At 40.3% G+C, this 53,493-nt stretch overlaps 1 protein-coding gene and 1 non-coding gene across 2 annotated transcripts; one reads left to right on the top strand and one right to left on the bottom strand.

The window, feature by feature from the left end:
* Positions 1 to 23,640: 23,640 nt before the first annotated feature.
* Positions 23,641 to 27,144, top strand: RAN (RAN, member RAS oncogene family). Its single transcript, XM_063087292.1, has 7 exons — positions 23,641 to 23,731; positions 24,098 to 24,143; positions 24,427 to 24,511; positions 24,594 to 24,719; positions 26,070 to 26,257; positions 26,474 to 26,644; positions 26,747 to 27,144. The coding sequence occupies exons 2-7, from the start codon at positions 24,108 to 24,110 to the stop codon at positions 26,789 to 26,791; spliced, it is 651 nt and encodes a 216-aa protein (XP_062943362.1). The 5' UTR covers positions 23,641 to 23,731; positions 24,098 to 24,107; the 3' UTR covers positions 26,792 to 27,144.
* A 4,865-nt stretch (positions 27,145 to 32,009) lies between these two features.
* On the bottom strand, positions 32,010 to 32,116 carry LOC134371282 (U6 spliceosomal RNA). Its single transcript, XR_010022723.1, has one exon. It is a non-coding gene; the product is annotated as a U6 spliceosomal RNA (small nuclear RNA).
* Positions 32,117 to 53,493: the final 21,377 nt, after the last annotated feature.

Raw genomic sequence — 53,493 nt, 5'->3', positions numbered from 1 at the left:
AAGTCGATGTCTTTGGGGTCAGATTCTGGTAGTGGGTTCAAAACACTATTGTTTAATAGTCACATATCAAGACTGAAAGAAATCTACATTCCCAAGAAGAATCTGATGGCTCAGCTGCTGGCTACCCCATGGTGGATGGGGGCAGTTCTCAGAGAAAGGGGGGGTCATTATGAATTGAATTTAGATGATACTGACAAGGTACCCTCTCCTGCAGTAGACCATCTTAGAAAGGAATAAAAGAAGAGAGAGAAAAGGAACAACAAAATGCCATTTAGTCATTGTGATAATGACTAAAGTCATTGAATCATTGAATAATGGCCCTCAATAAACATCCACACACTAATCCCCAGAATTTGTGACTATGTTGCCTTATATGGCAAAAGGGACTTTATAGATTATGGGCTTTCCTAGATTATTAGGGTTTGGCCCAATCTAATCACACAAATCCTCAAAAGCAGAGACCTTTCTCCAGCTGGAGGAAAAGTTGTGACAGGAGGGGATGCCAGAGGGACTCCAAGTGCGAGAAGATTCAGTGCATCCTTGCTGGCTCTGAAATGCAGGGGCTGCATGCAAGGACCCAAGAGAGACCTCTAGCAGCAAAGGGTGGACCCCAGCAGACAGCCAGCAAGGAAATGAGGACCTCAGTTCCAGAACTGCAGAGAACTGGAAGAACTGCCAACAATCTGAGCAAGGCTGGAAGAGGACTCTTCCTGGTGCCTCCCGATAAGAACCCACTGGCTGCACCATGATTTCACCCTTGCAAAACCCAGAGCAGAGAACCCAGCTGAGTGAGCCCACCCAGACTTCTGACCTTCTGGATTGAGAGCTAATAAATTTGTGTTGTTTAAACTGCTAAGTTTTGCTAATTGTTACAGCACCGATAGAAAACTAACAGTCATTTACTAAAATTAGGTATTTAGCTCCTGGAGAATAGAGCAACATATAGCCTACTGGATACACATTATTGTATATTATGTATCCCTTTTCAAAGAATGCTACAAATGAATGAATGAATGAATGAGTAGGACAATAATGGTTACTTATTGATCTTTGTCGCTTTCCTCCCTACCCACATGTAGACATAACTCATCCATTTAGTCCCCAAGGACTGAGAGGTGCCCATGTTGAGACAGAACAGAACTCCTGAAATCATAATAGGAAACAGATATGAAAACTCACAGGACAGACTCACAGAAGGGGCCATAAACACATCTTTTGTTAAGCCTAACACATACTCCAACTTTGTTCTGTGCAGTGTAGAATTTTCATCTAGAACATTGGTTTTATTTTTCCTACCTGACTCACCCATCAGAAATGGTTGTTTGCAGTAGCCTTGATTCTTAAGTACACCAAAGTTTGAGCCAACACTCTGGAGGATAGAATACATTGGTAACAGGGTATGCAGATTTATAGCATTCTTTGATTTATGTATGTAGCCTTTATTTGTGTTCCACAAAGTAAAAGCCTAGCAGAAAATCCTAAATCTACATAATAATATTTCAGGTAAGTAGGCAGACATGCATAGGCAGAAAGAGATGGAGGGATGAAGGGAGGAAGGAAGAAAAGAAGGAAGGAAAGAAGGAAATGGCATAAGGAGACAGCATAGCTTTTATTTTTAAAAGCATTTAAACTCTAAGGATATAAGCCTTTAGATTGCCTATAAGACATGACAAATGTGCTTCATGAAATGGATAAAACATTTAAAAATACTCTTCACTGCTCTCTATAGGAAATCTAAGAAAGGTAATAAAGGATGAGCAAGGGAAATAATACTTTTGGTAAATGTGTTTATGCCTAAGAAGAAATTACTTACACTTGAGAAAATAGCCTTCCTTGTAAATTTTTTATCAAGTAAAGGACCATCTCAATGTGTCCAGAGTCTACAGGACAGGGGAGTGGTCAATGCTTAGGCTCTAGACTCAGCCACCCTGGGTTTGAATACTGACTCTGTAGCCTTAGCCTTTTAATTTCTCTTAATTATAGTTCCCACTTCTACAATATGCCAATAATGCTAACATGTACTGAGTGTTCACTCTAGGCTATGCAGGGTGCTAAGCACTTTTTGTGTATTAGTTCCTTTATGCCTTGCAACACCTTACAAGGAAGGTTCTCATTTTACTTAGGAAGGCGCTAGGCAGAGTGCAAGAGCTTGCACAGCCAGCGTCAGTGGTTGTATTAGACAGGGCTCTCCAGAGAAGCAGAGCCATCAGGACTTCTGGTTAAGATGGCAGAATAGACAGTCCCCAGAATCACTGTCTCCCACAAATGAACCAACTTACAACTATAAAAAAGGAACAACCACCAAGCTGGGGCTACTAGAGCTCAGGGGAAGAGGAGGAGAAACCTACGGAGTGCATGAAGGTGGAAGAAGCCACGATAAGAGAAAGAAAAAAACACTCCAACTGTTTCAAATCCCAGCAGCTTCCAGGCTGGAGCTGCTGAGCACACAGAGCAGGAGCTGGTGAAAGCTGCAGCTGCACCCTTTGGATGAAGTTGCTTGGAGGCAGCAGGGAAGAAGAGGGCCTTGGTGGCCCCCAGGCCAGCAATGTCACTAATAGGGTTCTGGTGGACACACACAGGAGCAAAGAGCCACAATAACTGATAAAAAGGAGCGGCTCAGAAGCCATCACAAGGTGAGTCATCACAAGGGACTGGAGCACAGCTCATCCCATGGAAAGTGTTTGGAGAACTGTCTGTGGGGGATATGGGTCCACTAGGGGAACACTGGGGCACAGCAAGGACAGCTGATCTGCACCGCTATCAGCAAAAGACCACTAAGAGGAGACTGGTCAGGAATATAGAATTGCATGGGGTACAGTCTGACAAAAAGACTTAGGCCCAGACCAGTGTTTCTACACAAATCAGGTGCACTGGATCTCTCGAGAGCCGGAAGTACCTATAATGTCAACCATTAAAACCTGATCTGCACAAAAAGCCTTCCCCAGGGAATCAGCAGCAAAGCAGCAACTTAGCTCAACCACAGAGCTTGAGTACTGATCCCCACAGGAAGTTCCCCATTTTAGAAGTAAGCAGAGGAAAACACATTAGTTCCAGCACAGAGTTTAAGTGGTAGGAACAGCAAATAATCCAACACAGAACTGAAAGAAAAAAACAAAGTACCCACAACCAGAGACAAAGTTTGATATTAAGTAGTAAAGGTCTCATTTCATCAAAGAACACCTATAACACCTAGAAGGACCAGAAGTCCCCTGGGCTACCAAGCCAGAAAGGCAGGAGGGTTGGGGGCCTCAGCCATGCCCCCTGACACCAGCAACCAGTCCCAAGGGTGGGGGACCACAAGTCTCGGTCACACCCCCCCAATACCCACAACCAGCCCAGTGATGACGACTGAGCCACAGGAAGTGTCCTGGGCTCTCCCAAGCCAGGGCGGTGGGAAGTCAAGGGCCTTGGCCACAACCTTCCCACCCATAGTCAGCCCAGCACCGATCACTGAGCCACAGGAAGCACCCAGGACTCTCCCGAGCTGGGGCGGTGGGGTGCCAAAGGCCTCGGCCATGCCCCCCTGACACGTACAACCAGCCCAGTGATGACCACCAAGCTGCAGCAAGAAGGACTGCAGGTTCCTGAGCCAGGGTGGTGGGGGATGAGGGCTTTTGCCACATTCCCCTGACATCTTCACCCAGTCCAGTAGTGACCAAGCCACCACTGGAAGCCCCCCCCCGGGGTCTCCCCTTTGGGAATGTGGGGGGTGCCAGAGGCCTCAATCCCACCTCTCCCCCTTCCTCCTTCTTCCATCACATTTCCTTACTCTTTCCCCTCTCCCTCTCCCTCCCAACTGCTCTGCAACAACATTATAGAATGTAAAAAATAATAATAAAATAAAATAAATTTAAAAAAAAGAAACAGAGCCATCATGCATGTGTGCATATATGTATAATACATAATGTTTTATATATAGTCATGTGCTACCTAACAATGTTTCAGTCAACAACAGACCACATACGTGATAGTAGTCTCATAAGACTATAATGGCTATACCATGCAGCCTAGGTGTATAATAGCTATACTGCCTAGGTTTGTGTGAGTACTCTGTGATGTTCACTTAATGACAAAATTTCCTGATGATGCATTTCATAGACATATCCCTAACATTAAGTGATGCATGACAGTATTATAATTACATATTTTAAGATACGTATTATATATGTTAATATAATATATTTTTTATATATATATAAGGGTATTCAAAACATACATGGACAAATAGAATTAAAAGACAATTTGAATCTTTCCATAAACTTTTTGAAGTACCCTCATGTATACATATAACCCACAGATGTGGGACCCATGGGTAGTCGGTCCTCTGTATCCATAGGTTCCATATCCGTGGATTCAATCAACTGAAGAGAGAAAATATTTGAAAAAAACAATTTTTTGTCTGTACTACACTTGTACTGACATTGTTCTGGTCATTATTCCCTAAACACTACAATACAACAACTACTTACATAGCATTTAAATTAGGTATTATAAGTAATCTAGAGATGATTTAAAGCATATGGGAGGATGTGCCTAGGTTATATGCAAATACTGTACCATTTTATATCAGGGACTTGAGCATTCATGAAATTTGGTATCTGTAGAAGATTCTGGAGCCAATTTCCCAGAGATACTGAGAAACAACTGTATGCATATGTATATGTGTATGTAGAAAGAGATTTATTATAAGGAACTGGCTCACATGATTACAGAGGCTGACAAGTACCAAGATCTGCAGGGTAAGCCAGCAAACTAGAGACCCTGGAGAGTCAATGATGCAGCTCCAGTCCAAGTCCAAAGGCCTGAGAACCTGAGCAGCCAATGGTATACTTCCAGTCTGAATGCCAGCAGTCTCCAGACCCACAAAGAGCTGATGTTTCAGTTCAAGTCTGCAGGCAGAAAAAAAACAATATCCCAGATCAAAGGCAGGAGGAATTTCCTCTTACTACCGGAAAGGTCAGCCTTGTGGTTCTATTCAGGCCTTCAACTTACTAGATGAGGCCCACCCATGCTACATGTCCACAGAGGGCATCTGCTTTACTCAGTCTACCTATTCAAATGTTCATCTGACCCCAAAACACCCTTACAGACACCTAGAAATCTTTGACCAGACATCTGGGCACCTGTGGCCCAGGTAAGTTGACACATAAAAATTAACTGGCTGATCAGCTAAGTTGGTTACAGAACAGTGTTACAACACCAAGGTCAAGAGTTTGGATCCCCATACTGGCCAGACACACACACACACACACACACACACACACACACACACACATAAAAATCATGACAGTGGTGATGTGAGAACCCCTCTTCTTACTGGCCTACATCAACCATCTCAAGGTAGTACCTACCTTGGAAGGCTGGTGCTCAGAGTACCCAGCCTAAGGGCTCCATAAATGTTGGCTAATTGCACAGTGTAGAATGCTTATAAATGCAATATTCATTTAATTCTTTAATTCACTTGCTGTGAAACACACGCTGTCTTGGGGACTGAGGATACAGCTGTGAACAAGACTCAGAAAGTCTCTGCTTTCATGGAGATACATGCTAAACAAGCAAACAAGAAAATAAGGTGTTGAATTGTCTCCAAACATGGCCTGGAACCATTTTGTTTCTTCCTGTGTGCACATGCCATTCCTCCCATCCAGAGTTGGGGTCTATATTCCCTCCGCTTTAATCCAATTTGGCCCTGTGTATTAGTTTCCTATGGCTGCTGTAACAAATTACTACAAACTTAGTGGCTTAAAACAACACATTTGTTACTTTATAGTTCTGGAAGTCAGAAGTTCAAAAATGGGTATTACAGAGCTAAAATCAAAGTGTTGATGGGGCTGTGCTCCTTCTGGATGCTGCAGGGGACAATCCGTTTCTTGCCTTTTTCAGTTTTGGGAGGCTGTTTAGATTCCTTGGCTCACAGCATCTCGCTCACCTCTGCTTCCCTCTTCACATCCCCTCTGACTCTGACTCTCCTGCCTCCCTCTCATAAGGACCCTTCTGATGACATTGGGCCCACCAGATAATGTAGGATAATCTCCTCATATTGAGATCTTTAACTTGATCACATCTGCAAAGTCTCTTTTGCCACATAAGGTGACATATTACAGTTTCTGGGGATGGGGGTGGGCGTCTTGGGGGCCCTTATTCAGCCTGCTGTACCATATGTCTTGCTTTGACTAAAATGCCACAAAATTACATTCTGAGACTTCGAAGTCCACACCTTAAGGGGACTGGAAATTTCCTCTTCCTGTCTATAGAGAAGACAGCTGCCATGCTATAAAAAAAAAAGTTTAGATTGGACCTGCTCTATTCAAAAATGTAGTCACCAGCCTCATGTGGCTATTCAAATCAAAATTAGTTACGATTAAACAATTTTAAAAATTCAGTTCTTCAATTGCTCTAGCTACATTTCAAGTGTTCGGTAGCCACCCATGGCTAGCGACCACTATACTGAGCAGTGCAGATATAGAACATTTCTGTCATCACAGAGAGGTCTCTTGGACATTGCTGGGCAAGATTATTAAGTAATGAGATGCCCTTTGGAAAGGGAGAGAAAGAGAGAGAGCGAGAGAGGCCATATGAGGAGCTCAGAAGAGTCACACTTCATTCACAGAGTGAGCATAGTCTTTTCTGGACCTTCCATCTCAGCCCAGCTGACAGCTGAATGCAGGAAGTGAGTGGACCCCAGCCAATACCACCCGGAGCAGCAAACTGACCAGCTGAGCCCTGCCCAAATTCCTGACCCTCAGAATCATGAGAAATTATAAGTCACAAAGTTTTGGGTAGTTGATGATGCAGTAGATAACTGGCACAAATAATTAAAGATAATCTAATTCATTTGTTCAGAAATGGGTATGAAATACCCACTTTATGTGAGACATCACTGTTCTAGGCTCTAGGAGTATAGCATTCTGTAGACTATACAACATAAAATTTATGCTTGCACAGAGCTTATCTTCAAGGGTGGAAGAGTGTGTGTGTACGAGTGTGTAAAACAAAAAATAAACAGATAATACAGAAAAACATATAATAAGTTATGGGTGACAAGTGCTGCAGAGAAAAATAATACAGGAAAAGGGGATAAGGGATGTGTGGGAAGACAGAATTTTAGATAGATCTGTCAGAGGATGACATGTAGGAGACATCACTCTGAACCTCCCAGATCCCTCCCCGGGATGAAGACTCTCTGCTCCAGCTGCTGTGTGTGTTGCCCAGGAGCAACAGCAGCTCTCATCTGAATCCCTCTCCATTGCTTCCTAGGCCCCGCCTCTAATGATGCTCCTTGCTGCACAGAGGGACAGTTCAGAAAGTCCCTCCCATTCCCAATCCCACTCTCTTCACACCTCCACGGGTGTCAGCTCCTAGGAAACTTCTTCTTCTTCTTCTTTTTTTTTTTTTTTTTTTTTTTTTTTTTACTTTTCTGCAAATACTGCCCTTAACAGGGACATTTTATTTTATTTTATTATTATTATTATTATTTATTTTATTTTTTTTTTAAAGATGACCGGTAAGGGGATCTCAACCCTTGGCTTGGTGTTGTCAGCACCACGCTCAGCCAGTGAGCAAACCGGCCATCCCTATATAGGATCCGAACCCGTGGCCTTGGTGTTATCAGCTCTGCACTCTACCAGTGAGCCACGGGCCGGCCTTATTTTATTATTTTTTTAACTTCTCAATATACATTGTAGTTGATTTTCGTGTCCCTTTACCCGTTCTTCTTTCCCCTGTCCCCCGACATCATATCTGTTCACTTGTCTTAACAAGTTCAAGAATTGTTGTGATTCTTGTGTCTTCTTCCCCCCACCCTTTATTTGTTTGTTTGTTTGTTTATTTTTAGCTACCCCAATAAGTGAGAACATGTGATATTTCTCTTTCTGTGCCTGATTTGATTCACTTAATTAAATTTTCTCTAAGTGAATCCATGATGTTGCAAATGGTAGCATTTATTCCTTTTTATAGCAGAATAGTATTCCATTGTGTAGTCATACCACAGTTTCCTTATCCACTCATCTGATGATGGACATTTGGACTGGTTCCAACTCCTGGCTATTGTAAATACTGCTGCAATAAGCATGGGACTACAGGTATCCCTTCAGCATGATGATTTCCATTCCTCTGGGTATATTGCCAGCAGTGGGATAGCTGGGCCATATGGTAGATCTATCTGTAATTGTTTGAGGAACCTCCATACCATTTTCCATAGAGGCTGCACCATTTTGCAGTCCCACCAACAGTGTATGAAGGTTCATTTTTCTCTGCAACCTCACCAGCATTTATCATTCTCAGTCTTTTGGATATTAGCCATCCTAACTGGAGTGAGATGTTTTCTCAGAGTGGTTTTGATTTGCATTACCCAAACGCTAAGTGATATTGAGCATGTTTTCATGTGTCTATTGGCCATTTGTATATCTTCCTTTGAGAAATGCCTATTCAGCTCCTTTGCCCATTTTTTAATTGGGTTATTTGTTTTTTTTGCTGTAAAGTTATTGGAGTTCCTTGTATATTCTGGATATTAATCCTTTGTCAGATGTATATTTTGTAAAAATTTTCTCCCACTCTGTTGGTTGTCTTTTCACTCTGTGGATTGCTTCTTTTGTTGTGCAGAAGCTTTTTAGTTTGATATAATCCCACTTGTTTATTTTTCCTTTGGTTGCCCATGCTTTTTGGGTTAAGTCTGTACCCACTCCTACTTCCTGGAGTGCTTCTCCTATGTTTTTGTTAAGGAATTTTATTGTTTCATGATGTATATTTAATTCTTTAATCCATTTTGAGTTGATTTTGGTATATAGCAAGAGGTATGGGTCTAGTTTCATTCTCCTACATATGGATATCCAGTTTTCACAGCACCATTTGCTGAAGAGGCAGTCTCTTCCCCAGTGCATAGACTTGGTGTCTTTGTCAAAGATCAGATGGCTGTAGGTGTATGGGTTGATTTCTGGGTTCTCTATTCTATTTCATTGATCTGTGTGTCTGTTTTTATGCCAGTACCATGCTGTTTTGGTTATTATAGCTTTGTAGTATAGTTTAAAGTCAGGTCATGTTATGCCTCCAGCTTTTTTTTTTTTTTTTCTTTTGCTCAGGATTGCTTTGGGTGTGGTCTTTTGTTATTCCATATAAATGTCTGGATAGTTTTTTCCATTTCTGACAAAAATGTCATTGGAATTTATTTTTTTAAAGATGACTAGTAAGGGGATCTTAACCCTTGACTTGGTGTTGTCACCACCACACTCTCCCAAGTGAGCTAACTGGCCCTCCCTATATAGGGATCCAGACCCTTGGCCGTTGTATTATCAGCACCACACTCTCCCAAGTGAGCCACGGGTCAGCCCATGTCATTGGAATTTTCATGGGGATTACATTGAATCTGCAGATCACCTTGTGTAATATGAACATTTTCACAATGTTAATTCTTCCAATCAAAGAGCATAGGATATCTTTCCACTGTCTTCTGTCCTCTTCATTTTCTCTCAACAGTGGTTTGTAGTTCTCTTCATAGAGATTTTTCACATCCTTGGTTAACTTTATTCCTAAGTATTCTATTTTTTGGTGGCTATTGTAAATGGGCTTGTTTTCTTGATTTCTTTTTCTGCATGTTCACTGTTGGAGTATAGAAATGCTACTGATTTTTGTGTGTTGATTTTGTATCCTGCAACTTTTCTGAAATCATTTATCAACTCCCAGAGTTTTTTTTGTAGAGTTTTTAGGCTGTTCAATATATAAGATCATATCATCTGCAAACAGGGAAAGTTTGACTTCATCTTTTCCAATCTGGAGGCCCTTTATTTCCTTCTCTTCTCTGATTGCTCTGGCTAATACTTCCAACACTATGTTGAATAGAAGTGGTGAGAGTGGGCATCCTTGTCTAGTTCCTGTTCTTAAGGGAAAAGCTTTCAGCTTTTCCCCATTCAGGATGATATTGGCAGTGGGCTTAACATATATGGTTTTAATTGTGTTGAGATACTTTCCATCTATACCTAACTTGTAGAGAGGCTTTATCATGAAAAAATGTTGAATTTCATCAAATGCTTTTTCAGCGTTTATAGAGATGACCATATGGTTTTTGTCTTTGCTTTTATTGGTGTGATATATCACATTTATTGATTAGCATATGTTGAGCCAACCTTGAATAGCTGGGATGAATCCCACTTGATCATGGTGGATAATTTTGTGTATGTGTTGCTGAATTCTGTTAGCTAGTATTTTACTGAGGATTTTTGCATCTCTATTCATCAAGGATATTGGCCTGTAGTTTTCTATTTTTGATGTATCTTTGTCTGGTTTTGGTATCAAGGTGATGTTTGCCTTATAGAATGACTTTGGGAGAATGGACTCTGTTTCAATCTTTTGGAATAGTTTGTAGGGAATTGGTATCAATTCCTCTTTGAACGTTTGGTAGAACTCTGCAGTGAACCTGTCTGATCCTGGGATTTTCTTTGTTGGGAGCCTTCTGATAACAGCTTCAATCTCTTTTATTGTTATTGGCCTGTTCAGATTTTCTATATCTTCTTGTCTCAGTTTTGGTAATTTGTGTGTGTCCAGAAATTTATACATTTCCTCCAGATTTTGAAATTTGTTGGCATATAGTTGTTTATAGTAGTCTCTAATAATTCCTTGTATTTCTGAAGTATCAGTTGTAATATCACCTTTTTCATTTCTAATTTTTGTTATTTGGGTCTTCTCTGTTCTTTTTTTAGTTAGTCATGCTAATGGTTTGTCAATTTTATCTTTTCAAAAAACCAACTTTTTGATTCATTGGTCTTTTGTATCATTTTGGGGGTTTCTATTACATTAAGTTCTGCTCTGAACCTAATTATTTCTTTCCATCTGCTAACTTTAGGTTTGGATTGTTCTTGTTTTTCTAGTTCTTTAAGGTGAAGTGTTAGTTTGTTCACTTGCCATCTTTCCATTCTTCTGAGGTGAGCATTTAATGTGATTAATTTTCCCCTTAAAACTGCTTTTGCAGTATCCCACAGGTTTTGGTATGATGTGTCATTATTTTAGTTAGTTTTAAGAAATTTTTTGATTTCCTGTTTAAATTCTTCTTAGTCCCATATGTCATTAAGTAGAATGTTTGTTTAATTTCTATGTGTTTGTATAGTTTCCATAGTTTCATTTGCTATTGATTTTCTAATTTTAATCCATTGTGATCTGAAAAAATACATGGAATAATTCCAATTTTTTTGAATTTGTTGAGACTTGCTTTGTGACCTAAAATGTGGTCTATCCTGCAGAATGTTGCATGTGCTGATGAAAAGAATGAATATTCTAAGGTTGTTGGATGGAATGTTCTGTAGATATATGCCAAGTCCAACTGGTCTAAAGTGTTGTTTAGATCTTGTGTTTCTCTGTTGATTTTTTGCATAGATGATCTGTTGTTGAGAGTGGGATGTTCAGGTCCCCTGCTATTATGGTGTTAGTGTCTATCTCATTCTTTAGATCTAATAGTGTTTACTTTATAAATCTAGCTGCTCCAAAATTGGGTGTGTTTATATTTAAGACTGTTATGTCTTCTTGATGGATAGATCCTTTTATCATTATATAGTGGCCTTCTTTATCTACTTTTATGGTTTTTGTCCTTAAAGTCTGTTTTATCTGATATAAGAATAGCTACTCCAGCTTGTTTTTCATTTCTGCTTGCATGGTATATCTTTTTCCAGCCCTTCACTCTTAGTCTATGTGTGTCTTTACAAGTGAGGTGAGTCTCTTGAAGGCAGCATACTGTGGATCCATCTTTTTAATCCAGTCAGTCAGTCTGTGTCTTTTGAGTGGGGAATTTAATCCTTTTACATTTACAGTTATTATTGAAAGGTGTTGATTTACTCCTAGCATTTTACTGATTTTTGTTTAGATGTCTTAAGTATATTTTGTTCCTCTCTTTCTGATTTTCTATTTGTCTTCTGTGTTTGTTGGTTTTTTATGGTGGCAGATAAACTATTTTTTCTCTTTATTGTTAGCATTTTTGTTTTACTGGTAGGTTTTGTTCTTTCTTGAGTATTCAGGGCAGTGATGGTTGTTTTTCAGGTATCAAACCCAGTACTTCCTTGAGAATTTCTTGTAAGGCTGGTCATGTGGTAGTGAACTCCCACAGTTTTTGTTTGTCTGAGAAATATACTGTATTTGTCCTTCATTTCAGAAATATAGCCTTGCTGAGTAAAGTATTCTTGGATGGCAATTTTTGTCCTTTAGTATTTTGTATATATCATCCCATTCCTTTCTGTATTTTAGGGTTTCTGATGAAAAGTCTTATGTTAGTTTGATTGGGTCTCCCTTATAGGTGACTTGCTGATTCTCTCTTGTGCCTTCTAACATTCTCTTTTTGTCTTTGAGTTTTACTAGTTTGACTATCACGTGTCTTGCACAAGACCTTTTTGGGTTGAATATGTTTGGGGATCTTTGGGCTTCCTGAATCTGAAGATCTGTGACTTTCCCTATACCTGGGAAGTTTTCTGCTGTTATTTCATTGGATATGTTTTTAATGCCATTTCCTTTTTCCTCCCCTTCTGGAATACTCATGATTTGGATATTTGAGCATGTAAGGTTGTCTGTTTGTCTCTCTTAGATTTTCTTCAATTTTTAAAATTCTTTTTTCTTTTTTCTGGTCTGCCTGTGTTAATTCAAACAGCCTGTCTTCAAGGTCATAAATTCTCTTCTGCTTCTTCTAGCCTGCTTGTTAGACTCTCTGTTGTGATTTTTTATTTCATTGAATGAATCCTTCAGCTGCACAAGCTCTGCTACATTCTTTTTCAGGGCATTGAGTTCTTTGTATATTTCTTCTTTCAGGTCCTGTATATTTTTTCTCATTTCATTGTGTTGTCTGAGTTTTCTTGTATCTCATTTAGTTTCCTTAGAATTTTTGCTCGAAATTCCTTGTCAGCCATTTCAAGGACTTCCTGTTCTATAGGATCTAGAGCTTGAGAATTATTATTTTCCTTTGGTGGTGGTGTATTTCTTGATTTTTCATATTTCTGGTATCTTTCCTTTGGTGTTTAGTCATCGTGGCAAGGGGTATCATGGTCCACTTGTTCCACCCTGATGTCTGGCCTAGATCCTGAAGGGACTGCCAATTCTGGGCAGCAGGGACTAGCCTGGGCTGGGGATCCCACGGCACCTGCCTGTTCTGGCACAGCTGTCTCAGGGCGTGTGGGTCTGGTGGCTCTCGGGTCTTTCTAGGCAGTGGGGACTGGCCTGGGCTGGGGGTCCTGTGACACCTGTCTGCTCCTGCATGGCTGCCTTGGGGCATGTGGACCTGGCAGCTCTCAGGCCTCTCTAGGTGGCAGGGGCTGGCCTGGGCTGGGGGTCCAACAGCACCTGCCTGCTCTGCCGTGGCTGATTTTGGGTGTGTGGGCCTGGCAGCTCTCTGGCCTCTCTAGGCAGCGGGGACTGACCTGGGCTGCAGGTCCCGCTACTCCTGCCTGTTCTGGTTTGGTTCACTCGGGGAAGCTCCTAGGAAACTTCTTGTTTTCTAGGGAACTGGACCTGAGACAGATGGGAATGAGGCAGGAAGCAAACCAGGTATTCCAAGCAGTGGGAACATCATGTGCAAAGGCCAGAGGGATCCTGGTAAAAACTGAAGCTGGATCACACCTCTCCTCTGCTCCAAACCCTGCACTGCTTTGTGTCCCTCCAAGCAAAAGCCCGAGTGCTGACCAGCCACCACCACTCCAGTTCCTCTGCTTGAGTTGTTGGTCTCTCACCTCCTTACAGGTTTGGGTCTAATGACACTTTTTCTTTTTTTCTTTTTTTTTTTTTTTTTTTAAAGATGACCAGTAAGGGGATCTTAACCCTTGACTTGGTGTTGTGAGCACCACGCTCAGCCAGTGAGCGAACTGGCCATCCGTATATGGGATCCAAACCCGGGGCCTTGGTGTTATCAGCACCGCACTCTCCCAAGTGAGCCACGGGCCGGCCCTAATGACACTTTTTCTGTGAGGCCTGTCCTGACCCATCCTATTAAATAGTGACACCTCCTTTGGGTCATTTTTACTCACAACACTTCTGACAACGAATGTGTTTTTTACACACCAACAACCAATTCTCCAACTCTCTGGACACCAACTGGTGTCCAACAATTCAATTCAATTATGATACTTTCTACCTGGGGTGAGTGGAGACTCCACAGATTAAGGGCTCAGTCCCACAGGGCTTCCCCCTACTTCAGTCGCCAGGTGAATGCTCTGGGCCTCCTGTACTTCTGACAGGCTATAAATTGGAGATTCCTACAACCCCCTCCTCAAGTTCTATGATTTGTTAGAACGGTTCACAGATCTCAGGAAAGAGCTTTACTTACTATTATCAGTTAACTGTAAAGGCTACAGCTCAGGAACAGCCAAATGAATAGTTGTGTAGGGCAAGGTCTGGGTGGGGAGAGGTGTACAGGCCCCCCCCACCCAGGCCTCTCCCCATGCAGGCTGCTTCTGGCACCTCCACAGGTTCACCTGTGGTTAGGGTTTTTATGGAGGTTTCATTAGGTAGGCATGATTGATTAAATCCTTGGCCATTGGTGATCAACCCAACCTCCAGCCCCTCTCCCAGAGATCTGAGGTGGGCTGAAAAATGCAACCCTGTAATCATAAGTTGGGTTCCTCTGGCTACCAACACCATTCTGAGGCTATATAGGGGCCACCAAGCATCACCTCTTCTGCATAAATGCAGGTATGGTTGAAAGGGGCTGGTTATGAATAACTGAAGACGCTCCTACCACTCAGGAAATTCCAAGGATTTTAGAAGCTCTGTGTCAGGAACCGAGAGAAGACCAAATACTACATATATTTCTTACTGTACCAACCCTTCTGAATCCCCCTACCATACTATTTTTCCCCATAGCTCCCACAATCCTCTAACGTGCTACTGCACTACCCATGTGTAATGTACGTACTTCTGTTTGCTGTTCCTTATCTGTCTTCCTCCTCAGGAATGTAAGGGCAGGGATTTTCATTTACTTTGTTCACAAATTATCTCCCATACCTAGAACTGTGCCCAGGGCAAATGAGGTATTTAATAATTGTTGAATGAATGAATTAAAAAGTTTTGCTGCAAAATTTGCTTAGTACATTTGTTCCTTCAAAAGTGGATTAAAAAAAAGTGGGTGAGAAGGCAAATTACAAGTTAATGAACTTCACATTCTTTATTTGCAGATTAAGTAAATTGGTTCAGAATGCACTAACGGCTTAATTTTAGTGAATGCTCACCCTGAGCTAACTCATTTAACCTCACTGAACACCAGAAGAAGGCCCTGTTGGTATTCCCGTGGGAAACTCAAACAAAAGATTTTGAACAGCTTGGCCAGGGTGACTTCCGGTCAGCAGCAGAGCTTGGATTTGAACCCAGAAAGTTTCCTACCTATTTTTAAATTCTGGGATTCCGAATTTATTTTTATTGGACTTAATAAAGTAATATGGAGGGTAGCCAGTTAGCTCAGTTGGTTGGAGCGTGGTACTGATAACGCCAAGTTCCAGGGTTCAATCCCTGTATCAGCCAGTTCAAAAATAAATAAATAAATAAAATAAAATTACAGGGAAAATTTTTAAATCCATTCCAATTCACAGCCCTAAAGAATCCTTGCTTAATTTATCATTATGCTAAGTTTAGAAATAAGCTACCCTTTGAAAGATGGGCTGAATACCTTATCTAGAAATTGCTTTCAAAATATGATGTCACATACTGCATTTGTTTCTCATGGTTGGAGTCACAAGTTACTTAGTGTATTAAACCACACAAGTCCTTAGTGGATTAAAACAACACAAATTATCATCTTATAAATGTGGAGGCCAGGTATCCAACCTTGGTCTCATGGAACTAAAACCAGGGCTGGGAGACAAGATCTGTTTTCTTCCAGCCTCTAGAGGCCACCTACATTCTTTGGCTCATGGCCCCTTCCTTCCTCCCTCTTTAAGGCCAGCTCGTATCCTTGCTCTGACACCTCTCTGTTGTCACATCTGTTTCCCTGGCCACAGCCAGAAACAGTCTCCACTTTTAAGGATTCAAGTGATTAATGGAGCCCGCTTAGATAATCCAGGATGATCTTCCGTCTCTAAGTCTATACCCTGAATCACATCTGCAAAGTTCCCTTTGCCATGTATGGGGTTGGGGAAAAGGGCATGGGCATCTTGGGGGGCCATGATTCTGCCTACCACCATAGCCTGGGTTTATTTCTCAGAGAATTATTCAATGTTTTAGTTTGTAGCATTATTTTTAAAAAACTTAATTGGGAGTTCACTATGTCGAGATGGTTCTAGCACCTTGGGTTCCTACTTAAGCAAACCAAAATCTAACTCAATGTAAACAGTAAAACATACTCAAGCTTAACCAATCAGAAACCGCCAACTAACCTCTAACCAGGGGCTTTCCACTTTAACCAATCAAATATTTTTTTCTTCTTGCTTCTATGAATACCTTAAAACAGTTTTCCCCTTATACCCCTTGGTGGAGCCCAATCTCTTGTAAGGGTTGGCTGATACTGCCCCATTTATGAATCACTGTTTTGCTCAAATAAACTCTTTAAAATGTTAACGTACCTAGGTTTATCTTTTAACAGCACTGATGCTATCCAAGAGAAAAGATGCTTGAAGTGCTACAATTATTATTATTATTATTATTTGGTGGCTGGCCTGTATTGGGATCTGAACCCTTGACCTTGGTGTTAAAACACCATGCTCTAACTGAAAATGCTACAATTAGGTCACTTCTGAGGAGCCACTTTTTGAGCTACTGAAATGGCACTTAGGGATAAAAACATACACATATCCCAGATTATCAGGAAAAGCAAATTAAAACCACAGTGTGATATCATTTTCCCAACTTTTAGGAAAAACAGAAATGGAAAATACCCTTTTGACCTAGCAATTCCTCTTTAGGAATCTAAGGTGCCATAAAATAAAAGTGCCGGTATGCAAATATACATATTTAAAGATATTAACTGTAGAATTGTTTTAGTGGGAAAAGAAGCTAAAAAACAAAACAAGAAACAAACAAAAACCCTTAATGTCTGTTGGTAGTGGAAGGCTTGAATAACTCAGTCTTCACCAGTGCAGTGACTATTATGTAAGGCAGACAGTAATACCATATGATCCGATAATCCCGACTTTTCCGGCCTCCATCCAAGAGAGGTTAAACATCCAGGCACCTGATACACACTGTCAGGACCAATAGAAGAAAACAGTTGTCAGGCAACCTTAAACTTGTGCCCCAGTTCTGAACCATTCAACCAAAGCATACTATGAATTAATATATTTTTTCATAAACCTGTGTTATGGGCTGAATTGTGTCCCTCCAGAAATTTATATTGAAGTTCTGACCCCCGTACCTGTGAAGGTGACCTTTTTTGGAAATAGGATCTTTGCAGATGTGACCAAATTAAGATGGGGTCTTTAGAGGGGGCTTGAGGATGATGTGAAGACACAGAGAAAGACTGCTGTGATGCCTCTAAGCCCAGGGGCACCAGAGATCACCAGCAACACTAGAAGCAAAGAGTACGGCCTGGAGCAGATTCTCCCCAGGAGATTTCAGAGGGAGTATGGCCCTGCTGACACCTTAATGGTCAGACTTCTGGCCTCCAGAACTGTGAGAGAATAAATTTCTGTTGTTTTAAGGTACCCAGCTCGTGGTATTTTGTTATGGCAACCCTAGGAAACCAATTACACCCTGTAATTATCTTATAAATAGCACAGTTATGTTCCATTGGCTATTAGTAGGTCTTATAAAAGTCGAGTTGTTAAAAGCAAGCATTTAAAATGTACCACAATTTCTGAAAAGCTGAAAAAATATGTATACTGAAAATTTTAATATAAATTTAAATACTCCTATATACCTGAAAAATACATACTTGAATATTTAATGTATATACTTTAAAATTTTATATCTATGAAGTGTTCCAGGCATCTCTCCACCTCTGGGAAGCCCTGTTATATCTACGTTTTCTTTCTTTCTTTTCTTTTTTTTTTTTAAAGATGACCGGTAAGGGGATCTTAACCCTTGACTTGGTGTTGTCAGCACCACGCTCTCCCAAGTGAGCCACGGGCAGGCCCTATATCTATGTTTTCTTATGGTATTTTCTATTCTCCTTTCTCATAAAGAGGAGATTCTCCTAAAGTGACATGGGACACCAAATGAAAGTTTCTTTCATAGAGTGTGTCTGTGCTTTCATGGGCTACCAACAATCTGCTTTTAAAGTTCCTCTTGCTAAAAAGAAGCAACTGTTGTTCCTAATATAGGAGGTTGTCTTAGTCCATTCAGGCTGCTATAATAAGATACCATAAACTGGGTGGCTTATAAACAACAGACATTTATTTTTCACAGTTCTGGAGGCTGGAAGTCTAAGATCGGGGCACTGGCATACATGGCGTCTGGTGCAGGCCACTTCCTGCTGAGTCCTCACGTGGCAGGAGGGGCAAGGGAGCTCCCGGATCTCTTTTGTAAAGACACTGATCCCATGGATGAGGTTCCACCCTCATGACCTAACCACCTCCCAAAGGCCCCCCCTCCTACCACCACTGCCTTGAGGGGTAGGGTTTCAGCATATGAATTTTGGGGGGACACAAACATTCAGACCATAGCAGAGGTTCCTCGCATTCATCCCAAGACCCTGAGGTTACACAAAACAAAGACAAAGCGCGAGCCTCCCCAACCACTCCAAGCTCACCTTCTCACTCTCGCTTGTCTGCTCCAGCAACCCTGGCCTGCTTGCCAATCCTTGACTGCTCCAGGTGGCTTCCACTCCAGAGCCAAGCACCTGCCATGCCCTCTCCCTGGAATTCTCTCCCCTCACCTTCTGCGGGTCTCTGCTCAAGCGTTACCATCTTAGGGAAAGCCACTAGTTCACCCTACCTGCATGGCCACATTCTCCCTCTGACATTTCATACCATCTTTAACTACTTTGATTTTCACGTTAGCAATCATTGCTGGCTCATGTATTTTCCTTACTTATCAAGTGCGCTTCCTGTCTGCTGCATTCACTGCCACAGTCCTTAGAGAGTGTTGGTTTGTAGTGGATATTCAATAGATACCAGGTGAATGAGTAAGTGAATCTGTGTATTTTTTCATCACTATGTCTTAGGCTCACTAGAGTTTGGGAATTCAAAAGGTTCAGGGCTCCCGCAGATAAGTGAGCCTTGTGGGAGCAGAGCCAGCTCAGTGGCAGATGACAAGGGGGAGATGGCCCCAAGGCCTCAGGGTCTGAAAGAGAACAGGGAATGGTGAGGCCCGAGGCAAAGTAGTGTTCACCCTCTCTGTGGGGTCAGTGGCGACACCTCCAGATGGTCATGGCCACACCAGAAATCAGGCCCAAGACCTCCCAATCTTATGATTTTTGAAGGAAACCAGGTATCAGGATTTTTATGTAAAATATCTTTATTTTCATATTAGTTATCTATCACTTTTACCTCAAAAGTTAATGGCTTGAAAGAACAATAAACTTTTTATCTCACACAGTTTTGGTGGGCAGGGATTCAGGACAGGCTTGGTTGGGTCTGAGTCGCACGAAATTGCAGGTGGGATAGCTGGGGCTGCAGTTCCTGAAGGCTTGACTGGTGCTGGGGAATCGGCCTCCTAGATGATGCACCCACGTGGCTGGTAAGTTTGTGCAGGTTCTTTGCAGGGTACCTCAGCATTTGGTCACATAAACCCATCCACAGGGCTGTGCTTGTCCTAAGAGCACGGTGACTGGCATCCTCTAGACTGAGTGATCCAAGCCACAGCACCTCTATGACCTAGTCTCCGAAGTCACACATGGTCAATCTGACAAATTCTATTTGTTGTAAATGAGTCACTAGGTCCAGCCCATACTCAAGGAGAGGAGAATTAGGTTCAACCTTTTGAATGGAGGAGTATCTTGAGATGAGTGTGGTGCTAATAACACCAAGGTCAAGCGTTCGGATCCCGGTACAGGCCAGCTGCCACACAAAATTGAGTGTCAGATGAATAGAGGAGTACCAAAGAATTTGGAGACATGTTTTTAGTCCATCAAATTTAAAATGCTGGCAACCAGTTCATCTATAAAGCTTATTATGACCAACCCAGTATAGATCAAATATTTCTGCAGGTTGGATTTAGTCCATGGGCCACCAAAGTGTACCCTCTGCACTACTCTGATCTTCAGATGAAAGAGACCGATGCTTGAATGACTGAATGGCATGAATACATGATAACTCTCCAGTTTGCTTCTAAGGAAAATAATTAGTATGCTAATGCTGAGAAGTAACATGTATTCTGTTCAGCGATGTGCTCCCTATGTGGAAAACTGAGTGTCAGATAAGGAAAGTATCTCATTTCATAAGTTACTGACATTCATCAGCTGGATTGATGAATGAATTAGATAATGAAATCTTTAAAATAGCTCCCTTACTGGTTTGCAAAGTCAACAAAGTTTATTAAAACTGCACAAATAGAAAAGCCTGATCCTATATTTGGTAAATGTTTAAATTATTTGCTTAATGATTAGTGTTAGACATGAAATAGCATTATTAAAATTCTAATAAACTTGTATACTTAAACCACCATTATTTTTATTAGGGTATAATGCTGCTGTAATTGGTTATGCGTTCTGTATTCAGAAGGGGTTAAGAGTACTTCGTCCAATAAATCAACAAATATTTACTGAGCACGTATGATAAAAACAAATGAAAAAGTAAGTAATGTTAACATTTGGGGAAATCAGACGGAAGGGTATGCTGAAATTCCTCGAACTGTTTTTGCAACTTTTTTGTAAGTCTGCACGTATTTCTTGGTGTATTCTGCTGCACTTTATTTACTTAATTTTTTTTGCAACCACCCTACGTCCTCCTCTTCCCCCTTCCGGCTGCAATTTTTTGAACTACATAGATTTGAAATCCATGTCAGATGGCAAAGACCAGTAGGCATTTCTGTAAACTGCAGACATTGACAATCAGAAGAGCTTGGATAGTTTTAGCAGGGAAAACATGACCCATGCCAACTTGAATATATATTTCTGTTTTTCACTGTGTTTCTTAAGATGGTGATCTCTAGAAGTTCTGAGTTTGGGCGAGTCAATAATACTCACAGCTAACCACCCAGGAGCTCCATTTAGCAGGCTGGGCAGTAGACCAACTAGTACTCCTAGCTTTTCTTTCTTGTAGGGGAAAAAAATGCCAAAAGGTATAAACACTGGTGTTGTCACCACCCAGAATTATACAGTGGTTAATATGCTATCACCTTTGCTTCGATTACCTTTTTTAAAAAGGAAATAGAACATTGCAGGTAAAGTGAGTGTCTTCTCTGACTTCTCAGTTCCATCACACGCCTCACTATTTGCTCTTGAAGCAACAGCCAGCCGCCAAAAAAATAAATAAATAAATAAAAAGAATATGGTATATACCTTATATTCCTGCAGACAATTTATTATTAAAAATTACATACATACATCAAAGAATTGATATGGTTTTATGTGTTTGCAAAAAAATTTACACAAATGGCATTATACAATACACAACCCCTCTGTTTTAGTTCGTTTTGTGTTGCTATAACAGAACTATCTGAGACTAGGTGATTTATAAAGAAGAGAGGTTTATTTGGCTTACAATTCTGGGACAGCTGCATCTGGCACGGGCCTCAGGCTGCTTCTACTCATGGCGGAAAGTGGCAGGCGGCCGGCGGGCACAAGCAGATCACATGGGGAGAGAAAGCAAGAGACAGAGAGAAGGTGCCAGTGTCTTTTTAAGCAACGAGCTCTCGCGGGAACTAATAGAGCGAGAACTCACTCGTTAATTCTCCCTCCCCCAGGGAGAGCATTAATCCATTCATGAGGGATCCGCCCCCATGACTCAATCAATTTCCAACACTGCCACATTGGAGATCAAATTTCCACATGAGTTTTGGAGGGGACAACACATCCAAACTCCATCACCCTCTGTATAAAATTGTGTACAGTGTTTGTATAAGGCTATTATCATGTCTTTCTTCAACTTACTTTTCTCAACCTCATTCTTTTGAGATCTGTCTAACCCTGTTGAAATAGATGATCTTCATTTCTTTTAAATGTTGTACAGCATTAAATACTGTGCATGTGTATGAGTTTAACTCTAGGGCATCTCCCTAGAAATGGAAATCCAGGGTCCTGAGCTAAGGACATTTCAGTTGTATTCATTTCTGCTCCCTCAAGAGGCATACCAGTTTACATTCCCAACAGCAGCATCAAGTTTTGTTTGGCATTTGCATGAGGGTCTTTGGGGACCCAGACTTGAGTTCCCAGCAGGCAGATTCTCGGATAGGCTGTGCCCAATCTGTGTCAGTTGGGTTCCCAATAGACGCTTGCAAGTATGCGCAGGACTACGTGACTAACTCCCTGGTATTCGGGTTCTCTTAGCTCAGAGAAGAGGCCCTATGGAGGTGTCTTTTCTGGGGAACTCAACTATTCTGACTGGGGCCATAGCTGTCTGCTCTTGCTGCCAGAAGGAGATGCTCATCAGGAAGGGATCCCAACATTCAGTTAGAGAATCTGTGGCTGTCCTTACAAATGCCAAAACCAGGCCTTAGGTTTGGGGTGGGAGGTTGGAGTTCTCGACTGAGCCCACATCCTTGCTAAGAGTCAGTGGCACCTGCAACCAATGCTGGCTGAAATCGTGGCTCATCTCATTTCCTGCCGGCGCAACCCCAGGGATCCGCATCCCTCTAGCATAAGTTCCAGCAGTGCTCGGATCTGGACTTCTCTTGGCTTTATCCCGTCAAGCTCCTGGAAACCTAAACGTTTGATTTCTCCCCCATTTCTAATTAGGATGAGGAGACTTGCCAAGTTTGCAAACACAAAATGTCATCATCCTGCTTGTAGGGACCCGGAGGCTTTTAAGGGGGAAGTATCCGCCTAGGTGTTGGCGACCCCTCCAGTGGGGGCTGAGACCTGGGGGAAGAAGACTGAGTTCGGGAAAGACAAGGTGTAGACTTCATGTAGGGGCCTGGTCTAAAGGTAGCTTGCATTCATTCATTCATTTATTCATATTGGGAACGCTCAGACCTCTCCAGTGGGGGCTAAGGCCGGGGACCGGGGGAACGACCCAGTTCTGGAGAGACAAAGGCGCAGATTTCACGTGGGAGGCCCGCCCAGGGGTGGCTTGCATTCATTCATTCATTCATTCACTCTGCGAACGCTCAGGCCCCTCCAGTAGGGGCTGAGGTGGGGGGTAAGAAGATTGAGTTACGGAGAGACACGGGCGAAGACTTAACGTGGGGTGCCCGCCTAGGTGTGGTTTGCAGTCATTCACTCATTCGTTCATTCATTCTTTCATTCATTCTTTCATTCACTGTGCGGGCGCTCGCAAGCCTCCCTGAGCTCGGGGCGGCCACGTGGGCCGGGCACGCGCCCCGGAGGCCAGGTACCCGCATCGCGGTGGGCAAGCTACCGCGTCCCCTCGTGGAAGACACCTGGGCGTTTCCCGCGAGCCCGACGGTGGCGGGAGCAGGGCGCGCCGCCTTGCTTTTGGCGCATGCGCGCTCGGAGCCCGCCCTCCGAGCCGGCGCATGAGGCCCCGCGGACCGGCCGGTGTGCGTGCGCGCGCCCGGCTCGCCCTCCCACATGGCCTGCCGCGTTGCCAGCCGGGCCCTCCGCACAGGGCCGACCGTGGAGGCCAACCGAGCCGGGCCGCGTGCGTGCGCGCCGCGCCATGGCCCCGCCCCACGCCATAGCCCCGCCCCTGCCGCGCGCCGGCGTCGGCTGCGTCTCCGGCATTTGAATTGCGCTTCCGCCATCTTTCCAGTCTCAGTCGGGCGGGCGCGGAGACGCTTCTGGAAGGTATCGCGGCGCGGCAGTGTGGGCCGGGCGGGCCTGGCGGGCAGGGGGCCGGGCGGACGGCGGCGGCGGCCGGGGACCGAGGCAGCGGGCGGACGTGAGGAGGCGGTTGGCGAGGGCCGGGGTCGGGCTTCCGCCCATCCCCCTCGCCCCATCCCCCACCCGATCCCCCGGCCGCCACCGCTGGAGACCCGGCCGCCCCCGCCCCGGCCCCGGCCCCGCCCGGCCTTCCCGCAGCCGCAGGCCTGGCCGCCATGGCGCCGCGGCCGCGGGTGGAGGCTTTTGTGGGCGCGGGCACGTGGGCGCGTGGTGCGGGCCGGGGGCGCGGCGCCATGCGGCCCGCGAGCAAGCCACTCTCCTCCCTTGCAGGAACACCGCGATGGCTGCCCAGGGAGAGCCCCAGGTCCAGTTCAAAGTACGTAGCGTTCCCCGACGGGGCCTGGGGGCTGGGGCTCCGGCGCCCGTTCTTGCAGGCCTCCCGGGCGCAAGACGGGACAGTGGGCCTGGGAAGTTTCGTGGCCGAGCCTTTGATTACCCATAGTAGGACCACGTCCTTTGTGTTCCGCGTGCTTGCGGGGTGTTTAAAGTTGTGTGGCTCGAGTGAAATGGGTGTCTACAGAATTTTATCGCCTCCGCAGTTCTGGGACCCTAAGAGGCGAAATATTTTGGGTTTATTTCCAAAATTTGTTCTCCAACAGCTTGTATTGGTTGGTGATGGTGGTACTGGAAAAACTACATTCGTGAAACGTCACTTGACCGGTGAATTTGAGAAGAAGTATGTAGGTAAGTAGGCGGAAAACCGGTTGTGGAAGTTTGTGTGAAATGGATAAAATTGATCCACTGATTTGAAATGTTTCCATTTCAGCCACCCTGGGTGTTGAGGTCCATCCCCTCGTGTTCCATACCAACAGAGGTCCTATTAAGTTCAATGTATGGGATACAGCTGGCCAGGAGAAATTTGGTGGACTGAGAGATGGTTATTACATCCAAGGTAGGTATCTCATTTGTAACTGGTAACAGGTTTTGAGAGGGTTTGTACTTTAGTCTCCCAGGTTGTTCACTGGTAGTTAGGTCTTTCCAACAAACATGCTTAATACTGACTAATGAGAATTGGGTATTTCTTGGGTTAAAAAAAGATATATTGCATTCAGGGAGTTGACCACCATTTGGGTCGAGGGGGAGGAGATTTAGTAAACTTGCTCTTGTGTCGTTTGATTGCATGCTGTGTCATGCTAAGCATGGTTTTGGAAAAACTATGACTTACCCTGAGACTTGTAATTTAAAACAGTAATAGTGAGCAACAGACAAGGTGTTGCAGTTTCAGTATTGGAAAACTAAGGATCAGGTATACATTTTGGTAGTTAGTAGTTAATAATAATATTTCCACTCAATTAAAAAGACAGAAAACACTTGGAGCAGATATTAGACTGGAGGAGCTAGGTTCTCTATTTGACAAATGTTGTATAAAAATAGCTGATTTCTTTTTAATTGTTTGTACTGAGTTTCCCTGAATTTTTTTTCAAAATGCTTGATTTAAAAATTGCAGAGAGGGCTGGCTGGTTAGCGCATAGTGTTGACAACAGGGTTTGATTCCTGTTACCAGCCAGTCACCAAAAATAGAATTAAAAAAAAAAATGTAAAGAAAATAATGTTTATTGTTGTATCAGACAAAAAGATGGATAAAGAAAATACTCATCTCTCTCGAAGTGTCACTTTTCTAATGAAAACTTTGGGGGAATCCTTCCATGCCTTTTGCTTTCCTTGAGCATGCACAAATAAACACAAGGATTTTACCCCCCAAAAATCCTTTAATCAAAAAGTTGTATTATGCTGTATGTACTCTGCGGTTTGTTGCCCTATTATCTATTTTATGGCCATCCATATAGGTCAGTATATAGATTTACCTGGATGTTTTTAAACAGAGGCATAATATTAATATTTCCCAGTACTTTCAGTCATTTAAGACCCTTTTAAAGAATATTTCCAAGCCCCACCCTCACAATATGGGAGGTGGGTGCTCTGGAATGCTAATTTATTATTAATCTATTTTAGACATCTTTTTTGGGGTGAGATACTATTAATTATTATGGGAGAAGAGATTTGGTAGAGTGAGCTGGTCTTTTAAACTTTCTTATGAAAAGCAATTATAAACAGTATTGTATATTACAATAGTTTGACATTTTTAGAATTAGAAGAGACCTTGAAGTTGAGGCGAGAGATCTGGATGACCCAGAGTTAGGCCTAACTAAGACCTTAAATGAATCCTAGTCTGGGTATTAGCATTCCTCATCCATGTAGTAAACTCTAGGTTTGTACTAACTACCATAAATTTTTCTTTCAGCCCAATGTGCCATTATAATGTTTGATGTAACATCGCGAGTTACTTACAAGAATGTGCCTAACTGGCATAGAGACCTTGTACGAGTATGTGAAAACATCCCCATTGTGTTGTGTGGCAACAAAGTGGATATTAAGGACAGGAAAGTGAAGGCAAAATCTATTGTCTTTCACCGAAAGAAGAATCTGCAGGTATGTTAAACCTGAAACTTATTTACTGAATTTTGATCCTTAGAGAAGATTATAATCAGTCCATGGAATTAATTTTTTTTTTTAATTTATGAATTGAAAGAATTTTGTCTTTTTTTAGCTTGCAACATCTAATCATTTTTGTAATGGATTTTTTTTTTTTTTTTAATTCCTTCCTACCTGGCATCAGGATTTCTTAATATTTTTTCTTTTAAACAGTACTATGACATTTCTGCCAAAAGTAACTACAACTTTGAAAAGCCCTTCCTCTGGCTTGCACGAAAGCTCATTGGAGACCCTAACTTGGAGTTTGTTGCCATGCCTGCTCTTGCCCCACCAGAGGTTGTCATGGACCCAGCTTTGGCAGCACAGTATGAGCATGATTTAGAGGTATCATGTTTACATTTGGTTAATGTTGTTAGATTTGACAGTGTTATATTCCTCACTGTTTTAATCTCTGGAGTATTATCATCATTTCATCTTTTTCTCTAGGTTGCTCAGACAACTGCTCTCCCGGATGAGGATGATGACCTGTGAGAGAGAAGCTGGAGCCCAGCGTCAGAAGTCTAGTTTTATAGGCAGCTGTCCTGTGATGTCAGCGGTGCAGCGTGTGTGCCACTTTATTATCTAGCTAAGCAGAACATGTGCTTCATCTGTGGGATGCTGAAGGAGATGAATGGGCTTCGGAGTGAATGTGGCAGTTAAAAAAAATACCTTCATTGTTTGGACCTGCATATTTAGCTGTTTTGGAACGCAGTTGATTTCTTCAGTTTCAAATATAAGACTGCTATAGTCACATCACAATATTCGGTGGTGAAATCTTGTTTGTTACTGTCATTCCCATTCCTTTTCGTTTAGAATCAGAATAAAGTTGTATTTCAAATATCTAAGCAAGTGAACTCATCCCTTGTTTGTAAGCATTTTTAAACCACTAAAATAGAGAAATTTATGCCATGTTAATATTTAAATTGCCTTTGCTATTATCACTTAATTCAAAAATCTATTGGTTAATTTCTCCCTATGTCTACTTTTTATTCTTTTGTACATTTGAATCATGTCACACAAACTAGATATGACAGGTCAACAGAGTGTTCTATTTGGTTAACAGGTGTAAATACTGCAGTTAAGCTGAAATAACGTGTGCCTCAGCTTCATTTTGGCTAGGTAGTGTTCCCTCGGGAAGAGCCCCTTCAAAATTATGTGACCTGTCAGAATAAAAAGTGGTTTGTGCCTATCAAACAGATGTTTTAAGAATCATAATTGCTTTTATTTTATGGCAAAGGTACCGCGTTTTAATGTAGCAAGTGTGGATGAAACTACATTGATGGCGGTAGCTTGAGGAAATTCTCATTGGTTAAAAATGAGTGTAAATTTTGCGCTTTTTGTTTTAATGTTAGATGTTTAATGTAAAGTTGATATTCTGGGAAGATGTTCATGTTTACCTGCTGCTTTCAAAGTACTCCCAAGCTTTAAAGATGTCTTAAAGGTTAAGGATTTAATCTGGACACTATAGCTTTTTGGTTTTCTTGCCAATTTTTATAGGCAGTGCAAATAAAGGAAAATAACTAGGAATACTGCAACAATGGAACAGTATAATGGGCTTCTCAGTAATGTGGAACAGGTTGCAAGACTTTTATCAGATTAAGCCTTTATCTTTGTGGTTTTCACATTTAAGAATGGAGTAAGTTTATTTTGCTTAAGGAGTTTGATCCCATCAACACTATAGCCATTAGGAGTCATATTTTAAGAGCTATTTTTCTCATAAGTACTACTATAACAGTCTACTTTACCAAAGTTTTCATTAGATGTCAGATCTTTACATGATTACCCTTATATCTTAAGTGAAAGAAAGGATCACTTCAATATGTGGAAAAATGAAGTAAAGGGTGAAATGGAATGAAATTCAGTTTACTCACTATATAAACTGGCATAAATTCACTTAAAGATCTGAATTGCTGTATATGCTATGCTATATTCAGAAGCAGATTTTAATAGCCTGTGTGAGATGTGTAAAGTTTTTTTCCCCATAATCGGGACGCAGCCTTTCAGATACTTTGAATTTAATATAAAGTGTATGTGTTGTTCGTAACCTTATGTAGAATGCAAGTATGGTATTGACATTCTGGATTTTATATGTAACAGTTAAAATTTGGAAGCTACTCCATTTAACCTGTTTAACATGGGGTGGGAGAGAATTTACAAGTCATTGATTGGAAGAAATAATTGTCGCAAAATATATTGCTTATACTCTGCCTGGATTTCTGAATCATCTCTAGCATTATGCCATAGGAAATACTGAATAGTTAGCAGAGATTATCTTGTGTTGGGCTAGAATTACTTGGTTTATATAAATGGGAAAAGTTTTCCCTCAGTGTTTGGAAATCTTGTGTCTAATAGGGAAAGTCTTGAAAGCATACTGCAAACTAGTAACAGCTTATTAGAGCAAAATTACTGAGAAAAAGCATAGTGTGGTTTATACAGATAAAATGTGGAGCATTGGTAAGGTTAATAAAGGTAAAATGTTTCTGAAAAGCAGTTTCATTGTGTGCCAGAGCCAATTTTTAAAAAACCTAACAAGATGGGTTCTCAATTGTATCAATCATGAGATGATTAGGAAAGAGCAGAGATTTCCAAAATTACACTAAACTTCCAAAGGGAACGGGTTTCCTGGCCGATGTGCTCCTGAAGTAACTGAAGTAGAGAATTTCTGGTTTATTTTGTAAAGTCAGATGTGCACAGGAAGGAGTGTTGAGCAGATGGGAAGAGGGTTGAAGTTGTGGACGTGGAGCAAACTGAACTTGTGCTTCATGGATGATGCCTTGGGCTGTGTAGGGACTGCAGGTAACCTGTCTGAGAAAACTACCTGAGACTAATTCTGAAATTGTGTGTCAGGCAGGCACTGTGCTAGAACATTATTATTAAGTCCTCTGAGTTCCTTTTAAACCTTCAAGCTTGAAGTTGTTTGAGGAGGTAAAATGTACATCTAATCACTGAAACCTTGCCGTTAGTTAAGGACTCATAGGCATATTAAAAAAGCAGATCTGATCACACCTTCCCTGCTCAGTGTTGTGTAGGAGGCCTTGCAAGTGTAGGCCCTGCCTGTCCATGCTTATGGGGCTCTGCTGTGGTTTTACGGTGTATCTGCATGCAGGATGCTTTTCAAGAAGGCTCCCTTCTGAGTAGTGAATCCTGCCACTGCAGCTCTGTGCTTTAACACCCTGAGCATTTACATACTGGTTTTTACCTTAAGTGGGTCAATTGTCTCTATGGTAGACACATAACTGAATCCTTCCCTCATAGTCCTGGTCAACATGGTAAATTTGCAATTGTGGTGGTTTCCCTCCCCGGTCTAATTGCAGTGAGGGCCAGGATCTTGTCTGGTGTTACTAAATGTTCTAAGGGAACTCTTAAGAAAGAAACGACCATGCGGCTTAGAAATAGGGGTGGGGTAGGGTAGAGAGGGGCAGGGAAAGCTTTATACCGTTGAAGTCTGACTATTCTGGAGTCATGGTATTTCCTTCCTGGGGCTTGTAGTTTATACTCTTACCTGTTTATTCCAGCTTGTTTTCTTGAGAGGAGTATAGACTTATCAGGAAGCTTGCCAGATAGAACTCACAGATTTAAAAGATGCTGTTGGTAGGTGTTGGGTCTTTGGTGCTTTAGGCTTAGTCACAGGAACTGGAAGAGGGGCTTGAATTGATTTTCAGATCCCTGCCTTTAAGAAACAAAATACAAACCTTTTTGTATAAGTTGTCCTTTTGTAATGTGGACAGTTCATTCTGTAGACTGTGAGCTGTGTGCTCGGGATAGAATGATGAGTGATGGCTCTGCTCATGGAGCCCTCATCTTGGGAGGTGTGCAGTTGAGTGACCTGGGGTGAGGGGACACCTATAGTGAGTGTGAGGGTGGAGAGGGGGATGGGCTTCAGGAGTTCACAGGGATCCTTTGGAAGGGATGAAAGAGCGTCACTGGAGAGCAGGTAGGGAAGGTCGGGTCCATGGGGCAGGCATCTTTGTATATTAAAAGTGTAGGGATTTGAATAGCTTAAAACATATTCCTACCACTTAGAGGTCACTTGTTGACATTTCGTCATATGTCCTTCCAAGCGTATTCTCAAAACATGGGATTATACTATAATAACTATTTCATAACTTTTTCGCTTTTTATTATGGGCTTTTCTATGACAGATAGTTTTACACTATTTTAATAATTAACTAATAATTCATAATATGGCTGGGCCATGATTTAGTCTGAGACACTCTTATTCCTCACCAGATTACGTTTCTGTCTAGTTCTGCACTTCTTTGTGCCTCTTGCAGAATGGGTTTAACTCTCAAAGGGAAATTTATTTCCAAATGCTTAGAATTTCCATGTTCTTTCACTTCCATGTCCTGCACAAACCCATGTTTTTAAATAACTTCTGAAAGTATGCCCTGCTTTATGAAATCCTAATAGATGGAAAGCCAATCGTTTTTTAATCTCTAGTGTGTTTATTTTTGCCATGTTATTGTCAATTTTCTATGTTTCCCCAACATTGGACATGGTGCAAGATGCAGAGATACTAATACATGCTGAATTAAACACATTTTATTAAATAGCTCCTGTGGTGCTATTTATTCTATAAATTCATGTTTACACTTTCAGACATATACAAAGTGAGGTATACACTCTTGCCCTATTTTCAAGTATTTACATTGTTGTGCTCCAATTTGGAGCTCAGGAAATATTGATTGCAGAGGTTGGGATTGGATTTAGATAGACAGAATCTGGGGGAAAAGTAGTGTTAACCAAAGAAAAATATGACAAGAAGGAAACTGAAACCTTAAATTGCAAGAAGAGCACATAATGGTCCAGATCCCAGTAGGACCAAGTACAAGAATACGTTAATGTAAGGGAGCTACTTGTTTTCTTTGGTCAGCAGTTTTACCATTTGAGGCATATTTTTAACCTTTTATTCAATTAATAGTTGCCAGTTACTGAGTAAGTAGTGGAGCTAAGATTACTTGTCCCTTTCTAAATAACTTTTGGCTATTTGGTTACTAATTAAGTCCCACCAGAACAGATTAAAGAAGGGTGAGTAATAGTAAGTATAGGGAGTCTTGTCACCTGCTTTTTTATTATTTGAGTCCCTGTAGTTATGAGATGGTGTAAAATTTCTTAACACAGAACTGTTAATAAATTGATCACTTAAAAATTTAGTTCCCAACTCAATCATCACTTCCTCTGAACACATGGGGGCTATCTCTAGACCCTCTGCCACTGATGTCTCTGGATTCTGGAAGCGAGATAGCTGCTCCCCATCGCCATTCCAGAATTACGTCTCTTTTTGACTAACTTCTAATTCAAAGCCTGGGGTTGGGAGAACCAAAAGTAGGGTTTCCTCAGACCCCTCACCCTAGCCGAGGAAGCTACGAAAGGGAGTTACTGGAAAGGGACAGGTACAGTTTTAGACCATCATAGTTCATCTCTTGGGAATGGGCATATTGATATCCCTAACAAACTTGAGATTTCATTGGCATGGGAAGAGGGAGAAGGTGGGGAGTGGTTTGGGGAGTGGTTATTTAACTGTCACACGTTGTGTTAAGTGATTATGGATTTTTCAAATAATTGTTATGACTATTTGCATTTTTTACATAATTGCAATGAAGTTTTTTATATATGGCTTGAACTATTTTTTTCCTCAAAGTGGGATTGTTTGGTCAGAGTTTATGAAGATTATTGTGTTTTAAAAGGTATTGTCAAACTTTTTTTTTAAAAAAATATGGAATGCTTCACAAATTTGCATGTCATCCTTGCGCAGGGGCCATGCTAATCTTCTCTGTATCGTTTCAATTTTAGTGTATGTGCTGCCAAAGTGAGCACCAAACTATTCTTTTGAGACCTTGATTAGGTTCATTATAATCAATTTGTTATAATCCAATAATGTTTAATAATGTAACAAACACCCAGTAAACCACAACTCATTTTGAAAACTGGAACCTTGGTGATAACCTGTGTCTAGCCATCTTCTTGCCTCACATGCTGCCACCCCAGGGAATTACCATCCCAAATCTTGTATTCATTGTTCTCTTGCTTTCCTTTTTATACAGATTTATCATTATGGGTATTCTTAGAAAAAATTGTACCTTTTTTTTTGGCAGCTAGCTGGTATGGGGATCCAAACCCTTGACCTTGGTGTTATGAGCACCGCACTCTAACCAAGTGAGCTAACTGGCCAGACCCTTAAACTAGTAATTTTAAAGTTTTGTTTTTGACAGATAAATATTGATCCATCAGGAGCTGATTTTTGCATATAGTGTAAGATAGAAATTTGATTTTGTCTCTTCCTTGTGGATAGCTGGTTTTTCCAATGAATATAGTCCCTTCTTCCTGTGCTGATCTGATATGTCTGTCATATACCAAAGTCACATACTTAACATGACTCTGTTGCTAGGCTTTCTGTTCTCTTCCATTTGGTCAATATGCCTTTTCCTGAACTAGTATCACACTGTCTTAATTAACTACCATAGTTTTATAAGTACCGATATTTGATAAGCCAAGTCCTATCTCTCTGTTCTTATGAAGGGTTTTGGCCTTTCCATGAAAATTCCACAAAAAACATTTTTGGGAATTTTGATTGGAATCATACTGAACATACAGATATTCTGGGGAAACTGACATATTTCCTAGTTAATCTTGAGGAGTGGAATTATTAAGTTAAAGAGTGTGTAAATGCTGGGACTTTTAATAGGAATTGTCGATTTGCTTTCCACTTGCTGTAAGCAACGTAAGGGCAAAAATTTGGCAGTTCATCTTTACGTCTTGAGCTTCTAGCACTGTGCCTGAAACATTTATCAAACCACCAATGTGTATTATCCCAGCTGCATCCCAGTTTCTCTGGTGTTATTTTTGAAATGTCTAATTACTTTTAATTATGAGTATCTCCAAACATAAACAAAAGTAAGTAGTATAATAATCTCCAAACATAAACAAAAGTAAGTAGTATAATAATCCCGCCATATATCCATCATCAGCTTTAAAAGTTCACAATATTCTGACATTCTTGTTTCATCCGTCCCTCCTCATTCCTCCTTTTCTCCAGTAGGTTTTTTTTTTTTTTTTTTTTTTTTAATCTGTAGACCTCCTCTGTGGTCATCTAGGAGTTTTTTAAAAGCAATATCTGAGATATCTAGGGTTTTCTCAGATATTTATTTACATATAAATTCTTCAGTATGTATATCCAACAGATAAGCCCTTAAATAAATAACCACAACAACTTTATTACACCCGACACCTTTAATGGTTTCTCAGTATTATCCAATAACCCAGATATTGGTTGTTATCCAATAACTCAGTCTGTGTTCAATTTTCTTCATTTGTCTCAAAATGTATTTTTAATGTTTTCGTGTCAATTGGGATCCAAACAAGGTCCATACGTTGTTATTTGTCTGATATCTCATGGATAAGTGTTCCCTCTTTCTTTTTGTTCCTGTGCCATTTATTTGCTGAAGAAACAGAATTATCTATCCTACAGAATTTCCTACATTCTGGATTTGACTGATTATATCCCCTGGTGTGGTTTAACATGTTTATCATCTGAATTTCCTGCACACTAGTAGTTAGAGCTCTAGGCTTTCACAACCTCTCCCCCAGGAACACTTTCTAGATGATGTGGTGTATTTTCTATTGCATCATATCAGTGAGTACATAATGTCTGGTTGTGCCACTCTCAGTGATGTTAAGTTTGATTAATGGCTTTAAGGTGTTGTTTGCCCCAATTTATCCATTATAAAGTTCCAAGACCACCCTCCTACACAGCCACAATACAATATTATATTTGCAAAGACTTATTTCAATACAATAGTATTGTCCAAAATGCAATCCATATTCAAGTGTCCGCAATTGTTCCGATAATGCCTTGATAGTTGTTGTTTTCTTGGTCCAGGATCCTATTAGAGATCATGAGTTGCATTCAGTTATCATGTCTTGTAAGTTCACTTTAATCTAAATCAGTTCTCCTGCTTTTTGTGGTCTTTATTTTTTACTTATTTATTGTTGGTGGCCAGCCAGTGCATGGATTGAACCCTAGACCTTGTTGTTATCAGCACCATGCTCTAACCAAGTGAGCTGGCTGGCCAGCCAGTCCTTCTGTTTAGCTTGTCTGTTTTCTCATGATTAGGTTCAAGTGAAATGTAGTTATGCCATATAAGTAATATTGTGTCTTTGGTGTATCCCATCAGGTAAACAATGTCAGTATATCCCATTATTGGTGATAAATGGAATCACTTGGTTAAGGGGATGTTCACCAAGTTTCTCTGTTATAAAAGTAGCTTTTCCATTTTTAATTAAGAAATAATCTATAGGGTGATAACGTTGAGACTGTAAATAACCACTCCAAACCTGTTCATACTGATAACTCTCTTCCTTTCCTTCCTTTTCTCCTCGTATCTTCCTCCTTTCACAGTGAGAATGCTGGGTTCCCAAAAAAATCAGTTTATTTTATTTGCTCATTTCTATGATATACAGAAAATCATTTTAGAATTGCTATGACAAAAGTACTAATTTCAAGTTTTCTTAGCAGTCTTTAAAATACGTCCTACGGAGGGTGGATAGTCTGTGTTCAAAGGTTAATTAGATTACTTTTTCTTTTGTGTAGTTGTGTTATCAATTTGATGTTCATTTGTTATTGCATGTGTTCAGTTTTAGGGTCCCCCCTCTTGTTGATTTAATTTTATTACTATTATTTATTTACATAAAGTTAATCATTTTTCAAGAGAATGAGAAGACAGTCCACCCACTGGGAAAAACTGCTTGCAAAAGACATATCTTGTAAAGAACTGTTATTCAAAATATACAAAGAACTCTTAAGACTTAACAATAAGAAAACAAACAATCCAATTTTAAAAATGGACAAAAGACCTTACACATACTTCACCAAAGAAGATACACAAATGGCAAATAAGCATATGAAAAGCTCAACATCATATGTCATCAGGGATTACAAATTAAAATAATGAGAGACTGCTCCACAGCTCTTAGAATGGTGAAAATACAGAACTCTGACAACACCAGATGCTGGTGAGGATGTGGAGCAACAGGAGCTCTTGTTCATTGCTGGTGGGAGTGCAAAATGGTACAGCCACTTTGGAAGACAGTTTGGCAGTTTCTTACAAAACTGAACATAGTTTACCATACCATCCAGAAATTGCATTCCTTGGCATTTATCCAAATGAGTTGAAAGCTTATGTCCCCACAAAAACTTCCACATGGATGTTTATGGCAGCTTTATTTGTAATTGCCAAAACTTGGAAGCAACTAAGATGTCCTCTAGTAGATGAATGGCTAAACTCTGGAACATTCAGATCATGGAACATTATTCAGCACTAAAAAGAACTGAGCTATCAAGCCATGAAAAGACACAGAAGAACCTTAAATGCATATTACTTAGTGAAAGAAACCAATCTGACAACAGGTATACCTTCAACTTGATGATTTCCATTCCTCTGGGTATATTCCCAGCAGTGGGATAGCTGGGTCATATGGTAGATCTATCTGCAATTGTTTGAGGAACCTCCATACCATTTTCCATAGAGGCTGCACCATTTTGCAGTCCCACCAACAATGTATGAGAGTTCCTTTTAATATGCAACCTCGCCAGCATTTATCATTCACAGTATTTTGGATATTAGCCATCCTAACTGGGGTGAGATGGTATCTCAGAGTGGTTTTGATTTGCATTTCCCTAATGCTGAGTGATGTTGAGCATTTTTTCATGTGTCTGTTGGCCATTCGTATACTTTCCTTTGAGAAATGCCTATTTAGCTCTTTTGCCCGTTTTTTAATTGGGTTGCTTGTTTTTTTCTTGTAAAGTTGTTTGAGTTCCTTGTATATTCTGGATATTAATCCTTTGTCAGATGTATATTTTGCAAATATTTTTTCCCACGCTGTTGGTTGTCTTTTAACTCTGTTAATTGTTTCTTTTGCTGTGCAGAAGCTTTTTAGTTTGATATAATCCCATTTATTTTTCCTTTGGTTGCCCATCCTTTTGTGGTATACCTGTTCTCCAATGTTCATTACAGCACTATGTACAATAGCTAAGAGTTGGAACCAGCCCAAATGTCCATCATCAGATGAGTGGATACAGAAAATGTGGTATATCTACACAGTGGAATACTATTCAGCTATAAAAAAGAATGAAATACTGCCATTTGCAACAACATGGATGGACCTCGAGAGAGTTATATTAAGTGAAACGAGTCAGGCACAGAAAGAGAAATATCACATGTTTTCACTTATTTGTGGGAGCTAAAAATAAATAAATAAATACACAAATAAATGGGGCGGGGGAGAAGACACTACAATTACAATTCCTTGAAGTTGATATGACAAGCGAACAGAAAGGAGGTTGTTGAGAGGGAGGGGGGAGAGGGAGGAGGGAGGGAGGTTTCGGTAATTGGCCGCAATAGTCAATCACATTGTATATTGACAAAATAAAATAAAATTTAAATAATAATAATAATAATTAATAGTAATAATAAAAAAGAAGCCAATCTGAAAAGGCTACATACTGGATGATGCCAACTATATCATATTCCAGCTACATGACATTCTGGAAAAAGCACAACTATGGAGATAGTATAAAGATCAGTAGTTGCAGGGAGGGAGGGATGACGAGGTGGAGCTCAGAGGATTTTTAGGACAGTGAAACTTCTATATGATACTGTAATGGTGGGTACATGACATGTTACATTTGTCAAACCCCACAGAATGTACAACAGCAAGAGTGAACCTTCATGCAAACTGTGGACTTTGGGTGATAATGACGTGTCAATGTAGGTTCATCAGTTGTAACCAGAGTGGTGGGGATGTTGATGGAGAGGCTGGGCATGTGTGGTGGCAGGGGATATGTGGGAACTTTCTGTACTTTGCACACAATCTTGCTGTAAAAAAAGCACACAAACTGCTCTAAAAAATAAAGTCAATTTAAAATAAAACGACAGCAACAAAAATAGGATTTAAATATAGGTACTCCTGTTATAAAATAGAGAATATCCATCAACAGATAAAAGTTGAGATTCTTTTGTTAAACTATTTGTAAAATTGACTTACAAAATTCATTTTTTGAGATCATGTCAAAGCCATCTCAGAAACAAGTAATGAAATTGCTAGTCTCCAAAATGAGCCACTTGAGTAGAGATCAAGCAGTCAATAATTTCAGCAATTCTGTGCATAGCCAAGAATCAGGGAAGTAATGTTTTTTAATACTTCAGAGTCTTGAAATATCTGCATCTATCTTAGGCACATTGAAACTGCTGCATTAAACTGTTTATGCTATAACAGAGGCTTCTGTGGCCTTTATCCAAAGTTTACTGATCCTGTGTACAGTAGAGGGAAAGGTGGGGAAAAAGATATGCATTCCCTGCCTGGTGGAATAGACGACCGTGATAGTGATGTGCCTCGGCCATTAGGAGAAAGCTGTGCTGTCTGTTTCTCATTCAAGAAGACAAGAAAACCCGTGAAGCATGTTTGGATAAGGTTTATGTTAAAGTATGCAAGAACCATGCCGTTCTTTTCTCTCTGTCCTCACCCAGTACCAGTGGCAGTGCCAGGCACATATGAGTTAGTCAATAAAAGTTCATTGAATGCTTTTAAGAAAATTAACTCTTTAAAAGCGCACGATTCAGTGGCATTTAGTACAGTCACGATATTGTGCAAACACCATAACTATCTAATTCCAGAACATTTCCGTCACCCCAAAATAAGACCACATACCTATTAGTAGTCACTCCCCAGTTCCCGCTTCCCCCTGCCCCTGGCAACCACTAATCTTTAAGTTTCTATTGATTTGTCTATTCCTGACATTTCATGAAAATGGAGTCATACAGTATGTGGCCTTTTGTGCCTTTTTTTTCACCTAGTGTAATATGGATAAGGTTCATCCATGTTGTAGCATTGTCAGTACTTCATCCCTTTTAATGACTGCATAATATTCTATTGTATGGCTGTATCACTTTTTTTTAAAAAAACATTCATCTGTTGATGGACATTTGAGTTATTTCCATCTTTTGGCTTTGGGTATAGTGCTGTGCATAGTGCTGCTATGAACTTTTGTGTACGAGTTTTTGTTTGAATGCCCGTTTTCAATTCTTTCAGATAGATGCGTAGGGAGGGAATTTCTGTGTCATATGGTAATTCTATGCTTGCTTTATTATTTCTTGAGTATGTAAAACAATGCCATATAAACCAATTGGTGATCTCTTCCACCTCTGCCCATTTCTTCTCCTAGTATCTGGTTTGAAATACTATCCTTTCCCTTCCAATTAATCACTCTGAGGCAATTAGCAATCCAATTCTACCTTTTATATGCTCTCCACATTCCTCCTTGAAACCTTTCATAAATTGATATGTAACAAAATTCAGTAATGTGCACAAAATATTTTTCTTCATTTGAACGGTTGTACTGTATTGATGTTGTCAGGGTTGTCATGTCTATTAAATCATCATAGAAATCTCTCCCTCACAACCATTTGTCTTACTTCTATAAGTAGATTTATATCTAATGCTTACCCTACCATCATCTCTTAGTGCTGGTTTCTCTCCTGTCATTTTGATTGTCTGAAGCTGCACAAGGTTAGCCATTTGGGGTTAATTTTCTCAGATAGGCAGTGTGCCCTTTCAATATCTAGGTTCAAATTATTTCTTGTTTTAGGAGAAACTTCTCAAAATATACTTTTTAATGTTATTTTGTTTTACTGCCTTGGTTTTCCTTTTCAGTGACTCCTATTAAATTTATAGTAAACCTTCTTTTCTTCTATACTTATCCCTTATTCTGAATTCACTTCATCTCATCATTTATTTTTAAATTCAGTTTCACTGAGATGGAATTGAAGTACACTAAAACACAGATATTTACAGTGTAAACTTTGTTCTTGACATTAGTGATGAGTTTCACATCCATGAAACCATCATGACAATCAAGGTAACAGATAGTTCAATGACCCTCAAGTTTCTAGTGCCTCTTTGAGACCCTTCCCAACCTCCATCTCCATCCCCAGGATCGGCTTTCACATCCGTTTTCTGTCACTTTATGCTAGTTTGCATGTTACAGAAATCTCTACAAATAGAATCATACAGTATATGCTGCTTTTCTGTCTGGCTTCTTTCACTCAGCATAATCGTTTTGAGATTCAACCCTGTTGTCACTTGTATCAATAGCATGATCTTTTTTATTGCTGAATAGCATTCCAATGTGTGGATACATCACCCTGCATTTATCCATTCATCTGTTGATGGGCATTTTGGTTGTTTCTGGGGTTTGGCTATTGTAGATGCAGCTGTTATGAACATTTGTAGACCACTCTTTATGTGGACATATTGTTTTTCCTCTCGAGTAAAGAGGTAGGTTTGGAATGATATGGTAGTGTATGTTTAACATTTTAAGAAAGTAAGTACAAAGGATTTTTACCATTTTCCATTACCACCAGCAGTGTATGAGAGAACGCCTGTTGTTTTCAAGCTGTGTGGTAGTATCTCATTGTGCTTTCAATTTGTGTTTTCCTGATGATGATGGGGAACATTTTTTCATGTGCTTATCGATTATTTATAAATATTCTTTTGGGAAGTGTCTGCTGCCTATCTTTTAAAAATTGAGTTGTTTACACTCTTATTATTGACTTTTAGGAGTTCTGTCCATCTTCTGTATGCAAGTCCTTTGTCTGATATGTGTTACAGATGTTTTTTCAAATATATAGCTTGCCTTTTTATTTTTAAAATGGGTTCTTTTGAAGAGCAAGATATTTTAATTTTGATGAAGTCCAGCTAATAGTTTTTCTTTTATGTTTTATGGCATGTCACTAAGATTTTTCTCCTGTCTTAGAAGCTTTATAGTGTTGGATTTTATATATACCTCTATGATCTATTTTGTATTAAATTTGTATATGGTGTGGGGTATAAGAGTGCTTTTTTTTTTTTTTTTTTTTTTTAATGTGGATATTCTGTTGATCCAGTGCCATTTGTTGAAAAGAATTTCCTTTCCCCAGGGGCTGGCAAATTGGGGCTGACCAATTAGCGCAGTTGGTAACACCAAGGTCAAGGGTTCGGATCCCTCTACTGACCAGCTGCCAAAAAAAAAATTTCCTTTGTGCATTGACTCACTTTGACATCTTGTAAAAAATTAACTAACAAAATACGTGTGGGTCCATTCCTGGGTTTGTCAATTCTGTTTCACTGATCTTTATGACTGTCTTTCTGACATTAAGCTGTTTTTTTGGTTTTTTTTTTTATTGAATCATGATTGATTATACATATTTTTGGGATTCAAGGTTGACATATGTTGATCAAATCAATATTACTGGTATTTATACTGTTACAAATTGTACTTACTTTTTATGCCCCTTGTCCAAGCTCTCCCTATACCCCTCTCCCCTCTCACCTTTCCACCACTGATAACCCTAGATTTCTTCTCTCCCTCTGAAAGAGTAATGGTTACTCTGTTGATTTGCTGCCTAGATGATCTGTCCAATGCTGAGAGGTGTGTTCAGGTCCCCCAATATTATCATAGAGCAGATGCTTCTTCTGTCACTCTGGCATGGGCTTTGTGAAGAGAGACATCCTATTCTTTTCTTTGGTCTCTGCTGGTGACTCTCCTGTGTCAATGCACTCAAGTGGCTGGCGGGCCATTTGCGTGCTGGTTGTGATGTCTAGTCACTTTCATGGCAGCCAAGGTTACTGTGGTGGCTGTGGTGGGCTACCCACATGAAGGTGATGTTTTTGGCATGCTCCTTGGTGCTGGTGGTGTGCCTGGTTGTGGTTTGGGGTCTTGTCCCTGGCTTGATGCCCCGGATCCTTGGGCAGAGCCCCAAGGTGCTGGCTGTGTGCCTGGATGTGGGTGGGGGGTCCGGTCCCCAGCTCCCTACCTCAGATCCCCTGGAGGGCCCTGAGGTGTTGGTGGTGTGCCTAGGATGGAACTAATTTCTTGTCCTTTGCTTACTTCTAAAACAGGGGAACTTCCTGTGGGAACCAGTGCTTGAGCTATGTGGTTGAGGTAAATTGCTGCTTTGCTGCTGTTTCCCTAGGGAAGGCTTTTTGTGCAGCTCAGGGTTTAATGGCTGACCTTATAGGTACTTCCAGCTCTGTAAGACCGGGTCCACCTGGATTGTGTAGAAACTCTGATCTGGGCCTGCATCTTTTCATCAAACTGTACCCCATGCAATTCTGCATTCCCATCCAGTCTCCTCTGAGTGGTCCTGCACTGACTGGGGGGTGGATAAGCTGTCCTTGCTGTGTCCCAGTGTTCTCCCAGTGGGCCCGTCTCTCCCACCACTCATGCTCCAAACACTTCCCATGGGACGGGCCCTGGGCCAGTCCCTTGCAATGACTCACCAGCCTCTGAATGACTCCCTTTTTCAGGTGTTCTGGCTCCTTGCTCCTGCCTGGATCCATGGGAACCCTATTAGTGGTCTTGCTGTCCTGGGGGCCCTCCAAGGCCCTCTTCTCCTCTGCCGCCTCCAAGCAACTCCATCTGAAGGGCACAGCTGCGGCTTCTGTTGGCTCCTGCTCGATGCACTCAGCAGTTCCAGCTTTAAAGTGGCTGTGGCCCAAAATGCTCTGAGCAGTTTTTTCTTTCTCTCGTCGTGGCTTCTCCCCCTTCATGAACTCTGTAGGTCTCTCCTCCTCTTCCCCTGAGCTCCAGTGGCCCTAGCTTGGCTGTTGCTACATTTTTATAGTTGTAAATTGGTTGATTCGTGGGAGACAGTGGCACTGGGGACTGTCTATTCCACCATCTTGACCGGAACTCCATCTGACATTAAGCTGTTTGGATTTATGTAGTTTTGTATCTTGAAGTCTGATAGGTTAAGTATTCCAACTTTTTAAAAATTCTGATTTGGGTCCCACCCTTATGGCCTCATTTAATTACTTCCTTACTCCAAATACAACTGCACTAGGGGTTAGGGCTTCAACATATGAGTCTCGGGGGACACAGACATCCAGTCCATACAGCTTGTTTTCTTCATGTGTCAAGGCTACAGCCCCTTCAGCACTTCCCTGGACTCCTCTCAGCAACCTCCCTGTCACATGCAGGACGCCTTGCATGCTCTGTTGCTGTTCTCAAACCGGCCAGCTTTTTTCTTCCTAGTGAAGAGCTTGTTGACTCTTGTGGCAGTCTGCTTTCAGAAACTGTAGCTGTGTCCTATTGTTTCTTTACGTTTTCCCTGCAAAGATTCTGGTAACAAAAATTCCACCTGTGAAATAATATTGCCAAACACTTGAATCTGAATCTAATCAATCTCCTAAGCCAATTCATGGAAATACAGGATCAGAGGAATAGGTTAAATTACACTACACAGATAAAATCAGCCTCGTCTAGAATGTAAGAAAATCAACAGAAAAATAACTTTCTTCTAGAAAAATAACAAGAACAAGGGGGGAATGATAACTTAAAAGAGACTTAAGAGCCATGTGAATTGAAAGCAATCTGTGGATCTTGTTTGGATCCTGTTTTAACAAACAAAGAAAAATATTTTCTAGGTAATTAAAGAAATTTAACTGTGTATTTAATGAGTCTAAGGAATCATTGTTAAATTTTGGCATGATAATGAGTTTTTAAAAAGTCTACTTTTGGGGAAAAAGAATGTAGGGCTTCTGGTCAAGATGGCAGAAGAGACAGTCCCCAGCATCACTCTCTCCCACAATCAACCAATTTACAACTATTAAAAAGCAATGACAGCCAAGCTGGGGCCACTAGAGCTCAGGGGAAGAGGAGAAGAGACCCCTGTGGAGTTCATGAAGGCAGGAGAGGCCATGATGAGAGAAAAGATCACCCCCACCATCTTGAGCCCCGGGTGCTTCAAGACTGGAGCAGGTGAGCACATGGAACAAGAGCTAGTAAAAGCCACAGCTGTGCCCTTTGTATGATGTTGCTTGGAGGCAGCAGGGGAGAAGAGGGCCTTGGTGGCCCCCAGGCCAGCCAGACCCCTGACAGGGCTCCCATGGACCCACACAGGAGCGAGGAGTCACAGACAACCGGAAAAAGGAGCCACTCAGAGGCCGGTGAGTCATCTCAAGGGACTGGTGCACGGCCCGCCCCATGGAAAGTGTTTGGAGGGTGGGTGGTGGGGGAGACGGGCCCACCAGGGGAACACTGGGGCACAGCAAGGATGGCTGATCTGCCCCCAATCAGTGCAGGACCACTCAGTGGAGACTGGTCAGGAATACAGAACTGCAGGAGGTGCAGTTTGCTGAAAAGACTGAGGCCCAGACCAGAGTTTCCATACAAGACGGGTGTATCGGACCTTGTAAGACCCAGAAGTGCTTACAAGGTCAAAGAATTAAAACCTGAGCTGCACAAAAAACCTTCCCCAGCGAATCAGCAGCAAAGCAGCCATGTAGCTCAACCACAGAGCTCAAGTGCTGGTCCCCACAGGAAGTTCCTCCATTATAGAAGGACAACAAATTAGTTCCGGTGCAGAGTTTGAGTGGTAGAAACAGCAAATAATCCAACACAGAACTGAAAGAAAAAACAAAATACCCACAGATCAGAGACAAAGTTTGAAATTAACCAGTAAATGTCTCACTTCACCAAAGAACACCTATAAAACTTAGAAGGACTGGAAGCCCTCTGGGCCTCCAAGCCCGAGAAGGAGGAGGGCTATGGGCCTCAGCCACACCCCAACATCCCCAACCAGCCCAGTGATGACCACTGAGCAGCCGCAGGAAGCACCCCAGGCTCCCGAGCTGGGGTGGTATGGGGTCAAGAGCCTCAGCCATACCCCCTTGCCATCTGCAACCAGCCCACTGATGACCACGAAGCCACCACCAGAAACTCCCTGTGCTCTGGAGCTGAGTCACTGGGGACTGAGGGCTTCAGCCACACCCCTCTGACATCTGCATCCAGCCCAGCAACAACTGAGTTGCCGCTAGAAGCCCCCTAGTCTCCCCTGCCTGAATGAGGGGGGTTCCACCGGCCTTGACCATGCCCCCTTCCTCCTCCTCCTCCCACCCTTTTTTATTCCCTCTTCCCATCTTCCCCTCCCCCACAACAGCTCTGCAACATCATCTTAGAATGTAAAAAAAAATCGTATTAATTAAAAAAGGTCTACTTTTGTATATGTATGAAAATTTCTGTAATAAAAAACTCATTGAAAAGGTCCCATATCAATTTCATCTGGTAGCTTTAGCAGGCATTGGTGATTAATAGATTCACCATTTCATTGCGGACTGCAAAATGGTAATTTCCTAATTCTATTGCTCCTGCATTTGTTAGCTGTGACTCTGTTACGAAGAATAGCTTTTCTTCAGCAACCATTTGGTTGCCCCAAAATACAGTCCATGTGGAACAGGCAGAATTAATACTTGATTTTTTTCCTTATCAATTTTCTTTTCTTTTTTTTTAACTTGGCAGCTGGCTAGTAACACCCTCGACCTTGGTGTTATCAGCACCATGCTCTAACCAACTGAGCTAATTGTCCTGCCCCCTTACCAGTTTTCTGAATAATAATTTGGTGCCCTAGTAACTTCCAGAAGCAACGATGTGTATTTTCCTTTGTGGTATCATTATGTACTCACAGATTTTTATATATTTGGTGTGTTTCAATATATTTCAGTCATTATTTTCTTTTTTGATGGTCAAATTGGTTCCTGTGTCATTTTGATATGACCCTTTTCCCATTTAATAAAATTTTTGCTTTCAGGTGTCACAAACAATCCTAAGGATCAGTCTTAAACATATCCTTCTCCAGTCCTAAGACCAGAGATTTCTCCAGCAAGCCTGACTCCTGTTCATGAGAAATGCTATCTAGAGACCAGAATCTGGGTGCTCGGGATATGTGGTGTTACTCGTTTGTCATTGCTACTAGCCTGTTTGGTGACAGAGATAGGAAATACATATTTTTTTCTGAAAGGGAAAAGTAAATCCTCATCTCATTGTTTCCAGTTAAAAATTAAGAATACATGGTTTTTACTTAATGTCTTTGATTATATCTATCTATCTATCTATCTATCTATCTATCTATCTATCTATCTATCTATCTATCTATCTATCTATCCTATCTAATCTTTTCTTTTACTCGTGCTGAAATCTTGGTTTTTAACAATGTTAATATAATTCCTTAATTGCTTTATTCTCCTGCATATCACAGTTTCAGAGTAACAACACCTGTATTACCACCTTTGAGAACACACTGAAGGTAGTTTAAGATTTCTGTGTGTATGTGTGTTTTGTTTGTGTGAAGTCAAAACACGGTGTTTTATTTTATTTTATTTTATTTTTAATTTTATTTTGTCGATATACAATGTGGTTGATTATTGTGGCCCATCACCGAAACCTCCCTCCCTCCTCCCTCTCCCCCCTCCCACCCAACAATGTCCTTTCTGTATGCTTGTCGTATCAACTTCAAGGAATTGTAATTGTTATGTCTTCTTCTCCCCCCCAGTTTTTGTGTGTGTGTGTGTGTGAATTTATTTATTTATTTTTATCTCCCACCAACAAGTGAGAACATGTGGTATTTCTCTTTCTGTGCCTGACTCAAAATAGTGTTTTAAAATCACTTGAAATAATAATTCTTTGTGTGGTTATACCATCAACCTGACATATAGTTAAGTTCATTTATTTCAGTTTTTTACTTTTTTTTTTTTTAGAGGAGATAAACATTTGTGGTTCCAAAGCCAAAAGTAGAAGACAAGTTATGTTAGAGAGGTTGATCTTTTATTGATGCCCTTCACCCACCTTGATTTCCTCCCTCCCCCAATGTACCTCGTTTGATTAGTTTTTGATTTATCCTTACACTGTTTCTTTTTTAAAATAAAAATGTAAATTTTAATATATTTTGAAAATATAAGCTCACACACATATTTGTGTGTGTGTGTATTTGAATATGTGCAATATATGTTTGTATCCCCCTTTCCTTACATGAAAGGTATCATACTGTTTACTATACTCTTCTGAACTCTTTTTCTTTAAATAATGTGTCCTGGACACACTCCATAGCAATATAAGGAGATTGTTTGCATTCATTTTTACAACTGTGTAGGTATTATATTATTCTATATATTATACGGTATTATGTGATATAGTATACCTATTATATTAGATTACAGGATATTTCCAATCAGACTCTCTTAATTAACATGTGGTTTATTTCCAGTCATTTTTGTTTTTTGTTTTTTTGCAGCTGGCCAGCATGAGGATCTGAAACCTTGACCATGGTGTTATAACATCATGCTCTAACCAACTGTGCTAACTGGCAACCCCTTCCAGCCATCTGTAATGAATGTCTGTGCACATATATTTTCATACTGTTGTACAAGAGCATTTTTGTAGCAGATAACTAGAAGTGAGATTTGGGGGTGACCAAAGGGTGAAGGCAGATTCAGTTGTACCAAATACAGCTAAATTCTTCCCCTTAGGGGTCATATTAGTTTTTATTCCCACCAACAATGTGTTCTGTTTTGGCCATGATAATTTTTAAATTTTTTTGGCTGCTGGCAAGTATGGGAATCTGAACTTATGATCTTGGTGTTACCAGCACTATGCTCTCCCAAGTGAGCTAATGGGCCAGGCCCGTGCCCATGATGATTTTTTAAAAATATATACAAATTTGAAAATTTCACATAAAAATTTGGATTTCCATTTTCTCTTGAGAAATGAGAATATCTGGCCACACGCCATTCCCATGTGGATGAATGAGTTCTCCAGATTGCCCCAACTCCCACTTCTGGAAAATGTACATGCTTGTGCTTACATTGGTCCATGCATTAGTGTGTGAGTATTTGAATTTGTGAATTGTTGGAATTTGTAGGAATTTGAATTTGTGAAAAATAATTTGTAAGTTGTACTTCATAGTTAAACATTTTCATTACCTGTGAATGAGACAGAACGTGTCTCTGCTCTAATGGGGCTAACGTTTGTGACTGTGAGTGTGTGTGTGTGTGTGTGTGTGTGTGTGTGTGTGTGTGGAGGGGGCTCAGCACAGTTTACAAAACTTTTATATAATGTTGAAATTGACCTATTGGTAAATTTGTAATTCTTTCTCCAGCTTTTTTTCTTTAATTTCATTGTACAGAGATCGAGTCATTTTGAAATAGTGGGAGGACCTTAACCTTCATTTTCATAAGAGGCCAGCCCAGAGGGAAAGCAATTTGCATAAGTGAAGGCCAGAGTGTGTGGGGTCTGCACTGGAACTTGAAGGCTGAGATCAGGAGTCTGGACTTTTATGTCAGATAACAGAGGATTGCAGTAAAAGCTGAAGAGGGCAGGTTTGGAATGGTGCTTCCTTGTAGCAACACCATCACTGAGATGCTGAGAAAGATGCAAATTTTGCTGGCTAGTGATTCTTTTAAGAGTAAATCACTGAATATTTAGTAATATGAAATCCTAACTTATCTAGCTTAATAAAGCTTTTTAATATATTATTATAGGAGGGCCTTGTTATCTGAGAATAATTGGTATTGACAGAAGTCACTTGAAATGAATCTACTTAAGGATCAAAATTTCAGAGTGAAGATACGACATTATGTTTAATGCCATTGAGCTTATAATTGAAAATATATGATGATTCTTGGAACAAACCAAAAATGAACTGCATTAATTTGGGAGGAACATAATTTGTATGGTAGAATTGTCGTTTATTCTTCAACTCACACTTGATTTTCATAGCATAATCATGAAAAAAGATTTGTGTAAAAATATTTGAGGGCTTCATCAGTTTCCTGAAGGACCTTCCTCAGTTTTAAGTGCTCAGGATATTCTCTTTTGGAACACCATCATCACTGCTGATTTTCTTCTTCAATTTTAGCTTAGTTCTTCCAGATTCTATTTCTTGGTAACTTTGCATGAGATTTGGATAATTCTCCAGCATGACCTTTTGTCCAGTTCATCAAATGTTGCTTCTTTTGCAGAATTTGCAGTTTCTCTTTTTACTGATTTTGACTACTATTCCATTCATCAGGGAGGGCCAGGCTGATCAAGGCCTGAGATGTATCACTCACTGACTTAGACAATGATAGACACTAGCATTAAGCAGGGATCAATTTTATAAATGATCCTTGGTGAATAATGTTGCATTTTGACCACTTTTTCCTGCAAAAATTGTTGCAACCTCAATGAGGAATATTTGGCTAATGAGAATCTCCTGCATTTCATTTGATTCCTATAATAACCGTGTTAACCAGCTGAGGTCTCACAGCTGCGATATGGTGGTGCATCTGCCCCCACACCTGCGAGCCTTTGCTGCAGCACTGGACCCAGCCTGGTGACAGGTACTGTGAAAAGAGTGATATTTTTAGATCCATCAACAACATCATCATATACATATATTTAAAACGTCTTAAATGTGGATTTTATTTCAAAGAGAGCAATTTCTTTGCTTCTTAGAGTTAAAATGGCTGACTTATAGTGATAGGGTTTCTTCATTTTTGCTTCACCAAACTCAAGCAATTCAAAGACTTCAGGAAGAAATGTGCAATGCATTTGAACATACCAGATTTAAAAAATGGATCCTGCAATTTGTACAATGAGGTAGAATTCTTATAGTCTCTAAAAGATTATAACTGTGAGACATTGATTTTGATTTGAGTTAAAACTTAATTCAATTTCTTCATGGAAGGTATACCTTATCAATATATATTAGCGGTGATGCTAATAGTGTATACATATGTGTGTGTATATATATTACAAAAACTAGTTTTTATGGCACATGTGTAACAGACACAGTGTTAAGTACCTTACTGACATCTTATTGACACTTTTAAGAAACCTAATAGATCTATACTTCTGTTTTTCAAATGTCAGAGATGGACAAATGGATCTTTAGAAGATAGATATTAAGCCACTTGGCCAATCTACACAATAGTGGAGCTGGGATCTCAGCTCAGGCAGTCTCCTTGATTTTATACCATCCTACACAGTGAGAAGTTACAATTTCACCATTCATTACCATGTTTATGTTGTTTACAGATTCCACAGTCATTTACTGTAAATAATCTTGTATAGAAGGTGATGTGGGGAAGTAGAAAAAGAAAGTACTTAAGATACATAACAACATGTGTTAAAAAACCACCTGAAATTTATGAACTCAACACAGAACAGTTGGACGAGTAGTATCATGAACCTGCCCAGCATCATCCAGTGTCAACAGCTAACAAATACATTTGTAAATCACTCCTCTTCACAGTCGGCATTGTTTTATACTATGTAATTATCTAAGCAGTGTTTCATAAGCCTTCAAAGTATATCTCAGGCATAAAGAAGGACTGTATTTTTCTCTCCTTGAGTGTCAGGAGGTTTTTAAGAGAGTGAAAGAGTACAGGATAAGACAGAAATATAGCCGAATTTGGAATTCAATATTCCTACCTGCAAATGTATTAAGATGTTTTCAGTGAGAAAAAAAAAAATTCTTTTTTTTACATAGGATACCCGTGTTTCTGATTTTTATATTTTCTTTCTAAGGAAGGGCTAAATGTTTTGTTTCTACAATGTAAAATCTGTTCATTTGGTTTTTTTAATTTTTGAGGAATAAATGGCAGTTTTGATTTACTGGGAATTTTCTTAAAAATGGAAATTACCATTTTTAAAAATTATACAAGAGTGGATGTTAATTATTAAAAAATTCAGATAATATATACAAGTATAAAAGTCATGTAAAATACCCCACTCTGATACAAGCGCCTCTCAGGCATTACGGTTCACATCAACATACATGATTTGTTTCTCAAGCACTTTTAAAAAGTACAGTCACTTTATTTTTCTTCCGTTCTCCTCCCACCCAGGCAACCAGTGGTAACAGCTTAGTAGGTTATCTTTCTGTGGCTTTATCTGTGGTCACAATGTGTGTGTGTATACAAATTTAATAAGTTTTTAATACTTATTTGAAGAAGGAATACTTAGGCACTCATATGGTCCACACACCAGGAAGTGTAAAAGGCACACCGGTGTGAAATCTCTCCCCATCAGTGCAGTTTTCATCTCAGCCCAATAGATACCAGTTTTTACTGATTTCCTATGTGTCCTGCCATAATTTGTTTATGCATAAACCAAACAAATAAGGATATAGACTTATTTTCCCACCACTTAAAAAAAAAGGTTGGCTTATTTAGACAATATGCATTTGGCTTTTTTCAATAATGAAATGGTCCTGGAGATCATTTCATATTGTATATTGTGATCTCTCAATTGTTGCATAGCATTGCAGCTGTATGTATGGATGTATCAAAATTTATTCAACCAGTCCCCTCTTGAGGATATTTGGGTTGTTTATAATATTTTACAAACACTGTTGTGAATATATCCTTGTACATTTGTTATTTTGCATGTGTGCATATATATCTGTAGGGTAAATTCCCAGAAATGGAATTATTGGGTCACAGATTAACATTGAGAACTATTACTTAATTGCTCTCCATAGCTTTCGTGCCACTTTGTGTTCCCACTGGCAGAGTTTGAGAGTTCCTGTTCTCCCACAGCTTTGACAACAGCATGTGTTATAAACTTTTGGAATTTTGCCATTCTGATAAGTGAAAAATGGTAATTCGGTATGGTTTTAATTTGTGTTTCTCTTAGCACAAGTGGGATTGAATCTCTTCGTTGTGTAAGAGCCATTCATAGTTCTTTTCTTTGTAAATAACAGGCTGTATCTTTTCTCGATTTTCCTTGTGAGTTGCCTTTTTTTTATTCATTCCTTTCTAAGAGCTCTTTATTATGGGGAACACACTTTAACGGATTGCAAATATTTTTTCTCAGTTTGTTAATTATCTTTTGCTTTTGTATATTAAAATGTAATTGGATTTATCATTTTTTCCTTTATTTCTGAGTCAGAATTAGAAAGATCTTTTATCTTCCATGATTATAAAGAAATTTGTCCATCAAATTTTATGATTTTACTTTTTAATATTTACTTCTTTGTCATTTGGAATTTATATTGATGTAAGTTGTAAAGTATGGATCCAGATTTATTTTATTTTTCCAGAATTGAAGAGTTTTCCATAATTTATCTGAGATGTCATACTTATATTTATATTTTCTTATGTATTTAGGCTTATTCCTGTACTTCCTATAGAATTACAACAGTCTATCTATTTTTGTGTCAATGCCAAAAGGTTTTACTTATTGTGGCTTTGTAATCCGTCCTCTTTTTTTATACCTATGTATGTTTTTCTGGCAACCCTTGCTTGTTTATTTTTCCTCATGACTTTTAGAATCAAATGCTTGCCTCATTCCAGCAAAGCCAAACCTAACACAACAAAATAACCCGGTTATAATATTTTTATTGGCAATATTTCATAATTATATGTTATCATAGGGAGAATGACATCTTAGTGATATCGAGTCCTTGTTATGGACTGAATTGTGTCCCCCCCACCAAATTTTATGTTGAAATCCTAGCTCCTAGAACTTCAGAATGTTGATTATATTTGGAGAGAGGGACTTTAAAGGAGACAATTAGGTTAAAATGAGGCCCTTAGGGTGGGATGGATGTACACAGAGAAAAAGATATGGGAGGACCCAGTGAGAAGTCAGTCATGTGTAAGCCCAGGAAAGAGGCCTCAGGAGAAACCAGACCTGCTGGCACCATGATCTTGGACTTCCAGCCTCCAGAACTATGAGAAAATTAATTTCTGTTTATTAAGTACCATGGTTGTGGTACTGAATTATGACAGCCTTAGCAAACTAATATGGTCCTCTATCCAAGAATATGGTACTTCTTTCTATTTCTTCAATTTTAAAAAATGTAGTATATTAAAGGTTTTCTTCATTCAGTTCCTGTATAATTCTTGAGCTTATTTCTAGGTATTTTAAAGCTTTTTTTTGGGGGGGGGGTGCTTTTTTAAATAAATGGAATCATTTTTCCTGATATTTTTAAAATGATGCTTCTTTGTATATGTAAAAACTCATTAAATTTGTATTTGTAGTGTTTTTCCATTGTTTTACAAAAAGTGGGATTATATTATATACTTACCCATGTTTAGCTTTTTTTACTTAGCAATACATAGTGGAACTACCTTCAAGTCAACAGATTTCTCCAGCTCTTGGGTTATTTGTTTTTTACTGTGTAATTGCTTGAGTTCCTTGTATATTTTGGATATTAATCCCTTGTCAGATGCATAGTTTGCAAAAATTTTCTCCCACTCTGTAGGTTGTCATTTCACTCTGTTGATTGTTTTCTTGGCAGTGCAGAAGCTTTTTAGTTTAATATAGTCCCATTTGTTTATTTTTTCTTTTGTTGCTTGTGCTTTCAGGCTCTTGTTCATAAAGTCTGTGCCCAGACCTAGTTCTTGAAGTGTTTCCCCTATATTTTGCCTTAGTAGTTTTACAGTTTCAGGTCTTATACTTACATCTTTAATCCATTTTGAGTTGATTTTAGTATATGGTGAGAAGTGCATGCCTAATTTCGTTCTTCTGCATATGGATATCCAATTTTCCCAGAACCATTTATTGAAAAGGCAGTCTTTTCCTCAATGTATGTTTTTGTTGCTTTTGTCAAATATCAGATGGCTATAAGCCTGAGGGGTGATTTCTGGGTTCTCTATTCTGCTCCACTGGTCCAAGTGTCTGTTTTATGCCAGAACCATGCTGTTTTGGTTACTATAGCTTTGTAGTATGGAAAACAGTATGGAGGTTTCTCAACTACTGATAGATCTGCCATATGATCCAGCTATCCCATTACTGGGTATATACCCAAAGGAATGGAAATCATGTCGAAGGGATACCTGCACTCCCATGTTCATCGCAGCTATTTACAGTAGCCAAGATATAGAACCAATCTAAGTGTCCATTTACAGACTAATGGATAAGGAAAGTGTGGTGTATATACACCATGGAATACTACTCTGTCATAAAAAAGAATGAAATTCTGCCATTTGGAACAACATGGATGAGCTTGGAGAAACTTATGTTGAGTGAAATAAGCAAAGCACAGAGGGAAAAATACTGCATGTACTCACTCATAAGTGAGAGCTAAGAGAGAAAGAAGGAAGGAAAGAAAGACCACAGTGGTGCACTGGGCTTGCAGAGAGAGAGAGGACATACCTAGGGATACAAAGTGGGGTGGGGGGAAGGGGGAGGGGTGGGGGATATGGGGTACAATTGCAATTTGTAGTAATGGGTATGCTGCTAGGATTGATCTGGCCATCACATCTTGGTCAGGAGTGGTGATGGTCAGCTTTGTACCCCTTGAATATTCATAACCAATATATTTTTTAAAAGACGTGGGAAACATAGTTAATATTTGTGCTTAAATAGTTAAAGCATTTCTCCTAGGATCAGGACA

This window comes from Cynocephalus volans, chromosome 2 (genome assembly GCF_027409185.1).
Source record: "Cynocephalus volans isolate mCynVol1 chromosome 2, mCynVol1.pri, whole genome shotgun sequence".
NCBI classification, from domain to species: domain Eukaryota; kingdom Metazoa; phylum Chordata; class Mammalia; order Dermoptera; family Cynocephalidae; genus Cynocephalus; species Cynocephalus volans.
The sequence above is the reverse complement of the archived record's forward strand: the minus strand, read 5'-3'. Positions and strand labels throughout refer to the sequence as shown.

Excerpts from the sequence above, each read along its gene's own strand:
- RAN (XM_063087292.1), top strand. The coding sequence starts at position 24,108 with ATGGCTGCCCAGGGAGAGCCCCAGGTCCAGTTCAAA. Across the intron at positions 24,720-26,069 it reads AGATGGTTATTACATCCAAG|CCCAATGTGCCATTATAATG; the intron begins GTAGGTATCTCA and ends TTTTTCTTTCAG. Across the intron at positions 26,258-26,473 it reads ACCGAAAGAAGAATCTGCAG|TACTATGACATTTCTGCCAA; the intron begins GTATGTTAAACC and ends TCTTTTAAACAG.